Here is a 60,948-nt window from a genome sequence, read left to right on the forward strand (position 1 = left end):
GGAGGCTTCATGAGCTCCATCGAAAAATACTGAGAAGCAATAAGGAGGACAGGCAAAACTAGGTAAGCTGCAGTGTCCTGCCAACCCAGTGGTGGATGGCCATCCTGCAAAATGGATAATATATTGCATAACACAAATAATATGTATAAAACTCAGACAGAAATGCATGTTAATCATCAATAGATAATCAAATGAGAAGCAGGCTGATAATATTGATCCACATTTCAAGTTGAAGTTAGAAAATAATTATCCAGATTCAGTATATTTTAATTTTTAGTCACAAGACACTGTTTAGGAGTTTATGTAAAGTAGGGCTATCTAACTGATGAATATTTCAAATGGAAGTCAGAATATGATTATGCGGTAACAGAAGGTCTCACGATCTCATCTAGAATGTGACTTTTACTGTGCATTGCATTAAATATAATACATTAGCTTCTTCTGTTATTGAGCATCCAAGTTCTTCATGCTAAAATATTTCAAATGATATTAGAACAATTTGTTAGCTTATTTCCAGCATTTGTAATAAAAATGCATGAAAAGAGAGATGGCAAAACAAGGGATGACGTTGCAGGAATGAAATGCCTAATAAAGATAAAAAGAAGCAGTAAAGACAATTACTAGATTCACAATTCCAACAACAGAAAGTGTTATTACCACAAATGGAATAAGCCAAGAAATTCCAGATCCACTTTGTCGAGCAGCTATTGTAGTTGGGCCTCCTAAAGAGGGGATCCAAAAGAAACCTTCTTTCAGGAGCCCCTTTGAGTACAATGTTAAAAAAGATCAGCATTAAACTATTTATTCTGCATATCAAAAATATTTTAGATAATTGCAACAACCTACCTAAGGTTTGCCATAATATTCACTCTTCATTAAATTTACCCCCTTTTTTTGGCTAAAAATTAAACTTAAAAGAGAATCACTTTAAAGGTTAACAGAGAAACACTTTAAAGGCTAACATAAAGGCTAACAGAGACATATCTAAGGCTAAAAATTAAACTATTTTAGCCTAACAGAGACCTATCTAAGGTCTAGATCTTCGTGAAGAAAATTCCACAAAAATAGTCAAAATGCCTTAAAGGCTGGAGAAAAAGTGTGCCAAAGTCACAAATCCAAAAGGAATCATTGTGGCAAAGTTGCAAATCCAAAAGGAATCATTTGAGGGGCATTAGATATCAACAGGTCAATTATGAGGAATAGCTTTAGATACCTAAAACCACTCAATTGATTTTTCTTTTCTAGACTTGTAACTTGGCAAACACTTTTCTTTACTTTAAGAAGCATTTTGACCACTTTTGCAGAATTGCCTCCGTGAAAGTTTAGATCTTGGTAGGTCTCTGTTAGGTTAAAAATAGTCTTAAGTAGGTTTTTGTAAAATTAACAGTAAATTTTATGAAAAGTGAATATTATGGCAAATCTAAGATAAATTTTGTAATTATCCCAAAATATTTTCTCATTAACACTGCTAAAAAGCCAAATGATAATAACTTCTCAACTACCTCATTTGCCACATTTGAAAGGGCTTGATATAAACCAATCCAGACTGGTATTGTAGCCAAAGTAGGGAAACATCCTGTTAAGCACCACTGCATATAAGGAATTTGGCAACAATAACAATGATCACAGGCCTTAATCCCGCCAGGTGGATACAAGGCATTTGGCAGTGTTGGTATAATTTGAATTTGTGAGAACTTAGGAGGTGAGATAAAATTGATAACAGGGGGGAAAAACTTGGACAAGGTGGGGCTTGGTGGGGGAAAAGAGTCAATAGACTCCATAAGGGCACACTAAAAAAAGGATAGTCCACCACAGATGACCAAGTAGATTTTGAAAATTTTGAATGTCACAAGGTATAGTGACCAACCTAACCTGAACACATCTTCAAATAATAAGACAGTTGAACATTTATTCAATCATTGGGACATCTTCCATGGAAAACCAGTGAGACCACAAATATATTTTAAATAGGAATATCTAGGAGAGAAAACAACCTTAGGCAAAGAAACATATCATGAGAAATAATTTCAGTATTTTAGAATTCCCAATCATAAGGAATGAGCTCCCATAGTAAATTAATAAATAAATGATTTATACAAAAATAGTGAATGGTTCATTTAGATGAAACATGTACCGGCCAAAGGATTAACCCCAGCCTGCCTATAAAGCCGTGATGTCTCAAGCTGTATTCTTTCCTGAAAAAGAGAGCATAAAAAAATAATGTCAGTGCACACTAGAGTCATTTCAAAGAGAGTGACAAGGAACCACAATCGTGATGATCATATACAGCTATCACAAGGACTATCTGCTCTGTCCACAATTAACACCATGCTGTATCCTCAATGACCATTCATTTCATCTTAAACATTTTTTCCTCTACTAGATAGGCTGATGTGGAACACACAGAAATTTGTGAAAGATTGAAGAAGAATAGAATACATAGGGGAGAAAAGAAGAGAAGAAGACCTAAGAGAGAAACAGATAGAAATCTAGGGAGAGGAAATCATCATATGGATTCAATATCAAAAGCATTAATCTCGGGTTAAATCATAAGCCTATTTATAGACTAAAATGAAAAGATAACCACTCTAACTACAATTATCTTAACAAAATAAGCAGAAGATAAAATATAGAAATCTAAATAAAATAAAATAAATCTGAATAACTAAATACCTATCACAAATACCCTAACTATAGTATAATTATCCTAACAAAATAAATAAATGTCATAAAAATCTAAAATCTAAATTCCAAAAATCAAACCAAGCCTAAATCCTAAAATCAAACATTAGAATTTAATAATTCTAACTCCTCATCTTTCTCTGCTTGTTAAAAAAAAAACTCCTCCTCAAGTTTTGTTTAAACTCATGTACATGGTAGGTTACTATCACCCATGGTACATTAGTCCTCCAAGGAACTAGTTTCATGTTTTTAAATTGAATCAGATAAGACCAATCATGTTAAACCAAATCATAGTTTAAAAGCTTCATTTAAAATTTGAACATTATGAACAATTACAGGTAACAGAGAAAAATACATGATAGGAGGGATCCAAGCTTGATTCTTTAATTCTCAAAGATCTATTCAAAGTTGTCTCCTTGCATTAATTCACAAAAATGCTCTGACATTTATGCAATTGATTCTAGATCAGCAGATATAGCATTAAAGTACTTATGGATAAACATGCCTGACTTGCCATTGTGTAATAAAACGCTGTACTTAGCTTTATGACAGAGCACCTGAAATTTTATGTCTTGCATTTCATTGTTTCTGTTTTTCTTTTTCTGAAAAGCCTTAAGTAAGAATCAGCAACGACAGAATGAGTTGTACCTGATTTCCTTTATATCTTTCCTGAATAGCTTTGATCTTTGGCTGAAGATTTTGCATTGCCATTGTTGATTCAACCTTATACACAATAAACATAATCAAATAAGTAAGCCACATTATCTAAATCAGAAAGATTAACCTCACACAGGCAACATAGCATGACACATCCAGGGGACTAGAGAAGGGAGATTTATGTTATAAGATTCAATTGAAAGTTTTTTATCAATCATTCAAGACTACATTCAAATAGGAAAATAAAGTAACAGCTAACAAGAGTGAACTTTGCCTTGGCAGCAATGGTAGTGCTGCTCTTATATGACTAGAAGATCAAGGGTTTGAGTCGTAGAAACAACTTCTCTGCAAAAACAAGCAAGCAGACAGTTGCCTACAAATCTGATTCTCCCCCAAGCCTTGCAAAGCAAGGAGCCTCATGCATTGGATCCTTTTTAGTTTCTTTCTCTAATATTTTATTCTATCTTAATCTCTCATACATCTATTTTCTTTAGTTATTCACTAAAGCAATTAGGATTTCTATGTACATTAAACTACTACAGTATCAGAATTTTATTTATTTTTTTATTTTACTTTTTTCATTTTCAAGTTGATCAGGGTAAAGTGTTCAAATCTATTATTCATATCCATGACCCACCCAAGAGTAAAAATTTTGGTATATGAGGATCCCATGAAAACATCTTTTGAGGAATGGGTGAGATCATTTCTAAATAAAAATAGCTAAACGCCCTAATCCCTCAAAAAAAGGAACACATCCTCTTGCCACCCATTTCAGGTCAAGAAGAAAACGATCTTGATAGATTTTATTTATTTATCTTTAACATAAATTAGTAGAACAAGGTGAGACTTGATAGTGACTAAAGTGGGTAGTAGGTATTACTAATTAATACCATATGGCATAAAAAAGTCACCTGTTTCTTTGTCAGCGGAAATGTTGCAATCTTAACAATAATAGTGAGCAAAATAATTGCAAATCCATAAGCATAAGGCACATGCACTGCTGTGAGTCCATCCTTCAGTACCTGATAAGACAAAGTAAAATGTACAGTCATATAATCATTGAGCCTACATGAGCATTAACATTTGAATACAAAGCTTGCTTTTGGTATACTTACAAAAGTCACAAAAACCATAGAAGTACCAGTGCCAATATAAATTTGTAGTGTTTAGGTTGATTCAGGCAGCTAAAAGGGGGAAGATAATTCCATCACGCAAATATGCTTGATATATAGAAAAACATGATGCGAAACACATCAAAGAAACCAAAATTCTAGCTGGGAGAAAAACAGGGATTTCACCCCAAATATATTGTCAGAATGTCCTCAATGGTCATGAACTTATCAGTGGCAGTCTAAAACCCTTTGCATCATATCATGTCTAATATTTTCCATGGTCTACATTGCACTGATATAGTTTTAAGCGTCGGTTGCATTTGTCCAAGTACCAGACCTTCAAAAATCTTAATCTTAGGATACTTAGGCATGTTTCCAAAGTAGGATATGGATATGTGAAATTTGTCTTTGGTATAAATATAAGCTTCTTTTTGATTAAAAGTTACTGTTCAACTGATAAGTCAAATCTCTTTGACTTGATAGTAAGATCTATTTCAGTCAATTTTCAGATTTAAGTCAAAGAAGCATATGAGAGTATCCATTGATACATGCACAAAATTGCAAAGCCACCAAGTGATTTCAATCTAAAGCAATTAACTGCATGTTATGATTTAGAATCGAAGACAAACCACAATCAAACCATCAATCACACAAATGGATATAGAATTTTAATGTGGAAAACCCAAATCGGGAAAAATCATGAGTAGAAAGAACAAAATATCACTATGATGATATTGGTACAATAAAAGTGATATTGCTACAATAATTTTAGGGTATTGGGCACCTATTTATAGACCTAACACTCATCTGTAGATGTACACAAGAAATTATAATATGATCAGAAAATGAGCCAAGAAGATAAGTTTTCAATTGAGATAAATCTCAATCAAAATCAAATTTGACATCCTAATCATAGTCAAATTCGAAGTCTTAATCACAGTCAAATTAGGAATCCCAATCATGGACGAATTTGAATTTTGAGTCACAATTATCATACTGCATGATCAAACAATTTGACTCTACCCACATGAAGTTAAGAATTGTATATAGGGGATTTGAAACCAAAAACCCAAAAGTGTGTTCTTGAGAATGTTAAGATAGAAGAGTGGTGTAAGTGAACAGAAGTGAAAGAAATGGAAGGAACAAAATTGCACCATTGGGGAAAAAGAACAAGAAATAAAACTCATTGGAATATAAATGAGGGAGAGTCAATCAAAATGATTATGGAAACAACATTCATTCAAAATGAAGGTTCCAAAAGAGCAAAAGGAAGGTTAAATATAGATTGAGGCCATCAACATGATGCTTGGATCAATAGAGGACTTGCTTTTTCATAAAGCTAGCTTGAGAAAATGGATCCATGCAGCTGACTCCTAGGAAATACATGAAGCTTTCAAGTGAAATTGTTTTTTTTTTTTTTTTTTTTTTCTCCTTATGATAAGATTTACCTAAATCAAATCTTTTCCATATATTCTAAGTATCACAAACCATGTATTTCAAGAATTTACTTTCTGAGGATTCTTGTTTAGTCATTAAAGGTAGCTAAAGTCCCATTTTGTAGCTACTGAATCAGGCACCAAGAATCAACAAAAAAACTAATGCTAGTTAAATTCTTCTCTGTGTATCACTACTATAAGTAATCCAACCAAGTTAACAAATCAACAGCATCATAAGCTAAATAATATGCCAAAGAGAACACATGCAAGTTGACAACTCGACACAAAAGGGAACTGAAATTAGAGCTGTCAAGTTCAGATAGAATTGAATAAATCATAGGAACTCAGCTATAAAATCACTGGCCAAGGTGGGAGTTGCCACAGTTAAAATCATTGTTCTTGGTCAAGACAGGGGTTGCCACAATTAAATCATATTCTATTAAGTTTGTTTAATTTTTAAAGGAAGCCACCAGCAAAAGATAACGGAGGAACGAAGTTCCCTGGAGTTGAATTTGCGAATTTTCCTAAGCGAATACAGGTACATGTATACGCAATCCAGAAGAATCAGATTACCTTAAGAACAACTTCCATGGCGTCGGAGATAAAACCGAACCAGCTTCCGCTCTTCTGGACCGTAGCCGCTTCAGAGCCGGAGGCAGCACCACCGGAGGCCGAATCGACAGCGACGGCAGCATCCGCGAGAGTGTAAAATAGGCCCTCCGCTCGGCTAACAATTGCGTTAAAATCGAAAGAAGAATCGAAGGAGTGAATTGGAGGAGGAAGCTCGTGGAAGCTGAACTTGACTCTAGTGGCAACAAATCTGCGGTGAGACAGAGTCCCACGGAGAGATAGCGAGGGGAGGGGCGTGCCGATGAAGGATGGCGATGAGATTAGGGTTTTCGCCATGGAATTCGCAGAACTCGTGCCGCTTAGTTCAGCTTCTCATGAGTGCGTAGAGAGAGAGAGGATGAGGAATGAGATTGCGAATGGAAGAGAGCAGGAAGATGAGCAGAGAATATTTTGCGTGTTATCCGAATCCGAAATTTTTTGATTTTGTGAAATTCGCAATTAAAATAGGCCGTGTTCCACTTCAACCACAAAGTCCGTGCACCATTGGCCTTGGTGGATGGTACTCTCCTCCAATCAGCGATGCCCATGTCACCGAATTGAAAGTCGTATAGTATGGCTAGAGTGCGATTTTGTGCACCCACCTAACGGGAGTAACTTTTACCCCCATAGTTTGGGGTAAAAATGTCATTTTGCGATCTCTTTTCCCTCTCTTCCAACCTATCTGGCCTCTTTCTCTCCTGTCTTCTTTTTTTCTCTCTCCTCTTCCCTTGCTCTTGTTGTTGCCATTACATCCTCACCACTGCATCATCTCTGTCCAAAGAGATAGGGAAGGCCAAGCCAGGTCAGGCGAGATGGCAGCGAGAGGATTGCTAGAGAAGAAAAGAAAAAGAAAAAGAAAAAAAAAAATAAGAAATAAGAGTTGCATGTAGTAATGACTAAAAGACTTGCTAGAGAAAAAGAAAAAAAAGGAAGGGGGAACCCCACACCTACCCCTCCCTCCAAGTAAAACTAACTAACGAGGGTAAAATTATCTCCCGTTAAGTGAGATGCACACAAAATCGCACACGGACATATTCAAGCAAGAAAAGAATAGACGGCTAATGAGTTGGATCAGGGTAATAGAAATGCAAGTTTAGTGCTGTTTAATTGAAGAATTGTTTAAAAGAAAATTAAACTTTTTAACTTTATTTTATGAGTTTTTATAAAAAAAAGTATTATAAATTAAAAAAATATCAGCAATATGTTCTCTAAATTTTTTGGAAAAAATGTTATTATCTTTTTAAACACATGGTGTTAGAGTCTGTTCCATTATAAAACTTGAGTTAAAAATTTAAAAAGTTACCTCAACAATTAATTTCAAAATAGGAAAGATAACTAACAAAATTAAGGTATGTCTAAAAAATATTTATTATTATTTAAATTTAATTTTTTATTAAATAATTAAATCTATTAAATTATACCATGAGGTAAAAAATAATTTTTTGATATTTTCTACAATTTTTAAGAATAAATTTTATATTTCTTTAAACATAAAGTGTTGAGGCATATTTAGACATATTCAGTTGTAATATTTAAAAAAAACATTTTATATTAAAGTAGAACAAGGAATTATGAAGACACTCTTGATATATATATATATACTAGGGAATGCCCGTGCCTAAAGGCACGGTATAAATAATATTTTGTAAATAATATTATTAATGTTGTATAATAAAAAATAAAAAAGTTAAATTAAAAAAAATACTTTACAATTTGAACAAATTAAATTAAAAGTTAAATATCAAACAATACATACCAGTTAGTGCTATTGCTGCCAATCAAATATTAAAAAAAAAATAAAATATCAAATATTACTGCTACTGCTGCAAATAGAAATTAAAATTAAAATACACACCAATTAGTGCTACTGCTGCCAATCAAATTATAATTACATAAAAAAATAAACATTATATTGTCATTCACCAAAAGAGTGAGTTAAAATTTTACAAAAAGTAGGTTAAACATTTACAAAATATGTATACTTTACAAAAAATGTGTCAATAACATGTCTTCAAACATGTGTTTGCCCGAACTTCCTCCTCATTACTTTCCAAAAAATCTTCGTATCAACTTGTATGTATCCCCAATGAGGAACATGCACAATAATCTGGTAATTTGTGAAATAAAAAAAATATAGATTAGTACATTTGTTGGAAATATACATATCAAAATATACTTTGAGATTGAAATTACCTTATTACATCCTCATCGAAGCAAGACAGTTGTATTTCTCCTTTTAAGCTCCATATATTTTTCCATCCAATCCTACAGAAGTCCATATTTCAAATTATTATCAAATTTAAATTTTAAAAAAAGTTATATAATCAATAGAAATAAATCTACATGGTTACCTTCTGAACACTACAACAACACTTCAGGATAAACAATATTTGTAGTAGAATCCAAACAATCTTTAGGGAGTAGAATACTTATACGATCAAATGATGTACATCTGGACAATGCCACATATAATTGCCCATGGCTAAACACTGGTATGCGCAAATCAACCCCAACAAATTTCACAGATTGTCCTTGAGATTTATTAATGGTCAAGGCATATGCCAATCGGACTGAAAATTGACGTCTTGTCATTTGGAAAGGCATTTTTGAAGAAGATGGTGCCAAAGATATCCTTGGTATGAATGCCAAATTGCCAAACTTTTCTCCAGTTAAAATTTGAGCTTCAATTATGCGAGTGTCGCACCTAGTAACCATCAATCTTGTACCATTACATAGTCCATCTTTCGGTGCAATGTTTCTCAACAATATTATAGGACAACCCACCTTCAACTCTAACTTAAAAGTTAGCAACCCAGGAGGATCCAATGAATTTAAATATTCATTAGGATATCTATTTGTAATAGTAGGATCGACTTCATTATCTTCAGACATTTTATCTGCTGCAAGATAAGTATGTAATCTCCCTGGAAAGATATTCAATGCAGTAGTATTGATGTCACTGACATCATCGTTACGCGCAGACAGAATTGTGCGTTCAGTTAAAAATGTTGGGGTTGACGTCTCTATTATGTTCAATCGTGGGTAAATTGTAGAGAGTAATTCATTCAAATCTTGACATTTGTGTATTGTTGATGGAAGGTTAACGATTTCTTGAAGATTGGTCCCAATCTAAAAAAAGTGAAATTAATTAAAAAATAAGAATGAAAACACAATTTATTAATTTAAAATAATCTATATAATATGGCACAAATGTTATAGTAGTGTTACCTCCATCAAGAAATTTGCAAAATTAGCATTTTCACGGTCTTCATGATTCAAGCGCATATTCAAATCCAAAGTTAAGATATGTATATGCTTCCATAGAACAGAGTGTCTTAATGATGCATTCACAATTTGCTCACGAACTCCTTTGGGTATAACTGGTAAGATTTGTCGAAAGTCTCCACCAAGAACAACAATAATACCCCCAAATGGTTTGTCACTATCACAAATATCCCTCAATGTACGATCAACTGCCTCAACACAATATCTATGTTGCATCGGAACTTCATCCCAAATTATGAGTTTTGTTTCTCTAAATAACTCAGCTTGTAATGATTGTTTACTAAGCCCACAATTTGAATTTTCCAATACATCTAATGGGATGGAAAATGTTGAATGTGCAGTGCGACCTCCGACCAGTAACAATGATGCAATTCCAGATGAAGCCACAGTAATAACGATATGCCTAAGGTTGCGACATTTTAATGCTATCGTATTGTACAAAAATGTTTTCCCTGTTCCAGCACCCCCATTCAGAAAGAAAACAACTCATTTATTTTGAAAAACTGAAGAAGTGATTGTGTTATAAGCATTCCGCTGTCCATTGTTGAGACAATCAATGGAAATTTGTGGATCTGTCTGTTGTGCCTCACTCTGTAATTGTCGATGTTCGAATATCAATCGATTACCAACTACTGCACTCCAATTTGCTGTAGGTTGTGGCATGGGTGGGAAGTCAATTAAACTTTTTCCTGATTCATGAAGCATTTGATTCAAAAGATGGAGACCATAATCTTTAATTTGAGCCTCAGTTGGGTTAGAAATGGCAAACAATGTACGAATCTTATGTGCAAGATCATCACATATATGCGTTGAGAATTGATTCCATAGTGCACATGGATTTAGTGGAGAGCACTGGGTAAGAATAATACTAAACAATCTCCTCAATTGATATCCAGTTTTCATAACTACAGCCTCTTTCAAGCATTGTATCCATTCTTCATCATCTTCTAAAAGCCCCCTTGCAACACATGCTAATTTAAATGTATCATGCACAACATTATCGACCGTGCGTAAAGACTGAAACGACTTTGGTCCTTTAACAACGGTTAGTAACAAACGTAGATAAAATCTTTCACCACAATTAGGGCTAGCAAAATACATTCTACCAATTGCATATCCCCTTTCTCTTGATTTCCATCTCTTTTCAGACTTGAGCCAAACATAATGTTGTGGAAATTCTTGATAAGTGAATGGACATTCATCTTCACTGCCAGCACAATATGCAAAGAAGCCAGTAAGAGTTGACATTTGTTGACCAACTCTAGATTGAATCGTTTCTAATGATTCTTCTGGGTTAAAAACAACGCGATGCATTCCAGGTAAATGCAGTGCCAATCGTACAACTGTTGGCATCTCTGCATGCAAAGGATGACCAAATATTCGCCAAGCAACTTCTGGAGGGCCAATATACCTTGCATCGAGATATTGTTGAATCTCATTTATCATTCCTAACACCATCGTTGTACGATCATAACCCTTATAAATGTACTTATGTATATACTTGACACATCTCATTCCAGCACAAACTTCCACATTTATATGACAATTGAAAAGTTTAGAAAGATATGCATTGTATGGTACGACATCCCTGTTATCAACTTCTTGCCCCCTCACAGTATGTACTTGACCATTATTGCGACGACGATAGATAGGGTATCCATCTTGATCCATAGTTGTTGTTTCTGTAAAAACTCGAGGGTATCTCTTAGTGCATCTACCATTTTCCATACATGGTGCTTGTGGATTTCGAGCACCACACGGTCCATGTACCATATAACATTTGATAGTTTCAAAAAGTATAGGATCATCTTTTGGGTCTGGAAATTCTGCAGAGACTAATTTATCTACTTGAGCACATGTCCGAATTTTGTCTAGGCCTTTAAGAAATAAAAGTGCATGCATATGAGGGAGGCCTCGTTTTTTAAATTCAATTGTAAAAACATGTGCAACTTTATTTCCAAACACTTTATTTGTTTCTATCACCTTCATCAAACATTTTCTCTTCAACTCAAAAACACGGGCAATTAAATCAGGACGATCAATAGGTTTTTGATGTGGTAATAATGCTGAAGTAATTTCTGGCCAATTGGGATTTGCAGTCATGGTCAGGAAAATATCTGGGTGTTGGTTGTATCGCGTGATAGCCATTGAATCTTGAAAAATTTCAAACATATGTCTAGGACTACCAGTAAACGAAGATGGCAAAACAAACCTTTGACCAATTTGACCAGGTCGCACATAATCTGGATCCATATCCGACAACTCTTGGTAAAGCTCAGCCCGAAGTTTCCCTTGATTAAGCTTGTAGTATGTCAATCGATTTTGCTCAGTTGCAGCCCAAGCATCTACCAAAAACTCTTGAAATAGTTTCCCACCTCTCAAAATTGTTGAATACTCTGTGGATCGTTCAAACAAACGATAACTATAAAAATCCATTTGAGTAAGTTGATCAGTTGAAGATCGATCATACTGAACATTCCACAATTTCAGCTCAGGTTCCCATCCAAGCTCACCATATGGAAATAATAAAACATAATGTAATGGCAAATATGCTGGGTGACATTCATTAATTTGCATTAACTCATTATTTTCTCGAAAATGTAAGATAATATCTCTCATTCCACTTGCCTCTGTTCCATCACCTGGTATTACAATCGCAATCTCATCTGCAGTTGGTAGGTTATACCGACGTCGATCAGTTCTTGAATTGTAATGAAGATGAGCTGGTATATTGTGTCCTGTCGAGTCTAATTGATGTAAAATGACATGAGCCTGGTGAAATTTATCTACAAATGCATTGACTTGCAACAAATTATCCTGAATAGTTTTGAGAACATCCCTTCTCAAGATAGGATTTCTACGATTACGAATTTCTAAAGCTGAATCAGGGTCATAGATATATAGTTGAGCATAACTCGCATCCTGCCCTGGTTGTGGTTGTAGCGATCCTGTTCGATGTCGCAATTCCCCATGAATTGTGAATGATGTAGGGCCCTTTCCACTGAGTACTCTAGGATCTAATGTAGCACCAAGACTCGTAAAAGCATTGGCTGCGTTGTACACTCGAGTATAACTTTGAAATGATTTTGATTGATCATTATTCCCATCATACAACGCTTGAAGTGGTGGAGGGGGTGTAATAAGTAAAGGTAGCCTAACATTTCCTTCTAAACAACAAGTTCCGAATAAGGGGCGCTTCATAGATGATTTTGTCAATTTTTCATCCATTCAATGTAAGGCTGAACAATAAGGACATAATACATCCATCTTGCCAAGATAATGACGGTCAGAATCTTTGTGTAGTCGGACGTCAATTGATGTACTCATAGGCATATCTTCTAATTCATCATCCGTACATAAATCTTCTTGAAGAAATTGATTTATAGGAGTAGACATATGAATATTTGTGTATAAATAAAAATTTGTAAAACAAAACGGTATGAGTAAAGTATGTATTTCAAGATTATACACAATAGTTTATCGATTTCTTTGCGGAGCCAAAGATGTGATTGGTATAGAAAACGAACGTGTAGAATGATGGGTAACCATTATTCGTTTTTGTGCCGAATAAGAATCTTCAGTTATTGTTTCCCACTCCAGGCGAGTGCAATCGCGACGAATTGGTGTTAAAGAAGATTGTCTTGGGTTAATACATTCATTTGATTTTTCTCGTTCTCGTCGCAAGCGTTGTCCCAATTGATATGCAGAACATGACTTTTGAATTTTTTCACGTTCTCGTCGTGCACGCTGGGCCAATGCAGCTTTTGATAACACATTATCATTGTGTGCTTATAATGAGAATATTTTAGGAGTATGCACTTGTTAGTTTAAAGACACTACCCATCTCTTTAGCGTGTGATATTTTCTAATTTCCTTTTCACTCTTCTTATTCTTTCCTTAAAAACTTCTTATACGGAAAATAAAAAATTAAAAAAACTATATTATGTAGTTTCCTATTTTTGTTTTATGTTTTTCTCTTATATATTTTCTTCTCTTATTCGTTTTCTTCTCTTTTTAATAGACAAACATATTAAAAATTCAGATTAATGCTTACTTTAACATGTTTTAGAAAAATATTTCACATTCAATAAAAAGAATTTTGAATAAATATTTGAAAAAAAAAACTTTTTAAAAATATACATAAAAAAGAGTATATGACACTATGTAATTCCTAAAAAAATCTATATGATAATATTCGAAAAAGAAACTTTTAAAACTTGTTGAGAAACCATACCACATGATGTACTTTTTTCTTTCATTTGCCAGAAGGGATAGCCTTTTCTTTTTCCTTTGCCTTTGCCTATAATAAAAAATAAGTAGAATATATTTATAAATTATTTTTAAAATGGTAAGAAAATGTATATCCTTACCTCACGAATGCGAATAGTATTAAGGTCACGCTCATCGCGAATAACAACATTAACGTTTCTTTCTTGAAGAAATTGAACCTATACATACAAACATGTTAAAGTGATAAATAAAACTTTATACACATAAATAAAAAAATTAATAAAGGGAATTGATATTACGGTTCGGTGTAAGTCTCCATCCGCCTATAAAGTATGAGGAAAAAAACATTCTATTAGAAGAAAATTAGATATGATAAGTTTTTTTTTTTAAAAAAAAAAAATAGGCCTTACATTATAAGAGAGGTACTTAAAATTATATGAAGAAAAAAAAAACTTACTTGACAAAAAATAGTGATATTGTCCATAACTGTTGTACTTCAACCTAAAAATGTTTAATTGGCAATGTCATGTTATTTCCAAATCAGTTGCTACCAAATCAAATAATAAAATTTAATATTTTATTTAAATAAATAACTGTAATGGATGGAAAATACTTAACAGGTTATAGTCAAGATGTATTTTAACAATCACATTAAAATAATAAAATTAAAATTGGAGCACAACAATTGTCCAAATTTGAACTCTTATCTTTCCTAGCTGACTACAGTTTTATATAAATGAAATTAAAACCAAAATCAAAGCCTGATATGAATAATTATCACATGGAAAGTTCAAACATAAATTTAGGCAAAAAAATAAATTTCAACAGATAATAATGTCATTTTATAAATAATAATAAATAATTATTTTATACACACATTTATATATATCTATATATACACGAACACACATAGCTGTCATGGCAACCGTCGCCCGTTGCCTACCGCCATGGCTGCGGCCATCAATGGAGGGATCCCTGATTCGAGGTCGAAGAATCTTCTGTTCTTGACAGTGAGTGATCGGAAACCCTTCCCATGGGTCAGGAACTCTTGGTTGGGGAACACGTTTTTTTTATGTTATTTTAACTAATTTCATAATTAGTTATTCTTTTTATGTTATTCTTTTTGAGTAACCAATTTCAATTTACACGGTTGGTTTTTTTACATTGTTAGTTTTTTTTTATTTAAAAAAATTTAAATGTTATAGTCCATAATTATTTTTTAAAAAAAATAAAGCTTACACTGTTGATAGTCCATAATTTTTTAAAAAATTGATATTTAGAATACTTAATTGATATTTAAAATTAAATATTAATTTTTAAAAAAAATAAATTTTTAAAAAATTGCCACGCATGGAGCATCTTTTGCCGCCCATACAGATATATATACATACCCATACACATACATGTGCTACATAAATATATATGTGAAACTTTATTTAAGAGAATACCATTTGACAGAAAACATTAAACATTAGACAAAGAGAGAGAAGCAAACATTAGATTCCATTTGGAATGAGCAAATATTAAATTCCAAACATTAAACATTGGATTCCAAACGTAACTCGAATGAGAAGCAAACATTATATTGCTTTTGTGCATACATAAACATTAAACATTAAACAAAGAACAACAAACATTATATAGTCAAACGTAACTCAAATGAGCAAACATTAGATTCCTAAGAATATCAAACATTAGATTGCTTCTGTGCATACATATAAAATTTAATTCCAAAGAACAATGAACATATATGTATGTAAACAACGAACACCATCGTTTTTGGCGTACATTACATACATACATACACAGAAGGGGCGACGGGGACGGCGAGGCAAGCTGTGCTGTGGCCGGGTGGAGGCGACGATTGGTGTGAGCAGCTGCAAGGGCGACAGCGGTGGCTGGGTGGGAGCGATGGCGGTTCGAGCGGCCGTAGGGGCAGGGGAGATAGAGAAAGAAAGAAAATGAGAGGGGAAGGGATAGAGGCAGAGCAGCCAGCAATGGTTTGGCGCTTTGAGAGAGAAAGAGAGAGAGAGAAAAGGAGGGGCCGGGACAGAAGAGAAAGAGTGTGTGCGTGTGAGGATGGGATGGTTTTGGGGGAGGGGGGAAACATAGCTTGATCTTAACCATTGATGAAAAATCAAAACCCATCTCAACTATTGAAAAAATGTCCCCCTCACATTTGTGTTATACAATTCAAAAATCTTTTGTCGGCTGTCATGGTTGTGACCATCAATTGAGGAAACCCCGATTTGGGGTCGAAAAAACTTGGGTTCACGACTGTGAGTGGTCGAGAACTTTTGTGTTCCCCGACTCCTATGGGTTATGAATTCTTGGTCGGAGAACACGTTTTTTTTTATGTTATTTTAATTAAAAAAGATTTTATTATAATAAAATAAAAATATAGAATTAATAAAATTAAAAAAAATCTTGAATTAAACGTTTTTTTCTATTAACTAATTTCTATTAAACTCAGTAAATTAAATATTCTTTTTGATTATTCATTATTATTTATAATTATTCATTATTATTCATTATTCATTATTATTAATATTCATAATATAATTATTATTAGTCATTTTATAAACAATTTATAAATTTTTAAATGACAATTTAGTCACGTCTACTGTTGAAAATAATCTATAAATTGTTTTAATATAAATTTTAATATCAATCTTAATATAAATTGTTTAAGAATAATTTAGTCACGTCTACTGTTGGTGTCTTTTTTTATTTAAAAAATTTCAATTATGGACTATTGAAAGCAAAGGCTAGGTTTAAATAGAAATAATAATTAAAGTATTTTTAATCTCCTCACTCAAGCTTAAAGTATAATTTTATTTACTTGTGATTTCTCCTCTTTCTTTTTTTTTTATTTAATTAATTTGATGCAATCAATCAGTGGTTATGTCGTGTGAGTTAATGAATTTTTTAATAAATCTATATATATTTGTGACAAAAATTAAGTTTATATTCTTTTTGTTATTTTCAAGTCATTTTTAATTTTTAATTTTTTTAAAAATAAAAATAAGTTTATTTTGTCATTTTAAAAAATATATTTTCAAAAATAAAAAAAATTATAAAATTATTTTCAACCAAAACAATCTCTAAATTCAAAACATGAAAAATATAATCCATTTTTCATATTTTGACTCTAAAAAATAAAAGTAAAAAAAAAAGAAAAAAAATTATTCTTAAATTTTAAAAATAAAATTATATATTTATTTAAAATTAAAAAAATATAGTATATTTATATTATAATTAAAAATATAAGATAACACATAATATATTATTAAGTATATTACACATATTATGTATAACAATATTTAATATAAATTATCACCAACAATTTATTACTCAAATTTATTATTTTATTTTAATAGTAAAATTTTATTTAAAAGAGTAAATTGTATTATTTAATAATAAAATTCATTAAATAAAATATCATAAAATAATTTTTTTCAAAATTTTAAAATAAAGTATTTTCCAATTTTCTGTTTTAAGGAACAATTTTTTTAAAATAACAAAAAGAACATATTTTTAATTTTTTTTAAAAAAGACTATCAAAATAAAAAATAAAAAATAAATTTAAAACTCAAAATTAAAAATTAAAAACATAAAGAGAACGGAGTCTATTTTACTACTTTAGCAAAAAATGGCACTTATATATATTTATATACATAAAATATTGTCAAACTTCTTTAACATAAAGATATTTTTTTAAACATAAATATTTTTAAAGACAAATGCGAAGCAAATTTGGTGATTTTTTTTAAAGAAAATTTTCAAGTAGGGTTAAACATTAGGATAAGATGAAAAATATTTTTGTTAATAATTTAAGATTATAATTGGACTATGAACGTATTGGAACAATATATTATACTCCATATATTGGTTGTATTTAAACAATATTGTATGTGAAATATTATAAGCAAAAAGTATCTAAAATAAAAATAAATTTATCTTATTTGTAATTTTTAAAATATTATTATATATGAACAAGCCAAATATTGTTGTTATCCACTCATCCTAGATTCTCGAATCAAATTGGGCAGTTTAAAAGAAACATCTGAAAAATAAACCCATGGAAGGGCAGCACGGGCAACGACACGGAGCCAGGATCCGAGACCCGGAAGGGCCGATGTCATGTTCGTCTAGTCGGGACCCGCTAAAAAGAAATCTCTAGATCTACGGCCACGCGTAAAATCAGAACCCCCGACAATACGTCCGAACTCTCCCGAACCAGCTAGACGGTTACTTCCCGCTAATCACAATACCACATCGTCCGAACATTCTCGAAAAGTAGTTTTTCTTTATAAAGTGCCCACGCTTGACGCTTGATGCTCTCCTTGAGTTAGCATACTCTTCTGCTAGGCGAAGCAAATTCTTTGGTTTTCTGATCCTTTCCCTGTTGATTTTCTTTCTTCTTTGGTTACGTAGTTGTGCGAGTCTTCGGTTAGGTTCGCAAGAAAGATGGCAGGAAAAGGCGACGGACCGGCGATCGGGATCGATCTCGGGACAACCTACTCGTGCGTTGGCGTATGGCAGCACGATCGTGTCGAAATCATAGCCAATGATCAAGGCAACAGGACCACGCCGTCTTATGTTGCCTTCACCGATACCGAGCGTTTGATAGGAGATTCTGCCAAGAATCAAGTTGCGATGAACCCTACGAACACCGTCTTCGGTTAGTTCTGAGTTCCTAATTCATCTCTTTTTTGTTTTGGTCAGATCATTATTTTTTCCTTTCTGAGTCATTGGACCTGAAATCAATTTTGTTCCCGTGATGCCTTGTATCCATTTTCCTAAAGTGATCGGCAAAGTTCAAAATCGCTATTCTCATTACATTACCGCGCGTGCTCTGTTTCACTTGTTAGTTTGAACTTAGAAGCACGTGCTTTTTGTGCTATATGTTCTAATTGGGGCAATGATCTTTGATTTTCAGATGCTAAGCGTTTGATCGGAAGGAGATACAGTGATCCGTCTGTTCAGAGTGACATCAAGCTTTGGCCGTTCAAGGTCATAGCTGGTCCCGGCGACAAGCCAATGATTGTCGTCACATACAAAGGCGAAGAAAAGCAGTTTTCTGCTGAAGAAATCTCTTCGATGGTCCTCATAAAGATGAAAGAGATTGCAGAGGCTTACCTTAGCACTGCAGTGAAAAACGCTGTTGTTACCGTCCCGGCCTACTTTAATGACTCTCAGAGGCAGGCAACAAAAGATGCCGGGGTTATTTCCGGTCTCAATGTCATGCGTATCATTAATGAGCCCACTGCTGCTGCTATCGCCTACGGGCTCGATAAGAAAGCTAGCAGTGTCGGCGAAAAGAATGTGCTCATCTTCGATCTTGGCGGTGGGACGTTTGATGTCTCTTTGCTCACCATTGAAGAGGGTATATTCGAGGTGAAAGCCACGGCCGGAGACACGCATTTGGGAGGCGAGGACTTCGATAACCGAATGGTAAACCACTTTGTTCAGGAATTTAAGAGGAAGCACAAGAAGGATATTAGTGGGAATCCCAGAGCACTGAGGAGGTTGAGGACTGCTTGTGAAAGGGCTAAGAGGACTCTTTCATCGACTGCTCAAACAACAATTGAGATCGATTCTTTATTTGAGGGCGTTGATTTTTACTCAACCATCACTCGGGCGAGGTTCGAGGAGCTGAACATGGATTTGTTCAGGAAATGCATGGAGCCTGTGGAGAAATGCTTGAGGGATGCAAAGATGGATAAAAACAGTGTCCACGATGTGGTTCTTGTCGGTGGCTCTACCAGGATTCCGAAGGTCCAACAATTGTTGCAGGACTTCTTTAACGGGAAGGAGCTCTGCAAGAGCATTAATCCAGACGAGGCTGTCGCCTACGGTGCTGCCGTTCAAGCTGCAATTCTGAGTGGTGAGGGCAATGAGAAGGTACAGGACCTGTTGTTATTGGATGTCACTCCTCTCTCTCTTGGTCTGGAAACTGCTGGAGGAGTGATGACTGTTCTGATTCCCAGAAACACCACCATCCCGACCAAAAAGGAGCAGGTGTTCTCTACATATTCTGATAACCAACCCGGTGTGTTGATTCAAGTCTACGAGGGTGAGAGAACTAGGACTAGAGACAACAACTTGCTTGGCAAATTTGAGCTCTCCGGCATTCCTCCTGCTCCTAGGGGTGTTCCTCAAATCAATGTCTGTTTCGACATTGATGCCAATGGTATTTTGAATGTATCTGCTGAGGACAAAACCACTGGGCAGAAGAATAAAATCACCATTACCAACGACAAGGGCCGGCTGTCCAAGGAAGATATCGAGAAGATGGTCCAGGAAGCGGAAAAGTACAAGGCAGAGGATGAGGAGCACAAGAAGAAGGTTGAAGCAAAGAATGCGCTGGAAAACTATGCCTACAACATGAGGAACACGATCAAGGATGAAAAGATCAGCGCCAAGCTTCCTCCCGCTGACAAGAATAAGATTGAGGATGCAATTGATCAGGCCATTCACTGGCTGGATGCGAACCAGCTGGGCGAGGCGGATGAGTTTGAGGACAAAATGAAGGAGCTGGAGAGCATCTGCAACCCAATCATTGCCAAGATGTACCAGGGTGCTGGCGGTGCTGATATGGGTGGAGCCATGGATGAAGATGGTCCTTCAGCTGGTGCTGGAAGCGGTGCTGGGCCCAAGATTGAGGAAGTTGATTAAAGTGCTGGCTCTTGAATTTGATGTAAATTGCCTTGGCCCCCTTTGGAATTGTGTGTCATGTTGTGTGTCATGTTGTCTGTCTTCCTCGGGGCCCTGTTCTATTTTGTTTTCCCGCAGTCAGTATATATATGCAAGTCAGTAGTGTTCTCCCTGTTCTTTTTTTTTTTTTTTTCCCTATTTTTTTGGCTTACCATCAATGGACAGTATTTTTTTTTGTTTTTTAAAAATTATGTTGCTTCTCTTATCTCATTACTAAAGTAGTAGAGTAAGATATGGGGCTTCGAGCCACCATAACTCTAGACCGTCACTAGAACTAAATTAGATTAAACAGTTTGCATGGAAAAAAGATCCAATTAACTTGAACAATATGCGATGTTGGTTGCGGCCATGCGTTCGTGAATCGTGACTCAATTCTTTCAAGCTGGTTGGAAGTGGTCATTTTCTTCATCCATATTTGAACCACGAAACAAACATGTGAAGTAAAGAACCAAAGACCTCTCATAGGGGGTTGATACAGAATAAGGCCTTCCCTGTCCGTTTACAAAATGCTGGGGAAGTTCGACATAAAAAAAAACCTTCGAAATAGTTTTCCCGGCAATTTTTGACGCTTGATCATGAAGGCCCCGCCAAAGGCTATGACAGGAAAACTAGTCCGCTTTTGTAATTCCGAAAAGGTCAAAAAATACCACCACTGATCTAGAATGTCTTAGTCATTTGTAAACGCTGTTAAAAACAAACCGGTAGAAGTGTCGGAAAACACGGGAGATGGTCTAAAAAAATGCCAGGAAAGCGGATAAAAATCTGGCACAATTTCAGCATAAGCACCCCCCTGTTTTAGTTGATTGATTCCCAAATGTTACCCGTTACATGCACTCAACCCCATCAAACGCCCCCCCAAATTGTTCCAATGAGATCAATAACATCAAAAAGCACCAAATACCAAACACATCAACAAGCATTCATACAAGGACAACAAATCTTGGGCCAAAGGGGGATGAATGATGAAATCCCCAGTCAGCCCTTGCCTTTTCACATTCGGCCCAAGATGTTTTGGTTTAATTTAGAGCAAACATGTCAGACCCATTTTTCAATGAACTAAATCATGCAATATTTTTATTTAATGCAAAATGTCTAACCATCCTAAGTACATGTCATTCTAAATCTGCTCCGTCTAAACATATACATCATTTAAAATAGGAAATATAAACCATCAACCCCCCCAAAAAAAAAGTTTAGTATCATTCCACATAAACATCGTTAGTGGTAAAATGAAAATTTCATAACAATGCAAATATATATACATCTTGCTGAAAAGAGTAGTCCATTTATCATTGCTTTCTTTGTTTCTTCAATCGTGTTTGAAATAAAAGTACAACATAATAATTAGAAGTAATCATATAATAATAATATAACAAAGACATGAAAGTTGAACAAAATATCAATAAATAAAACAAAACATTAGCACATGCACAAATAATATTGTTAATATTTACGTTACGCCTCTATGGGAAGGCTCTGCACAAATAATACAGCATGGTAAGTTCAAAGTAAATAAAAACTGATGAAAAATATTGATAATATTTGGCAGTAACTTATAGATTGCTTTGGCGATGGGAGGTCGGGTTGGCACTTTTACGGCCTAGTAATTGGCTAATCAAGTTTGATCCTCTCCTATTTGTTTACAACAATGTCAACACGTACTTCGTCTAGAACTTCTCTAAAGTACAATAAACATTTCCATGAAGCCTCTATTAACAAAATCCTTGTGCAGTTTCGAAACATGCCTTTTCTTTTGCCAGCAGACTAGACTGATAATATTATTAACAGCAAAATTCATTTCATTGGTTTGTAATGTTCTAGAATCAAGTTTCAACCAGCATTTTCTACCTTCCACTTTCAGAGGCAACACGCACATCATTTGCAGAATATATAGTTGAGAGCAATTTTTTTTTTTTTAAAAAAAAAAAAAAGGTTTTAGGCAAGAAAGGAAGCATAACAAAATAAAGTGCACACTCACATCACAAACCCAAACATAAAAAATGTGTTATGCTTAAACAATACGATACAGAGTCCAAATACCATAAGTTGAATCAGTTTGTGACCTAATGACATACTAAGATAAAACACTATAACCCTTCTTTAATGTATAGCTCTTGTATAGGGATTTTTTTTAATCTTTTTTTTTTATCTCAAATAAACTTGTTATTAACAAGTTATATATCATCAGATCAGAATATATTGTTTTAGAATCTAATATATTAATAAGCTTTTTATTAACAAGTAATTAAAAACAACATCTGAACTCACCAAAGAACAACCTTTGAAAAATATAACCCTATTTTGGAAGCTAAATAGATAATTTACCATCATTGCGTCATTCCAAGGAGTGGGTATGAAAGATGGGTCATATGATGAAGATGACGTAGTAGGCATGTTTTTTGCATCCTCATCATTGCCTGAAGAAGCAAAACAGCAAGGAACCATCCCTGCAACAATCAACATTCATATTACACGCTCGTAATTGGAATGAAAATACTATTTTACAAATATAAGACATAACTTCTTTAGAAAACAAAAAAAAAAAAAGCAATACAAATATGCAATGGTATTTATTCAACTCTTATCCATGATTTGGTTACTCAACTGAAACTAGACATACGAACATAAAAGTAATATGACACACATGCAAGAAAAAAAAAAAGGATTTCAAAAATACTAAAATAAATAGCAATAACACACATAACTCAGAAGTATCTGGGTCTATACCCCTTTAAACATGATGGAACATTTCACTAGTTGACACTAAGGCCAATTTTGTTCTATGATCTATATACTAACAAAACAAGTACATAATGAGACAACCTGAAGAGTTTGCAGCCTTTTACTGGATCTTGAAAAAAAAAAATTTCTTTTTTTTTTGTTGGAAGTTGCTCAACATTATAGTTACCCATTAATTTGATGCTCTTTTTGTGAAATTTAATTTGTTCTCAAATCAATTTGAAAATTAAATTGCAATCATTGATTTCTGTTTTTGTAACTAAACTGGCAGTTGGTAAGTGATAAGCCGGATACATCCTGCCTCTAATTCCCACTCCTTTCTTATGGTAGAATGAAAGTAACCTTTTTTTTTTCTTAATCTAGTCAATTTAACAAGGTTTTGTCTTTATTATGTTGGAACAGAAATCTAGTCATTTTAGTAAATGAAAGTGGAAGGGATTAATTTCTTTTTCCTTTTCTAGTCAATTTAAGAAGGTTTTACCTTTACTATGTTGGACACAGCAATCTATACCAATGCTCTACTGTATAAGAGTTAGCTTTTGTGAACAATGACCATATTCTTTTCTTTCCGTGGCAGACAATGACCATATTCATTGAAAGCTTTTATCAGTTTTTTCTAGCTATTGTGGGTAAATCATACCAAAGATCACTAAATTTTGGTGTATTTTTTATTTTGATCACTAAACTTTAATTCTTTGCAATGTGATAATAGAAATTTAAAAAATTTTGCAATGTGGTCACATATAAGATTTTCCGATCACTCTATAGGCGGAGTGGGTGACGTGGCACTAATGTGGCAAACAATAAAAAATATTATGCAATAACAACCAATTAGAACGTGTCACGTGTCAAAAAATATTTTTATTATTTGCCACATCAGCGCCATGTCACCCTTTCCGGTTATAGGGTGACTGGAAAATCTTATATGTGACCACATTGCAAAATTTTTTAAACTTCTATGATCACATTGCAAAGAATTAAAGTTTAGTGACCAAAATGAAAAACACACCAAAGTTTAGTGATGTTTGGTGTGATTTACCCTTAACTTCCCCCCCCCCCCCCCCCCAACACACGATGTTCCACTAAAATCATAATTATGTTTAGTTGAACAAGAAAATTGTTCATCAGTTAAGTGTAGCTTGATGTAACAGCGAGTTCCAACAAGCTCAGCAAGTTCCAGCAATTTGCTGAACTTGCTGTTTCAGAAACTTGCCACACAAAAGCCCAACAAGTTCCAGCAGCTTGCTAGAATTTCTCTCTGTTTCAATTAAATTACCATTCCTCAAATCATCACACGAGTTACAAAATGCATTAAGTTTAAATACCCTATCCAATTGCACCATCCCACTAACACTACTTTTCATAAATCATAAAGGAAAGCCTCAACATTATATATGTCGGCCAGGTATAAACAAACTTAATGTCATAAGTATATAACCAAACCCTAAAGTACTGAGACTACAGAAAGTAGAAATGCCCAAAGAGACAAAGGATAAATTGAATTTCTGATTTTATTCAAGTAATCCTTGTCCAAGGCACAAAATGAGCTTATGCTACAAAAAGAATAAAGAGCCTTAGAAGGGGAGGCAGCAACCAAACCAAAATCTTCTGCCCAAGATTTTCAGGTAAAACACAAGAAATAAACAATGCAAAAATAACTGAAAAAGAGGGACTGATTGCGAAAATAATCAGAAAATACAAGGATTAGTCAATATATAACTCCATTCTTCGTGTTTATCAAAGGAAGAAGTGACACCGAACAAACTAGCTATAAAATACAACTGAAAATAAGAGAACAAAGAATGAAAAAATAATGTGTAATGACAACACATGACGACACTATCTAATGAACAGAGGGACCGAATGTGAAATAACTCACCTCCATAAAAGATGATCGGCGATAGCAGCAGAGAATTCCTTCCAGCAGCAGACTCATGATGACACGGTGATGAAGCATCCGAAAGCAAAGAGGGAAAAAGGGAGGGGGATTCATGTGGAAATGAGAAGGAGAGAGAACCAAACACAAAACACCTCACAGGGAATGAGGGAAAGAAAAAATGGGTGGGGGATTCAGGCATGGAATGGGATAGGGTTTTGTGAAAATGGTGTAGTTTTGCACATTGAAACAATTGCTGGTGTTTATTCATATTTACCAGGGTTTGAGAAAGAACAACCAAAAAACTTTGCTGTTCTACTTTGAGAATAACTGGGGTTTTCAAGGAAACAAGGGAAAGATTAACCAAAAAGAAAGCAAACAGAGGAACATACACATATTACCAACGTTTATTATCCACCAAAACTAGCATTTATAAACCCTGAGAAAACCCAAAACTTGATTCCCGCATCCACAATGTTTAATCACCTATATTACCAAATTTTTACCCAGTGAAATTTTCTACAAAAATTGGCAAATAAACTCCGAGAAAGTTTTTTTCTTTTTCCCTTGTAGAGCTATAAGCTTCATGAGTCCTACTCCAACATTAATCTAGAACAAACTCCACCTTCCCCTTCTCCAAGGTCTTCTTCCTCAAAAACCTGGCAGGGAATGGGGCATTTTTCCTTGATATGGCTAATTACTTGACGGTAATCATGCTCCCAAACAAAGGTTATGGAATGCAGACTTTTGAAGCATATATGATTCTTCTCCAATCTTCAATTACTGTACTAGTGCCATCTTTTGAGCATAATCTTCATTATCCAACAAATATCACATTGTTATGATTTGCTACCGTAACAGGAAGAGAAGGGTTTGGGGAAGAAAAAGAAGAAATAAGTAAAGATAGTAAGTTGACTTGGAACTGAATGGGACTACAAGAGTAATTCACAACATATAACAAATGATCCAATTCTTAACTGCATACATCAAAATTACACACAAAACTCACTTAAATATACAGAACAGGATTGCCCCAACACTGTAATTCTGTAAACATCTTGTTTATTTGATTCATCCAAATAGAAAAGTTGCATTCAACACTGTACATCATGATAAAAAGCACACCACGTTGCTATTTTTCCACCATCATCACAAAATACCAAATGCGAGACTACAATCACAAGAAGTGATATATAATTGCTTCCAAAACCTGGAACATCACAGGATAATATGGTATTAAACTGATTCCAAATTCCTCTTAAATAAAGAAGCTTATCAATGGAGTAGCCAGATCCTTACCACAGATCTTTGCAGTTCAACTTCCTATGCAGAGGACCAATCCCAGACTAAAGCTACTCACATAGAACAAAATAAAGCCACAATAATCAGTTATTGAGTTAATTGAGTCAGAAGTCAAAAGACTATCCAAGTAAACAAGAAAAGAAAAGGACTCTCTAAATAGTAGTGATGAATGTTTCAAAATTAGTGAGGATCATGTTGATTGTAGGAATTTTTACTATTTTGGATATAGTAAGTGCTAAAGATTGATCAGCTACCCTTACATTTCTCCAACCAAATGCCACATTCAAGACAAGACAAACTCATTGGGAGAGCGAAGGCAAACAGGAACCTCATGCTCTTCTGGCCCTGCTCGGTGTTTGGGCACTAAAATCTCTAGTATTGTTCCGCTTTTGTCAAAGTATGCTTCTAGTTTCGCATCATCAGGAATTCGAGTGGCAAGGGGGATTTCCCTTTTGAATTCCCCAGGAGGACAGTGCTCAGGAGATGGATCAGTGAGCTTGAAAGTTCTGTCATTTCTCTGGACAAAGGGCATGCATGTTGTGCTGACTGATGATATCTTCACCACGCCATGAGTGAGATTGTTCCACCAATGAACCTTTACCTTTTCAGGATCAGCAAAAGGCAAGGAAATGATAATTAAGTATCCTTCTTCATCCTCGTAGATAGTTTTGGCAGCTGTAACAGGACCATATATATTCCTCATTACTCCACTAAACTCATTTGTCCAAGGTGGCTCAATCGGGTGGACAACTGTATCTTGAGGATTAACAGGCAAACAGCAATCTTCATCGTGACCATGTGAAAAGACATCCTTCCTCCTCTTGTTGCAAGCAGGTAAAAGCTCTATTCCATTGCCATTTACATGGTCTAACGGTGACAAATTCAATCCAGACCCATTGTGCAGCTTCTTTGAAGAGGGTTGTGGATTGCTCCTCAATGGAGGAAGTGGTCTCTCAAGCTCAAAATCTGTGATTGGAATATTCCTCCATGAGCTATAATCCCTTGCTTCAGGAGGGATAGAGAAATTCAGATCCCTGCCCGTTAGTTCCATCCACTTCTTTTGCTCTTCCTCATCAAGACCCAGAAGATTAGGGGACGAAACAAGCTCAATCCCGTGCACACACTGAGGATTTGAAAGGCCCCTATAATGTTTACGCTGCATTCTGTGAGATCGTACAAAGCCCTTGTCAACACTAAATGGAAATGGACGCTCACCCTGGCGAGAATGTCCATTCATGTAACTTCTCAACTGCATCTTACCTAATGCATTATCCGGTCTCTCCTTAAAAACCCACATATACATGTTCTCCATATCATGCTGGACCAGAAAGACATCAAGTTGGAGATTTGACTTGTCAAACCCAGAGACCCCATTACCATCTCGGACCGTGTTGCATTTTGATTTATCCTTCAAAACAGGCTTGAAGTAGAAACTAAAGAAAAACCAAGCACCCCATATGCTATCTAATCGCTTAGCACATTTCCGCTCACTCTTGGACATATACATCAAGGTATCAGATTCATTAATTTGATGCCCAAGACCAACGTCTAACATATCAAACGCATCATGGCTCCATGGTTGAAGTGGAGGACTACGATCCACTGTCAGTGGGAGATTAATGTCAGGTGGGCGGCAGGGGACGACCTGCCGGTTCATGTCTCGGTCTGATTCCTCATGTGAATTGGCAATTGGATCCATTGATAAGAATGTTGACGGGTGATAATTCTCAATTGATAAGCTAGTGAGTAAATCTTCCCCCATGTTTAAAATATGCCCCGCCTCCTATACGGTTCTGCTACTGATGTATATGGAATTGCAAACAAACGAAATCAACAAAATCACTTCATAGCATCTCCATGTAAACAAACTCCCCAGCACATACACGGGACTGATCTTAGCTAAATAATACTCAAATCTTTATCTTGAAACGAATCAAAAAAAAAAAAAAAAAGAAGGGGGTATTCAGGAATTGAGAACACTGAAGACCAATCTCAGAACCTTTTCAATTCCTAACCAGAGAAGGTGAGACGTAATAAACAAAACCCTCAAAATCTGTCCCGTAGAAAGAGCCAAAAGCAAGACAGACAAACTATACAGGCTGAATCAATGGAAGAGGAAACCAAAAGCGTGTGCACATAAGGGATCTCAGAAGATTACCTTTCCGTGAAACAAAAGGGCTATCGAGAGAGAGAGAGAGAGAGGGGGGGAGGGGGGGCGGAGGGAGAGAGAGAGAGAATAACGAAATAAACAGTGACGTACACTGTTCAATGGCCGTCTGTTTGGACGGATTTATGACCATAAGGTCCCCAACGCTGCCGTCTCAAATTATGCTTCTCTTTTAATTGTTTTCCGATGCCATTAATAACCAAAAGGAAAAATTACTCAATTTTTGTTGTTGATTCATTTTAAAATAAAATCATATATATTTTTCTTTTTCTCTACCCTCCTCCGTTTCAGTACTCTCCCCATCTCTCTCTTAGCTGAGTCAACTCGAATAATTAAAATTTTTAGAACTATTATTTAAATATTAAAAATAGAAACAAACACTGGCATGCATTTTTGTTTGGGTTTTTACCAAATAAGGGTAGCTTTGGAATAAAATAAAATACAATTCGCTGTTCATAAAAGAGTACTAAGCTTTTGTATCCATGACGATTCTACATGAACACTTTTTTTTTTTTTTTGAGAAATTAAATTTATATTTGTTGATTTATCATTAGGTGTCCTATGAGAAGGCTAGATCTAAATTCTTTTGACCAATCATATTGAAGCACGTCACTTTGACTGACCAAGAGAGCAAGGTCAGTCAGTCAGACTAGTATTGTCCGCAAAAAAAAAAAAAAAAAATCTCTATAAAATGATATATACACACACATCAGTGTTGAATTCTTTTTCCTTTTGGGCTTTTTTTTTTTTTTTTTTTGCTGAATCCTTTAATATGCCTTTCAAAACTCAGTTAAAGTACCAATTATTCGAATGGACTCCTATTAAATGGATAGTGTTATCTTGGGAGCACTTAAAATTAATTTTTTTAGTCAAAATTTACTGCCTCACAAAGCGCGCACACTCACAATATAAATGAATTTAGAGATCAAATCAATATGAAAAAAACATAATGAAAAATTGATAGAAATTAAATCAAATCATATAAGAACATAGTCTTTATTCTGGTTCAGATTATAGGACAAATCTAGCCTTCAAAACCTTTTAAGAGTGGTCTTCCTTTGATTTATTAGAATGCGATCAGTAGAGAAATTCCTCCTCATGATTACAAGCTTGCAAGATTACAAAGAATTATTTTATGACACAGCGTTTCTTCTTTTGCTTTCTCGTGAGAATGATATATCGCCTAAATGCCTAGACCGTTCTCTTATTTATAGAAGATATGACGTTAACTTCTAGATACTTTAGAACCGATATGAATATTACCAATTTTAACTCACAACTTAATTCTAAATACAAGTTAGTCACCACCTATCTATACCCTCTAAATTTCAATGCATTCTTACTGCCAAGATTACTCAAGACAACACTCTTAACAAATCTCCACCATTGTCTTGAGTAAGATCCATTCCATTCTTCATCCATCAAAACCTTGACCAGCTCTTCAGATTTAGCATGATATATTCCTGATCACCCACACAAACAAACATTAAGAATTTTCAAACAATGTTGTAATTTGGACAAAAGAACTAGTTTGGTAAAAATATCAGCTACATTATTTTTTCTAGCAATCTTAACTAGGTTTACTTCCTCATTCTTAAGGATCTTCCTAATAAAATGATACCTAACATTAATATGTTTGGTTTTTTTATGGTGGGATTGATTCTTAGCCAAGTGGATTGCACTTTGGCTATCATACCTTAACTCAACCTTAACATTTCTTTCTAGGAGTTTAACCGCAATCCCTTTTAACCAAAGACCTTTTTTATTTGCTTCCGTAACAGCAATATATTCAGCCTCAGTGGTGAAAATAGCCACCACAGATTACAGGTTGGTCTTTTAGCTTATGGTAGAATTCCATAGCTGAAAAACATTTTCGATTGAGGATCTCCTCCTATCTAGATCTGCTGTATCATCAGCATCCAAAAATCCTATAATGCAAGGTTTTTCTTCTAGCTTTGCTCCACCATAAACCAAAGTTATATCTAATGTTTCTTTTACACATCTCAATGTCTATTTCATAGCATCTCAATGAGCCTCACTCGGATTGACCATAAATCTACTAGATACACTCATAGAGTGAGCCAATTCCGGCCTTGTACAGACCATGATGTACATTAGATTGCCCACTACATTTGAGTAAGGAATCTTACTCATTTCTCTCATATTTGCTTTACTACTTGGAGACTGCTCATGTGAGAGTTTAAAGTGTTGTGTAAAGAGGACTAGAACATCCTTTGCATCTAGCATATTAAACTTCTTAAACAACTTATTAAGGTATGTCTTTTAAGATATGATAAGTTGTCTTTGCTGTCTATTTCTCTTAATTTCTATGTTTAATATCTTTCGAACTTCTCCTAATGCTTTCATTTCAAAGGTTGACCTTAATCTTAGCTTTAAACTTTGGATTTCTATGCCTGATTGACTTGCAATTATAACATATCATCTATATATAGGAGAAGATATATTGATACCTTATTAGGCATATGTTTGAAATATACACAGCTATCATATGCACTCCATTTAAATCCTTGGACTATCATAAAAGAGTTAAATTTCTTATACCATTGCCTAGGGGATTGCTTTAATTCATATAGAGACTTCCTAAGCAAACACACTTGCTCTCTATTCTCTTTAACCTCAAATCCCTTAGGCTGCTCCATAAGAATATTTTCTTCCAACTCTCTATTTAGAAAGATTGTTGTGACATCCATTTGATCAAGAATTAAGTCTAAGTGTGTTGTTATGGCTAACAATATCCTAATGGAAGTATGTCTTACAACAGGTGAGAATATTTCATTAAAATTTATACCGAGTAGTTGAGTTAAGCCCCTAGCCTAGCCTTATACCTAGGCTTATTATCTTTCCTAGCACCATCCTTAATCTTGAACAGCCATTTACAGCTTACCACCCTCTTCCCTGAGGGTTTATCTACTAAAGTCCAAGTGTAACACCCTACTTTTCTCAAGCGTACGTTAACCCAAGATTTCGGGAATATTTTTTTTTTCAACATACACTCTACACAAATCATTCCCGACAATCATGTTCTACATTCTCAGCATATTAAACTTAATAATCAATAAGCTAAGATAAGTAATATCATCATAAATGCAGAAGCAAGATCGAAATCTCAAATGATACATAATCGTAATTCCTTTATTTATAATATAGAAATCGTACCATTATTTGACATGACATCTTAAAAACAAAATATATAGAGATTAATCCCTCAGCAACACAACTAAACACCTTAAAAATAATCAAAATATATGTTAAAGGTCTCCAATGTAATCAACGACTACATCTCGATAACCTCATTTCCCTTGGCATCGCTGCTTTCACTTGGAATGTTTGAATATTCTAGGAACATAGTTCAAATTAGATGCTAAATCATCTAATTGAGAGTTCAAAACATTTTCGTGAATGTATGCAAGACCATAAACAACAGACATATTCCGACATGTCTCAGCCTAAGAGAATCTCATACAGCGCTTAACTCATACCATGGGAAAAAAACAATCTCTCTAAAGGCAACATAATCACATCGACGCATTGACATAACATAATCCTATCTTAAGAGAGGTAATATCAACACATCTCTCTGACATCTCGAGAACAATCGTTACCACTTCCGTCAATATAACGTAGGAACCCGACACACTACAATTACGTCAGAGATTATATTTTCACTCAAAAATATCTTGAAAACACTACCAATTTCCAACACACATGCCAATGCCATAACCACAGCATGTAATGATGCATTACATAAAATAACATTTTAATGCACGTATTTCAATGCACACGTAGATAAACATTTTGGATAAACTATTTGAATAAACCAAGTTTGAAGTAGAAACTCTCACAAGTTAAACCAATTTTTTAGTAGAATTACTCACCTTAAACATACTCCAAAATACCTCGATTTTTGTGTCCAACCTCAATTTTCATGCCAGGTCTCAAATAATCGTACTATTACTCAATCTCGAGTCCCAACGAACCCTGGACATCATATTTATTCAAAAGAGTGTCTAACATCTATTTTTCCATAATTTTCACACAATTTTCTCTTATTTTCATCCTTTTTTTTCTCAATAATTTAAAAAAAATACCTTCTCAAGGTTTTTCCCAAATTTTTTTCCACAATAATTCATAAAATAATTTTCTCAAAATTTTAAAATTAATTTCAGAAAAATACCTCATTCCACGCACCGATCGTCTTCAACCTTTTTTTGATTGCCAATAACTGCTCCAATCACTGAACTTTTGCACCACCTTGAAGCTTTCCTCAAATCGATCACAATGGCATGCTTTTGGTCCAAAAATACCACCGGAAGGCCTCCAAATGAAGGCCAAAGCCTCGACTCCGGTGACTTTTCTCTTTTTCGGCTAACCATCGAACATTACTCAAATCTATATCAAAATGCTTCAAAATCTCCAGAATTTCTCCCCATACACCAAGGAACAAAAACCCTCTAACAATTTCTCTTGATCCATCCACTAAAGCCTTTAGATTGAAGCTCAAAGTTGAGAAAAACCCTCAGTCCAACTTATGTTATTTATAGGCACATTTGAGCCACTACTCTCCAAATCGCGTCACATCTCAATCATTAATGGATTTACCTAGCCTCTGGAGGTTTGATTTGGCCCCAAATCTGCTGAGGTTGCCTTAAAAACCCTTTCTTATTTTTTCGACAACTCTCGGCTATACCTCGCAGTATTTCCATCAAATCACAGCTATTTCTCGGCCCATACTCACCCCAATCGATCCACCATGCCCTAGGGCCCATTTTGGACCTTGAAACGACCCTCCTGTCGATGGTAAAAGGCTAGCCGGTGGTGGCCATAGCTATTTTCTTTAAAATTATGTTTTCCCCCCTTAAATATCTAGATTTCATTTAGGCATTTTCCATGCAATCCTTTGAGTTCCTGAAAATTCCATAATGAACTTTAGAATTTTCTCTTTCACATTTTATCCCCCAAGTTTCATTTTACCACTTTCAGCCAAGATTCAAAAATTACACTTAGGCCAAAAAATATGCAAAAATCATGTTTTGATCGTGAATCTTTTTGTTTTACCCCAAAACCACTTCAAGGTTGTTTTTTGTGCAAAACATGGACCTTCTCAGGGTTCCGTTGACTTCCCAAAAGTCTTTTACCATCATTCAGTTTCTTAGCATGAATTATAGTTGTACTAAAAACTGTCTCTGATCCAATTTCTCTCTATGCCATAAATCTGGTCTCGAGATACTTGTCGACCACATAACCTTTTCCTTAGATATCTAAGTTCCAGGGTACTATCTGCAATTGATTCGGTCACCTATTTAGGGTATTTTGATACCCATTTTTCATGAAATTTTATATTTCCACCAAAACATTTATTTACAAAATTTCTAGGTATTACACCAAGTCTCATTTTTCACAAGGGACTACATCTTGGATTTCATGGCAGCTTGCCATTTATTGGAGTCTTTCAAGTGCATTGTGTCTTCAAATATAATAAGTCCCTTACCAGCTTCTTCCATTGCACTTGAAAGTGCATAGGAAACTAGATCCAAATATCCATACCTAATATTGGAGATCTTACAATTCTTCTTTGCTTATCTCTTGCAACATTATATCTCTCATGGTCTTGCTCATTTTCTATGCTAGATGGCTCTTCACTTTCTCTACTATAATCTGAATCCTGACCTATAGGACTATCTATTGCATTTTCAGACATCTCTTCTTTTGAATTTAAGTTTATAAGGTTGTCTAAGACATTTTCTGAGGGTCCTAAATGCTATTCAACTTCCACTGCTTTTGTTTTCCTTTCATTTCACTTAGATATATCTAAGTTGATGTATTTTATAGTGGAGTTTTCATCAAAGGTCACATCCCTAGATACTATTGTCTTAGGAAACCCTAAATCTAGACTTTACAATTTATACCCTTTTACACAAGAAGGATACCCTATAAATATACATCTTTTAGCCCTCGGTGCAAGTTTCCCTTTCTTAACATGGACATAAGCCAATCATCCAAACACTCTTAAGTGATCTAAACTAGGTTTATGTCCACTCCACATTTTATATGGGGTCTTAAAACCTATACCAGCTGAGGGAAATAGGTTTATAATATAGGCCGTTGTGTTTACAACTTCTCCCCAAAAAGTTTTAGGTAATTTAGCATGAAAAATCATACATCTAACTCTTTCTAGTAAGGTCCTATTCATTCTTTTAGCAATCCCATTTTGCTTTAGATTTTCAAGGACTGTTAAATGTCTTAGGATTCCATTTTCTATACATAGATGAGAGAATTCCTTATTACAAAATTCTAAACTATTATTAATCCTAACAATTTTAATTTTGTTGCTTTTTTGGTTTTATATCATGGTTTTTCAGCCTTTAAAGGCTTCAAAAGTGTGATTTTTTTACTTAAGAACATACACTCAAACCATCCTAAAAAAATCATCTATAATTGATAAAAAAAAATACCTAACTCTACCATGAGTCAGTGTTTGGATAGGACCCCACAAATTAGAATGAATATAGTCTAAAGTTGCTTTAGATGAATGTAGGGCAATTTTGGAGAATTTTGCCTGAGTAGATTTCCTAAATATGCAATTTTGAAGAAAATAAAATGAAAAATTGACAGAAATTAAATTAAAGCTCAGAAGAAACCACAGAAGAACACAAAGTTTTTATCCTGGTTCAGATTACCCCTTAGGACAACCCTATATCCAGCCTCCAAAATCTCCCGAGAGTAGCTTTCCTTTGATTTACTAGAATGCGATCAATACAGAAATTTCTTCTCACAATTACAAGTTTGCAAGATTATAAAGAACTATTCTATGACACAACTTTTCTTCTTTTGTTTTCTTGTGAGAATGATACATCGCCTAAATGCCTAGACCACTGTCCTATTTATAGAAGATAGAACGTTAACTTCTAAGTACTTTATAATCGGTATGGATATTACCGATTTTAACCCCCAACTTAATTCTAAATACAAGTTGGTCACGTCTATCTATACCCTCTAAATTCCAATGCATTCTTATTGCCAATCATTAGGATTACTCGAAACAACACTCTAATATATAGTCACTCGGCCACTCCTACTGAATATAAAAATAATAGATTTCTAAAAATGTAATACAAACATTCAATTTTTTTTTTCAGTGAAACTACTGCTAAAATTTGTATGATAAATGTTTCAATCTGTATATATATATATACTTTTTGTGTGACTTGTAATGATGCTCGAAATACAATTATGGACTAAGGGACCGGGTGCCCCAAATTTTTTATTTTATTTTTTGTGGGGTCAAATTAATAAAAGGGTTAAATGAGGCATTAAATAATTAATTTGTGTTATTTTATTTTTGGTGGGGTCAAATTTATCATAAATGTTTCAATCTCTGTACATAATTTTCGTTTCAGGGTCACTTCACCTCAATTCGTGTCTCACCCGTTGTTTTTTTTTTTTTTTTGATAACAGGAATCGATGCTTACGTCTGCCCCCCAAGAACCAGGTAATGTATCTCTACCTCAATTCGTGTCTCACCCGTTGTTTGGCTTAGCCAATTGTGGTTGACAACCACAAACTTCAAGTTTTTATGTCAACATCATTCCTTTTATTTTTTAAATTTGATAGATAATGGTAGAGATTATATGACTTTTAACATAAGACAACATAAAAGATTGAGAGATTCAAACACAAGATTTTCTTTTCACCAAACACAAATCGAATCCTTGAATTAGCATCTCCATGTTTCTAAACAATTTTAGAGACGTACGGAATCATTTGCATCTAAACAAATCAAAACGCCAACCGATCGAATTCACCTTCCGTGCAAAGGCCGTGCACGAACTAGTATCGTTTACACCAAAACCAAGTAACCCCGAAGAAAACCAAATTAACCAAACCAAATCTATCGCCTTCAAAAAGCCGATCCATACCATAGATGACCGCTACCCAATTACACCAACCCAATCATCCTAGAAAATTAATATTGCGCTCATTGCAAAAATTGACCATCTTGATCTATTTCTACATTTTCCAATCGATATTTACTAACTAACAAACAGCTAGTACTAATTCGCATTTAATCATATATTAGTATTTGGTCAATTTCCAGAAGAAATGCTGAAGAAGGGTTGTTCGGGTCCAGAGGCTTCTTCAACCCCAGAATTAGCAGCACACTTGTTCGCCTGTAGAATGCCTGTGGGCTGCAATGGAAATAGATCCAATGTTTTCTGCTCGCCATTGTCCTCCACTTGTTCGTTGCTTTGGCTCTTCTGATGATGATGATGATTCAGTATTATATTCCCCAAGTGATCCCAGCAAGTATTTCTCATCTCCATTGATCTGTCTGGCGGGAGCAGCTTGGGGTACTGTGAATAGAACCCTGTAGCTTCACTTTGTGGAAGGTAATAAGGGCTGCAAACAACTGCGCATGATGATGAAAACCCCGCCACCATTAATAATAATTAATCAGACGACTGCAGGTTAATGGAGATCATGCAAATAACAAAAGCTATTTAAAAAACAATAAATTGTTAACGTGATTCTTCACGTGAAACACGGCACTTTTGCCGGAAAATATTGTTAAGAAAATGATATAAAATTGCCACATAAATCGTTATTACAGATTATAATTAAAAATATCATTATCAAACGCGATTGCAACGGTTTGAGACAAAACAACAGAGGTGGTGTTAATTAAGAAGTTAATAGATAGTTATTAAGCCAGAAGTGCCAAAATTGGGATTGGTTGGAGCTATGAACTGTAGTTATAAGTTGAGTTGGTGTTGGAAGAAATGGGAAATTAATGATGAACTTGGAGTTTCAGAAAAACAAAAAGAAATAAATAACATTATCTAAAAATTTTGCGAAAATCCTCCAAAAATATATGTCCGGGATACTTTTGATAACGAGCTAGTTAAAGAGTACATGTTTCAGTATATAATTAAAAAGTTATTATAAACAGCCTCACCATTTATTTATTATGAACATTCTGAACAAAAGACTGGCAGAAAATAAGAAACAGCCATCAAACACAACACAAAAATTCGAAGTAATAGTTAAAGAGACAATTATAAGGGAGATCTACTTAGCCATAAGAGCAACTCACCGTATTAGCAATTTCTGGCTCTAATTTCACGTTTTCTCTCTTCTTTTTTTGGAATTCATAAATGATATATATTTGATCAGAAACTATAAGATAACGTACGAATATGATCGAGTATAATAATATTATACTATATATATATACACATACATATATATATATATATATGAAGAAGAGTAAGAGGACCAACCATTTGGAGGAGGAGGAGGAGGAGGAGGGAAGAGGGGCGAAGGCTGGTGGTGGAGATAGCGACCGAAACAAGCGATGCCCTCTTGCTTCTGCTTCTGCCTCTGCCTGGCCTTGTGATTCTGAAACCAATAGAACACATTCTTGCCTTCTATCTGCCCATAAGCCTGCAGCCTGCTTGTTATCTGTTCAATCTGCTCCGCATTCGGCGTCCTTATCCCTTCCTTGTAGAAGCTCTCCAGCATGCTTATCTGCTCCTTGGTCGGATTCCACCGCGAACTCGCCGGAGCACCGCTACCTGAGTTTGACATGGACCCCCCCTCGAAAAGAAAATTAATCAGATCAGAGAGGTGGCTGCGCTGGTTAGTTAACTTGATTACCACTACTGCTTACTCATTGCATGGCTTTTGTAACTAGTATTTAAAATATTTATAGAGAGATAGATAGAGATGTGCAGAGACAAACAAAAGGGCGAGAGAGAGAGAGAGAGAGAGAGAGCTTGACATGCGTATTGTTTTTGGCGCTGAACATCTCTGAAAACTTGGAGGCTAGCTAGCGGCTGAATGAAGCTGGCTTCTTCGTCGTCGTCGTCGTCTTCATGCAAGGCACGGTGAAAAGGTGAAAATACCCTTACTAAATTCCATAATTACCATAAGAACTATGGTGTCCTGCCTCGGGAATGACATGAGGTGAGACCAAAGGGAGAGGGCAGATTGGTCCAGAGATGGGAAAAGCAGCGGGTTGGGTTGAGAAGGTGTAGGCATGGGGCTAGGCTTTGGGAATTGAAGAGCAGAATTGGTGCAGAAGAAGTTCAAAGGTTGAGCCAATATTGAGGTGACCCTTTTTGGGGTTGGGAAATGGCAAAAACTCGATTGGGCTTGTCAACTGATAACACAAAGGATTTGGCCACGAGATGACAGGACCCTTTTCATAGACCTTGTTTGCTTACCCCCCAAAAACGACGACCATTTTGCTGCCCCCTGAATGGAAAATATCAACTCCGTCTCCATCCATCCTTTGGTCATCACAATAAGCCATTCATCTGTATCGCAACATCAAATAATTTTATTTTTATTGCTTCTTCATCAGAAGATTCAGAGCTACTTTTTCTTTTTGAATATATATATATATATATTAATTGCTTAAATATTCATCAGCCAAATTAGAGCCAAAGACATGCTATATATATATATATATGCACTCAGAAGTAAGTTTTATGATGAATTTTGAATAATGGAAAGCATTGAGCTGCTAATCTAATTATACATAGCTTAATTAATTTGTTGAATTTTAATTTGAGAATGTTAATGGCCTTGTTAATATTTAATATTAATTTGGTGTAACTGTCTACTGTACAAGACAAGGTAGAATCATTAATATTAGTATATATTTCTAAGTAATGCATATCAAGATTGGTTTTACTTTTTACCTAGTAATTAACCAACTCATTCAACTAATTAAAAGAAGAAGAACCCGATTTTAATTAGTATAGGAATATAAAATGCTAATTAAGGCTTTATATCTAACCATTTAACTATAATAATAATAATAATAATAATAATAATAATAAAATTTGCAATACAAAGAGACCGTGATATAGGATTACTCGTCATTCGTCAACATACAGATTTTAATATAATATAATATAATATTTAAATACTAAAAATAAAAATCCAATATTTTATATCATCGTATAATAATTTAGCCACCTAATTAAGGTGGAGTAATGATGAGATTTACCCGAAGAGAAGTCTCGAAAGTCAAAAGCAATAAAGAGGTTGGGTGAAGGCCTAAAATAATGCATTAGTTAATGTTATGCATATATGGATACTCAAAAGTGCGCCGATTTCAGGTGCCGCCGCCGACAACCGCCGCCTCGAGAGCATCCCGCCACCACCCAAGACCCCAAATTTTTGACAATGAATGAATGTCATGCAGATTATTAGAACTTGGCCAAATATTTATAAATATGCTAATCAATGTGTATATGTATATAATACCGGATTTATAATGTAGAAAATTCATGCTCAATTATGAATCCCTTCCTTTAAATTCTGTGAGTCAAGCTAGCTACTATCCAGCCAACTTCAGTCTTCAGTTAAGGTGACTGGGTCAAGTTCAGTCCGTTCACTGGTTTAAGTTAATTGAATTCCTGTGCAAATTAAAATAATAGACCCGCGGCAATATTTTCAAGCTTAATTAATTTTAAAATCTCAAATATGAATCTGATATGATATCGCCAAACATGTTGTGTTTTTGAAGTATAATAATATTTTATTTTTTTAAAAAAATAATATTTAATAAAGTGTTGTTATGTTTTTTTAAAGCGCATTTGTTTTTTTTAAAGGAGGTTAAGCTGTTTTTAGACAAAAATCCATCCCCCAACCTTTTTTAGAGAAAAAAAAAGCACATAGTTTTTTTTGTAGGATTCATCACTTTTAAATATCATATTACTTTTTATTATTTTTGAATATCTACAACACAAAAAAAATATTAATCTAAATATTTATTATCTGTTTTTAGCATTAATAGTGCATTGGAGTACACTTAGTCACTAAGGTAGCATTTGTTAAAATGAGTAAGATAAGATTGTGATAGTCTCCGTATCAAGATATAAAATAGTTAAAATAAGATTGTGAAGTATTTTAAGATTTTTATCAAATTATTTGTTAAATTTTTTGAAATGTACTGGAGAATATGTGCGTCATTTTTTTTTTTATCTGTAAAGTCTAATATATGTTTATTTGGAGGGAAAAGAGATAAACATATTCAAAAAATACTAAATAAGAAGTCACGTGATTTTCTTTTTAAGAGATGTCAGATAAGTTTAACAAACATATTGAAAATTACAAAAATTTGAAATATTTTTCATATATTATATTTTTTTATCTATATCTTAATTAACAAACACTCCGATAATTTATTAACATTATTTTTATATCAAAAATAAAAAAAATACAACACAGCACAATAACACCAAATAGGGCCCAAATGAGTTTATCATAGAAAACATTTATATTTCTATGACCACATAGGAGTCATCTGTTACCCATGTTTGAACTTAAAACTTAAAAAGACTTGAGTTGACTTGACTTGATTGCAGTTAAATTTGATAAAATTGGATGGGTTTAATTTATGTTCTAATTAGAGTGATTGTTGATGTGACACCACCTAAAATTATCAAAACACTCTTATGTGTTAATGATTTCACTTGTCACGTGGATCGCTTGAGAGACTGACATGTGACAAGTCAACAATCTGGAGCGGAGCCCGAAAAATTCAGGCCAGGTCACAAGACTCGTTCTAACTTGACCGAGATTCTCGGGAGTCGTGCCCGCTCATCACGGGTTTTATCTCAGGTACCCATAATGGGTTCGCCTATAAAAGACAACAGTCCTCAACAGGTATAACCAAACTCTACAACTCTTACATTTATTACGACCTATATTTACTCTTCTAATTTGAGCGTCGGAGTTCACCTCGGGGGACCCTAGCCCTGCCACTCTGTTGTCTTGCTAATTCTATCACCGAGGTTTGACATTGCCAAGTCCGAGGTCCTATTCTCAAGGTCCATTTGCAGAGGTGGCACGTGGTGGTCGGTCCCAAAAGCCATCATACCTCAGCCACGACCGAGGTCAGGCCAGGCCGACCTCGGCCAGGGAAGAAGATGAAGTTTAAAACAAAAAAAAACGCAAAATCAAAGAGAAAAAATATACAAGCAGTAAAAGCAAGGCAAAAAGAAAAACAATGGAATGAGGGAAAGACTAACCTCAAAAAATTGAGAGTTTGTCTTGAAGTGATGAAAGTGGGGTGGGGCCTTAGGGCTTATATAGAGGAACCCAAGCCCTCAAGCCAAATATTCAAAATAACAAATGTTTCTCTCTAACAAATGTTTTCCTTCAACTAAGGACCCCTTATAATTTCAAGGTAATAAATGAGCTTGTTAGGCATTAATCTCATGCTTAAAAACACCCTTGTGCGTCTTGGGGAGAATTTACGGTCAAATAACTTCAGAAATTAAGCTACTCCTCGACCCAGCATGATTCTCAGCTCGGCTCAAGGAGTGGAGGGCAAGTGATGTGGCACCACCTAAAATTATCAGAATACCCCTACGTGCTAATGGTCTCACTTGCCACGTGGATCGCTTGAGAAATTGACACGTGGCAAATCAACAATCTGGAGTGGAGTTTGAAAAATCTGGGTCAGGCCGCAAGACTCGTTCCAACTTGACCGGGATCCTCGAGAGTCGTGCCCACTCATCACGATTTTTATCTCGGGTACCACATAACGGGTCCGCCTATAAAAGACAAGAGTCGTCACCAGGTATAACCAATCTCTACAGCTCTTACATTTATTATGATCTGCATTTACTCTTCTAATTTGAGTGTCGAAGTCCACCCCGAGGACCCTAGTCCCGCCACTTCGTTATCTTGCAGGTTCTATCACCGAGATCTGACATTGCCAAGTTTAAGGTCCTATTCTTGAGATCCATTTACAGAGGTGGCACGTAATGGTCGGTCCCAAAAACCATCATCAATTGTATATCTAAAATTTCACAATCGATTAATTAGCTTGGGGCTTTTATAATTAAACAAATTTGACCTATAAACACTTAAGATAAATAATTTTGTCTTTTATATTTACCTATTAAGAAATTGATAAACAATCCTCCTATAAATACTGTTTCATAACCATACCTTTCGTCAAACTAATTCAATGCTGCTCAGCGCTGGACACCTTCAATGCTTAGTGGCGCTGAGTTTCACAACCTTTGTGCATGCTAATGGAACCACCTCCGTCATGTTATGCCTTGGAAATTAATTTATGCATAATCTTTGAGTGCTAAAGGTGAAATCTCTCGTTTTAAAGACCCCAAAAATTGCTTCACATATATTGTTACATGGCAATGCACTAGGCAAGAGGCACAACACATAATACCCATAAGGAGCCACCCCCACATGAATATGAAATTTTCACACTATCACTGTTATGACTTGAACTTGCATATTTGGATATAATCTATTACTTGAGAATCAACCGTACTACGTCTGTGAGAGTAATTTATGCATAATCTTGTAAATTTATTTTGTTAGCTCTTTTTAGCCAATTAATGGAACATTGAACTTTCGACCTCATGTCATTCTCTTCGCATTTATTTTGATTTGGTATATTAATAATTAAAAAATATGTTTAAACTTTATTTATTTAATTTTAAATTTAAATAATAACATAACACGATTTCTAATTCAATCAATTATAATTCATTCTCAAGTAATTTATAATTCATTTGATATAATTTCTACAAAATAAGAATAATTATTGTTGTTCCTTTCAACCTAGATGATTGACGAACAAAGGATGATTTCAGTAATGTTAGAGCTAGTTTCGATGATCAGAGTGGAGGGTGATAGCACCAGTAAAATATTGCGATGGTGAAGTGAGTAAGAGTTTTAGTTGACAGAGTGTCGATAAATTAAAAAGAACATATCTTGTCTTACGAGCAGACTGATTTATATAAAAAAAAAAGAAGAATTTCTTGACATGCAAGTTGGCATGGGATGCTACAGTGAAATGGGACAGAGATAATTGGCGCCAACTAGACTTATTGATGAAAGTGTGATATTAACGAGATTTTCATTAAATGTTATATTAAATATCGATAAAACGAGAGTGTTTATAAGTACAGATGCTATGATGATCACTCTTGATAGGCATGGGGGCTGAAATGGGGCCAAAAAATCAACGGAGATCTTAGGCACTGGGCTGAATTCGATTGGCCAGTACGTTCCATATTGTAATTTCAAAAAATAATGACTACTCTCAAAAGTTATACAAACTGTATGAATATAAGTGTAATTTATACCACAAAATATTTGGCATGCAGTCCTCGCCTCATCACCAGTGTTATAAATTTATTTTTAGTTTTAAATCTATTTAATTTGAGGAAATATGTGAATTAGTTTCAAAATTTATTTCTTAACAATTATATAAAAATACAAAATTAAAAAGGTAATAAACATACTTTTGTAAACACAATTTTGTTACGTAAAGATAAAACGATGATAAATAACTGCATTTATAAAGTTCATATTTTAATTATTATAATAAATAAGTAAGAGGAATTCACCATCGCTTTAAGTAAATTCGAGAATTAGATAATTTAATTTAATTAGTATACTTAAGCTAGATCAATTCACGTTTTATTTTAATTTAATTTAATTTTAGTTGTACATTTTTAGTGTAACATCAAGTCTATGTTCTCATTCAAACACCGACCACAACCTCAACTAGACTTGCAAAGTTTATTTATTCAAAAAATGTATGTTTTTTTTAAATTAAAATTTGTATTAAGTCAAATTCATTTATTTATTTTGTCCCTTACAATAAGTTTTATAAATGGATGATGGGTCCACCCATAGCCATTTTCCGGACAATTTTTAGCTGTATCTATTTATAAATTCGTTTTCTTCATAATATTGCCTTCGCTGCACTGCATACATTTAATTTAATTTAATTATTATGGAGGGCTATCTTTGCCCATGTGAGCTGCGCTGCCTTTGGAGGATGTGACTGTGACCCCTCCAACCATTCGACCCACAAACATACAGGAGGAATACACTTGCTATTTAATCTTCTTATACAAATTCTTTTTTTATTTTGTTAGTTTATAAAAAAAATTATTTTACTATTATTATTATTACTAGAAGTTTTAAATGGAAAAGGGAACTTCGATAGATTTTTTATTTTTTATTTCTGTTTAATAAAAACATAAACATAGCATTGAATTAATTATTTTTTGAAAACAAAAAAAATATATGTTTTTAAGAATCTCAACTATCTCAAATTTCAAAATCATATATAATTATGAATAAAATCAAAGTAATCATTTATCATAATCATTAGTGTTTCCTCAATTTCAAACGCCTTTAAAATAAATACAAAATTCAAAATTTACATAAAAATTGCGTTTGATTTTTTTAATAAACATAAAAAATAAACACGAGCAATTAAATATAAAATTGAAATCTGAAAATAAAAAATTAAAAACTTCGTTAAATGGGCTGTGCAGTTTTGGAATATATTTAGAACAGAAAAGTTTAAAAAAATCAAAGAAAAACTTTTAAAGGACTACATAATTCTTTTAAAAACTTGGTATGAATTTGTTTTGACGTTATATATATATTTTTAACTTTGATTACATGGTCATATAAGAAAAATAAAATTAAAAATAAGAAAGTCAAAATAACTTGCATTAAAAATAATTAAAATAAAAGAGAACAACTAAAATAATTTGATCAATTAAAAAGAAGGACTTATTAAAATATTTCCTAATTCAAAGGATTAAAACTTATTGTATTGTTCTTGTTAAGATAATTTTTTTTATTAAATACTGTTTTAATTTCATAATAAATAATTTAAAATTTTCATTGAATATTATAATTTTTCTTCTTTTATTTGCTCTACTTGATTTATATTGCAAGTTGGGGTGGGATTAGAAGTTATAGATCAATTTTTTATTAAAAGAAAAGATTTGAGAAAGAAGAAAAACGAAAGAAGCGTCTGATTTTTATGGGTAGTTGAATAAAAGATTGAGCTTGAAAGGAAAGTCCATGGCTGTCCACACGGTGAATTTCCATAAAAGTTCCACTTTTCTCTCGCACCAGCGTGTCTTTTAGGCAATCCATTCGTAAAAAATGGCCCCTTTGTTTTGATAAGTCGTGACTCACGACCTGCTCTCTCTCCACAGCGTGATAGAGAGAGAGAGTGAGGGGTTCTTCATTTCCGGGTTTTGTGATTTTCTAAGAAACTTGCTCAAATGTTTTGGCAATTTTTATCAACTTTTGAGGTAGTTGAGAAGGAGGGTCCTTTGGGGGGTTTCTTCAAGCTTGGGTATAATTGCAGCTTCACTTGGAAGAAACCTTGCTGCTGAGAATTTTGGGTCTTCGTTTTCATGATATATAATGAGATTATTTCAGGGTTTTTTTTTTTCCTTTTTTGATGGATTTGTTGGGCTGTCTCTTTTCATCTTATCCCAAGTTAGTTTTAGTTGATGTAGCGTGAATTACTGATACAACTGGGACATCCTCAAGCAGGCTTCAACCAAGAATCCACCAAAATAATTGTTTTGTTAGATGAGATTTTCAAGGCCAAAATGACTTGTTTTAGCGGCTTAGTAATTGGTTTGAGCTTCATCTTTGGGTGCATTCTCCTAGGGCTCGTCGGAGAAATCTACTATTTGTTCTGGTGGAAGAGGCGAATCACCACCAGCCGACAAATTCAAGCCCACCACACCAGCTACGCCAAAAAGCTTTCCCATCTGTTTTTCTGGAGAAAGCCCAATTCCCCTCTTATCGGCAAAACTCCAGAATCCGCTGGTTCAGCCACAAACTTAGCCTCCAATGGCTATGAAACCGACCCAGAGCTAGGCTCAGCCAACGGCAATTTTCTGGGGAAAGGATTCGGTGAAGAGGGTGTAGAGTCAGAGATCATGAGGCTGCACAATCTCTGCGGCCCGCCGAGGTTTCTCTTCACGATCAAGGAAGAAACAAGGGAGGATTTGGAGTCCGATGATGGGAAATCACGAGGTGATCGAAGCAGAAGAGGGTCCAGAACCAGAAGCCTCAGCGACTTTCTTGTGGCCGTCGAAACACCGAATCTGACCCCTTTGGCGTCGCCCACACTGAAGGCTCACCCTCTGGATTCTTACAGCCACCACGGATTCAATCCTCTCTTTGAATCATTCACGGAGGCTGAGCTTAACAGGCTGAGATCTTCTCCCCCTCCAAAGTTCAAGTTCTTGAGAGACGCTGAAGAGAAACTGGTGAGAAAATTGATGGAAGAAGCAGAGAAAAGGGGCTTTAAGCATGGTGGGTATATCCAAGATTCTGTCGTCAAAGCTCCTCCCAGTGAAGAGAAAGAAGGTTCTTTCATTCAAATAATTGTGGGGAAGAACAAAGAAAGAGAGGCCCATCCGCAGCAATTTCCACAGTACCAGTCAAGTGCTTCACAGGTGCTGCCACTGTCTTCTTCCCCTTCAACGTTCAAATTACAGACCACTTCATGATGGCGATAAACCCTTACGGAAACAATTCACGATGATCAATTAGCATGAATTGCTTTATGTATTTGTTTTTTGTTAACCTTATCATTGGAATTACAGATGATTCCATCTATGTATTTATTTACTCTGAATTTCTAATAGTGAATGGAGGTTTGGTTTAGGCCCCTGGATGCTTCTTCAGGTGTTCAGGAAATTGGACAGAAATTTTACCGGAAAGAGAATGACCATTAGGATAGCTAGTAGTTGCATACCATTTTTTGTATACAAATTTTCTGAGCCCGTTATTTTCCCAGAAAATATAGCACTGTTAGATCAGCATTCAGCAAAGCCTGGCAAGAAACGATGATTTTGAATCTCAAGAGACATATGTTCACTCTTGTTTTGATAGATTTTAGAACAATATTATTAGTTACTTTATTTTTAAATTTAAATTAATTTAGTAATAAATATCTAATAAAATTTCTAAAAAGAAAAGAAACTAGTCCCAAAAAACCAACATAAGACTGATTCTTCCACTCCAATTCTCATGGAATTTGTAACTGGCACTGCAATGTGGTAGTGTAGTGTGTGTGTGTGTGTTTCAAGAAATGTAGGAAACTGTATTTGCAATGGCAAATCAGCAATCTTCCAAGTTGGGGTTATGATGTTGCTTAGTTGCAATGGGAGACAGTGGGGCATTAGCATTTTGCCTTGCTCCTGTCCTCCCCATCAATCAAGCCTAAAATATCTTAAATTAGTAATTATATCCATGTTCATGGGCATCGACTTTTATATTTATTCATTTTCTCATGAGAGAGAGCTATATAACCTTGGAGCATAGCATGCAGCTATCTGTTCAATCAGAGTCATATCCATAGGCAGGTGATGATGTTTGTCACACAACTTTATTTAATGGTGATCATAATAAGATATTCCACTTAATTAAAAATCCTAATAAAAAGAGAGACAGAGACATTTTAAAACAAAATCGTGTTTAATAAATACTTTCCTTAAACATATAATAGCATGACATTCAAATGCTAACTTTATTATTTTCTTGTTGAGTTTAATTAAAATTTCATTCAATAATATTCATTAAAACGTTTTTCTGGGTGCAGTGACAATCAAATGTAATAAGTAATATTATTCTTATAATAATGTTTCCACCACAACGTGGGTTGGCAAACACTGCCTGATATATATATATATATATATATATTTATTATGTTGCAACCTGCAAGACTGGTGCGTGTGCCCATTAATTAAACAGATAATCATCCCGGGGCCATACTCTTCCTAGCCATGTTAGTGTGAAACCTTATTAAAAAAAAAATCATGTTAGATGTATATCTATTTCGTATATATTTTGGACTATATAAGGGGTATTATGATCAAAATACCTTGCGCCTCACATGCGTCTTATGAGAGATTTTTTTGTCATAATACTCCTTTATATAGTCTAAAATATATAAAATGAATGTACTAATAATATTTTTCATTAAAAAATAAGTGCAGACAAGCCAAAAGAAGTCACGCATACGGCTTCTTTTCAAAAATTAGTTTTAGCTATCAAATACGGCACAGCAGAGGGCTGACCCAATTAAGTTCGATCTTCAACCATTGATCTGATGGTTGATGGTACAAGTGATGTCTTGTGACCAAACCTTGATAGCAGAAAGCCTAGTACTCAAAATACTAAATAGACTATGCAGAAAAAAAAAAAAAAAAAAAAGACTGTGTTACATCGACCACTGAGAATATATACAAATTCGATAATCGAATTTCATTGCCCAAGCTTCATTTTAGATGAACCCAATTGGGCTTAATTTATAAAGCTTAATCGGGCTTAATCCTCGAATTAAGCCTGATCAAACTTAATTCGTGAAACTTAATGGAGCTTAATTCATAAAGCCTAATCAGACTTCATCTAGAGGCGATTGCGACGAAATGGTGTAGCAGTGGTCTGCGTGAGACGCTATGATGAGGCAACGATAGGATATAACGGTGATCACGAGAGGCACTGCAATGAAGCGACAACATGATGCATTAACGATCGATGAGGCACGTTGCGAGACGAGGTGAAGGCGACGAGGCGCATTGCGAGGCGATGTGAAAGTGACGATAAGGCGAGACGAAGTTTGCCGGAGGCAGTCATGGCTGAGGAAAGGGGTTGCAACCAAGGGAGGGGGTAGTGAATCTATAAATTAGGTGATGATATTTTTGTGATTTGGCACCTTCGGACATTCTCTTGATAACCCATTTATTTGTACAAATAACATTTTAAAAAAAAAAATAAATAGATTAACTATGAATAATTTTAAAATAAGCTACATTCAGACAATCAAAGAATAATTTATTCTATTAATTTAGGCTACCTTTTGTTAGAAAGAATAATTTTAGATGGAAATGAGAAATAAGAATGGGTTGTCCATTATATGTTTTGACACAATCAATAATATGATTATTATTTTATTTTATGGTCATGCTTGGTACATAAAAATTTTAATAGAATGTAATGAAAACTGTTGTTACATGATTACAACAATAAATTTATAAAATGGGAAACCACCGATGGATGACCCTCGTATGGCGTATCTGAGCGATGAGTGAGTCTCCCGGGGTAATGTGGCAGCGATGGGTGAGTCTCGTAGGGCGTTTCCGAGCGATGGATGAGTCTCCGGAGGTGTTTCCGAGCGATGGATGACCTATTAGAGAAAGAATCGGTTAGGAGCGCGGGCGAAAGTCCCCACGCGGACCCTCCGATGCCTAAGTTAAATCACCGTAGAAATTGAGTATTCGAAAGTAAGAGAGTAAATGCGAGAGTCAGAGATTGCATACCGAATGAGAGAAAGTGACCTCCTATTTATAGCAACAAGAGGGGTATCCATGTGTCGCGTGTTCCGAGTTTTGTGGCAAGAATCTCGGAGGGGCTTTGACCGAGTCTCGCGGGAATAGCCTTAGGCCGACTTTCTTGGAGGCGGTGGAGTAAGAATAGGAGGCCCGCGGAGGCGAGTGTGGATCCCTGGGTGACCCTCACTCGGGGGTATCTGTGAGCATGGAAAAAAGAGCGCGAGGGGCCGTGCACGGGGTCGGGTGCGAAGTGATTGCGTGTGCGGGGGGTCGCGCACAAGGGTGTGCACGGGCGGCCGCATGTTGGCAACCAGGCGAGCGGTTGCGGCCTTACGCTGGCAGCCATGTGCTGCCAGCCGCGCGCGCGGCCAGCTGTGCGCGAGGCGTTGCGCGCGTGGCCGCGCGGGAGCAATAGCGCGCGCGATTGGCTTCCCCCGAGTGGGGTCACTCGGGGGTACTGTTCCCCCGAGTGACGCCCACTCGGGGGAGGGGGCGCTCCCCCCAGGACAGGGGCGTGCCCCCCACCAGGCAGCCGCGTGCTGCCTGGCAGAGCACGCGGCTGCCCATGGGGGCCGCGCCTGCCACCCCCGAGTGACCTCACTCGGGGGTGGTACCCCCTGGGTGGCCTTCTTTGGCCACCCAGGGGGGGCTGCCACGTGGCGCTCTCTCGGGGTGCCACGTGGCGCTCTCTTAACCCGATTTCTTCGACACTCACTCTGTTTTTATTATTTTTATACGTAACAATTGCTCCCTACTCTTTCTGTCGGGAGTACCGGGAGGAAGAGTATTTTGTTTATGCTATAACTCTATTTTCTTGAGGCCGTTTTCATTCTGAAAGGATTTTTTCTGTATCTATCTCCTTCATCTTCAGGTCTCCCGTGCTTTATCCTTTCTACAATGTCTCCCATGACCGCTATAAAAAGGGGAGACTTGGCCTTTCATTTCTTCATTACTCAACCACTCTTCCGTGAGAATTCTCTCAGCATTCCAGACTTTGACACGGTATACCCCCTCACCCATGGTTTTGTATCTCCTCTAAGAGAGCCTCACCCATGGGGACTTTTAGGCATGTTCTCCCCCGAGTGACCCTCATCCATGGGTCCAATTATTGTCGGTGGCTACCTCTTTTGACCCTCACCCATGGGACTGGTCATTAGCCTTATCCTTGCGTGAGACCATCGATCGGTCTCATTCCTTTCTTGTCGTAACCCTCATCCATGGGTCTCATCTCGGCGTTTGAGTGACCCTCATCCATGGGTCTCGTCTTGTCGTTTGTGTGACCCTCATCCATGGGTCTCGTCTTAGCGTTTGAGTGACCCTCATCCATGGGTCTCGTCTTGTCGTTTGTGTGACCCTCATCCATGGGTCTCGTCTTGGCGTTTGTGTGACCCTCATCCATAGGAATCCTAGTCTGCCTGAAGGGCACGCGCTTGGTCTTCTTTTTAGTGCTCAGCATGGGCCGCTTTAAGAATGCTTTACCACCTCCTCCTCCAGCTCCCAATGTATATATATCTCTGGGACGACGATCTTCAGTGAAGGGGAGAGAATTAGCCGAGATTCAATCTCGTTTCCAAATTTCCATTGACCACCATATTAGGCTTCCTACACTTGAGGAGACAAGTACTGCCATGGTAGGACGTGGCTTTGGAGTATACTTGGCCTCTTTAAGATTAGGCCTTCGTTTTCCCTTGTCCAACTTTGGGATGGAGTGGCTTGATTACCATTGTATTGTCCCAGGCCAGCTTCATCCTAACGGTTGGGCTCAGTTAGTTGGTTTCACTATTCTTTGTCATATGATCCAAGTGCCTCATTCTGTAGAGTTGTTTGGTTGCTTCTATAGGTTGAGAAGGGTCGAACGGAGGGGTGTCTTTTTCACGCTTCAAAGAATTGTAGGTCTGTCCCCCCTTTTTCAAAAGCTCCAAAATAAGGTGGACTTCGAGTCCCGATGGATTGTGATCGAGCCTCCTTCTAGCTGGAAAGCGCCGGTTCGTTGGTGTTGGGATAACGAGCGGGACTTTTGGTTGGAAAAGCTCGATGATATCGGGATTTCCCGGGCTGTCTATCGCCGAGTAATTGAGAGATTATGTGCCCTTGGCACTTGTAATCTGCCCGACCTGCTTACCTCAGAAAATATTGCCGTTGCGGGGTGGGGCATTCGGCTAGAAGACATGCCCGGGTCCTCCACCCTTGCTTTTGTGCCTTCATCGGCCATGCCCAAGGACACCTTGCAAGTTGAGGAGGAAGAGGGCAGCGAGGAAGAGGACGAGGGCCCCGAGGAAGAAGAAGAAGAAGGGGGGAATTCCCTAGGGAGTATGGTCTTTCCTGGTTGTTCTTCCCCTGAGGGTAGACTCCCAGAATCGTAGAGATTGCCTTTTAAATATTAATTTATGCGGCTGACTCTTGCTTTTCATCCCTTGCTTTGCAGACGATATGAATATATTCAAGGAACAGACGCTCAGACGTCGTGGTAGGGATTCACGACAATCCGGCGGGCAAGACCCACAGCCTCCTCCTCAAGCGCCTCCAGGCTTGCTACAGGGGCTCTCATCTGGCGTACCTGATCCCAGCCATCTTCCTCTTCCAGTTCCTAACTCATCTCGACGGCGCTTGAAAATGAAAAGATCTGAAGCAGGTACCTCATCCAGTCTTCCTTGCCCTGAGACCTTGGCCCCCACGTCGGATGTATCTATGTAAGACCCACCGTCCCTCAAAGGAGCTCTTGTGGAACCAAATCCCACTGACGTGTCTGGCTCGCGAAGAAAAGGGGTTGGCAGCTCTCGTTCCTCTTTTAGCGGTGAGCTTGACCGAATCAGGGAGGAGAGTCGTCAATCTTTTGTTCCCTTTCGCAGGGACCGGTGGAAGTTGAAAGCCGAGCTTCCAGATTTTCGACCAATTCTTCCTCCCATTGCTGAGCCTAGGCAAAATCCCGTGCCAATTCTCAACAGCACCCGGGTGAGGGGCGACCATTTCAATGTGCAGCTTGGGCTAATCGACACAGACTCTATAAGAGACCCAGGGGTCGGTGCCAGGATGATATACGCTACTGTGCTCCCTCAGGATGAGCAAAATTTTTTCGGCATTTGACCTAGCGTTGCCAACTCTCCTGAGCAGAAGATTATTGAGGTAAGTTATCTTTGTTTTGCCTGCATGTCGTGCTTGTTGTGTGACTTGGTTGTTAGTCTTCTAATGCGTTGTTTGCGCCTAGGGGGTCCAAGGGTTGGTGATATCCAACGCCATCGGGAGAGCCTATCATCACTAGGCAGAACAAGAGAAGGCGGAGGCGAGAGAGAATATGGTAAAGTGGCGGGATCACGAACGCTCGCTACACGCCGATATCAGGAAGTTGACTCGAGAGGGAGAAGACATGCGGTCCAAGCTGGCGGAGGCTCGCGGTGAGTCTTCGGGCATGAAGGGGGAGTTAGAGGAGCTCCGGAAGAATAAAGAATCGCTGACGAGGGAACTCGTAGAAGCCCGGAATGCTCATGAGAATTTGCTGCAAGAGCATTCCTTGAGGGTAGATGACCTTGCTCGTCAAAGGAAACAAAATAGGTCGCTCAAGGATCGAAGAAATGAAGAGATTTCAGTGGCACGGAAGGAGGCTGTGAAAGAATATCGTCTATCGTCGGATTGGCAAGAAAGGAAGATCCGTTATGGGGGTTGCTTTACCAAGTATGGATTCTATCTTGCACGCTCACACCTGGAATCCAAACGCCCAGGAGAACAGTTTCCTGAGCTGGTTTATACGGATGAGGTAGAGGAGTCTGACGTCCCCAACTGGCGAAGATATAATGATCCTAACCCCACGAGCCCTAGGACTTATTTGAATGCCAACTTAGCTGATGATCTGGAGAACTTGTCGGGCCCATGGGAGCCGTACGCCTTTGCCTCAGTGGAAGTGGAGATGACTGACGCCCTCCCTTCGACTGATGGTACAGTTGTCCCGGCTGATATCGTTATCCCAACTTCGGGCTTGGAGGAAGGTGAGCCCCCATCCGCCCCTAGTAGTAGCGCTCCGAGCTCTGGCAATAGGAAGTGGACTTGAAGGAGATTTTTCCCCCTTTTAGTACAGTAGTTTTTTTTTTTTTTGAGTGTAGTTGCTTTTATTTGCTTAAATAAAATTTGTCTTTTTTCTTAAACAGTAGTTACAGCTTGCTGATTTTTTACTATTATCTCCCATCGAAAGTCTGGTTCCGACCTTAGGGTTTTAGACTCTTCATGCCACAAGGTGGACTATGGGCTTTTCAGCCCGTAGTGGTCCTTTGGCAATTCCTTGTTCCTGTTATCGAGCTAGGCCAATTAAGTAGGCTAGCGGGATAACCTTTTGATTTCAATGTTGAGGGGTTGTGGTGGACATATTTGTCACTTCGCTAAACCGGGCCACTTGGCTTTGAGGCAGGACAGCTATCACAGTCGTCGGGCCTATTGAGCCGTGCTTTTCTCATAGCGTATTATGTGGCAGGGCCTTTTGCATTATTATCGGGCTTAGTAGAATATCCTACTAGCGGGACATTAATTTGCTTGCTAATGCCATTTGATTTTTTCACTTCCGGGCAAGACTTGCCTTACTACTTTGCGGGGAAGCAAAAAAAGGCTTTATTATTATCTTTCCTCTTTTTTTTTTTTTTTTGTGTGAGAAGGGACCCATAGCGGGTCGTTCTCTTTCATTTGCCTTGAATAATGAAGAAAGGGAAAACACAAGCATTTTACGTGGTTCGGCAAAATGTGCCTACGTCCACAGTCCCTCTTCGGGTTCATATTATTATTGCGTTACATGTCCGAAAGGGAGTACAATTTCAAGTGGTTTGTGCTCCAAGTCTTACCCATGGTTTCACCCTGGAGCGTTTGGAGGATACAGGTACTAGGACCTATCATTTCTTGGATACAGTACGGCCCTTCCCAATTTGCTCGAAATTTTCCATCCTCTCGGAGTGCATTGGTGATGGCTGATTTTCTGAGGATCAAATCTCCCTTCTTGAGAGGTCGGCTCCTTACACGAGAGTTGTAATAGTTGGCAACCCTTTTATGATAGGCAGCGATTCGTACCGCCGCCCTGTCTCTCTGTTCCTCGATGAGATCAAGACTCTCTTTTAATGAATCAGAGTTTTCCGAACTGTCACATTTATCAAAAGCATCCAATCGGGGTGACCTGCAAGAGATTTCCACAGGAATCAAAGCTTCTGTTCCGTACACCAGGTTAAATGGCGTTTCACCCGTTGAGACCCGACTGGTTGTTCGGTAGGCCCACAAGACGGTAGGCAATTCATCCACCCATGCTCCCTTTGCGCCTTCTAGCCGAGTTTTCAAACCATGTAAGATTGTTCTGTTGCTGACTTCTGCTTGTCCGTTAGCTTGGGGATATGCTACTGAAGAAATCCTTAGCTGAATGTCCAAGCCTTTGCAAAAATTTCGGAAAGAATCACAGTCAAACTGCTTTCCATGATCGGTGTTAATGATTCGTGAGATTCCAAATCGACATACAATGTCTTTCCATACCATGGCCTCTACTTTCCTCGCACTGATGGTGGCTAGGGCTTCGGCTTCAATCCACTTGGTAAAATAATCCATTGCCACCAAAAGGAATTTCCTTTGCCCTGTAGCTTGTGGAAATGGGCCGAGAATATCCAAGCCCCATTGAGCGAAGGGAATGGGCTGGAATGTGGGTTGTAGTTGCGATATCGGAGCAGAATGAATCGGGGCGTGCCTCTGACATTTATCACACTCTTTGACCTTTGCTTGAGCATCATGTTGTAATGTAGGCCAGAAAAAGCCTGCCCTTAGGATTTTGGCCGCGAGGGCCCTTCCTCCCAGATGCTCACCGTATACTCCACTGTGAACCTCAATCAAAGCATAATTAGTTTCCCGAGGGCCTAAGCATTTGAGGAGTGGCGTAGTGTGCGCTCGCTTGTATAGCATCCCATCTATTATTGTGAAACGAGCTCCTCTAAGTTTAATTTTCTTAGCCTCTTTTGGGTCTGCCGGTAATTCTCCCGTGGTCAAATATTTGTAGAAAGGGGTTCTCCAGTCGTTACTATTCTCAATACATGCTACTTCAGGTTCTTCTATACTTGGTTGTTGAAGGACTTCCACATACACTGTTCTCCCAGTAGTTTCTTTAGTGGATGCTAATTTGGATAAAGCGTCTGCATGGCCATTAAGGGATCTGTTGATCTGTACTAGCCGAAAACTTTCGAACAACTGTGCAAGTGCCCTGACTTTCTGGAGATACTGTCCCATGGCCGGCTCTCTAGTTTCGTACTGCCCGTAGTATTGCTGAACGATCAGTTGAGAATCACTGTGGGCTATCAATTGTGCTACCTCAAGTTTTCGGGCTAACCTTAGACTGGCGATTAGTGCCTCATACTCGGCCACATTATTCGAGCTTGGAAAAGCGAATCTTAGAGAGTATTCAAGGGATTCTCCTTCTGGTGGGATAAGCACTATTCCCGCTCCACTCCCTTGGGAACTGGCAGCCCCATCAACAAACAGTAACCACTCTGTTATGCTCTTTTCCTTGGCTTCCTTAGAGGGTGTACATTCGACAATAAAGTCCGCCAATGCTTGCCCTTTTATAGCCTGCCTAGGATGATATTGTATGTCATACTCACTCAACTCAATGGACCATTTGGTGAGACGACCGGAACACTTAGGCTTTTGTAAAATGCTCCGTAATGGTTGGTCTGTCAGTACGCTAATGGAGTGAGCTTGGAAATATGGCCTCAACTTTCTAGAGGCGTTCAATAGGGCCAGTGCCACCTTTTCTATGAAGGGATAACGCGTTTCCGGCCCTTGTAGAACCTTACTGACGTAGTACACTGGTCGATCCACTTGTCCTTCCTTTTTAATTAGTACTGCACTTACTGCTTTGTCACTTACACCCAAGTACAGATATAACATTTCCCCAGTTTCAGGTCGAGTCAATAAAGGGACTTCCTTCAAGTACTCTTTTAATGCCTCAAATGACTTTTGGCATTGCTCCGTCCACTCAAACTTTTTCCCTGTCCTTAACGTCTGAAGAAACGAGAGTTCCCTTTCGGCCGATTTGGAGAGGAAACGCCCAAGAGCCGCCATTCGACCTGTCAGCCGCTGCACCTCCTTAATTGATGTTGGGGGTTCCATATCCAGTATCGCTTGAATCTTTTCGGGGTTCGCCTCGATGCCCCTTTGTGTGATCATATACCTTAAGAATTTTCCAGACTGAACTCCAAATGCACATTTTGCTGGGTTTAGGCGCATTTTGTATTGCCTAAAGACTTCAAGCACTCGTGCCAGCTTTTTAACATGCGATTCCTTCTCCCGACTTTTCACGATCATATCATCGACATATGCTTCCATTGTATCACCCAACAATTCCTTAAAGACTTTATTCACCATGCGTTGATAAGTGGCCCTCGCGTTCTTGAGCCCGAATAGCATAACTTGGTAACAATATGTCCCTTTTTCTATAATGAATGATGTTTTCTCCTGATCTGGAGGATACATCATTATCTGATGATACCCTGAGAAGGCATCTAAGAAGCTCAATAGATGATACCCAGATGTTTCATCCACCAGATGATCAATCCGAGGTAATGGGTAGGAATCTTTAGGACACGCCTTGTTGAGGCCAATGAAGTCTATACACACGCGCCATTTTCCGTTGGGTTTTTTAACCATAACCACATTGGCCAACCACTCTGGATATAACACCTCTCGAATGAAACATGCCTTTAGTAGCTTATCAATTTCTTCTTTTAACGCCGGTAGTCTATCAGGGGCGATATTCCTTTTTTTTTTTTGTCGAACAGGCTTGAACTGAGGATCCACGTTCAAATGGTGACATATCTCGTCTGGACTAATCCCTGGCATATCCCTTGGTGTCCAAGCAAAGACATCCAAATTTTCTCTAAGGCACCCCATGATTTCCTCTTTTACTGGTTTCGGAAGCTTCGTGCTAACATACACCAACTTCTCGGGATCTATGTCACTTAAGCGCACTGCTTCTAACTCTTCCACTGGTTGGGGCTTGCGAGCAGTTTCTTCTTCCAGGGATTTGTGTATGGCTTTTTCAGCGATAGATAAAGTCTCTTCTGCTCTTTTTCCTTTTGTGGACGATACATAACAGGATCTTGCCTTCTTCTGATCTCCACGAACTTGCCCTACTCCTGAGAGCGTGGGGAATTTCATTAATAAGTAGCAAGAGGACACTACAGCCCTCATATCATTGAGGAGCGGTCGGCCTAAAATCATATTGTATGCTGCAGAATGGGCTTTGACCACCATGAAATTCGCCTGTCGAGTCACACTTTGAGGGTCGGCGCCCAATGTGACAGGTAGTTGAACAGATCCTGCTACCGAGACAGGTTCTCCAGTGAAGCTGTACAGGGGAGAGGACACTTTTCTCAACCGGTCTTGGGATATGTGCATTTGTTCGAAACAATTCCAATAGATTAGATTAACAGAGCTGCCGCTATCCACCAAAATTCTACTGATGGGGTGTTTGGCGATAACTGCAGAAATTACCATTGGATCGTTATGTGGAAGTATTATATCACCTCTATCAGCAGGGGTGAACGTGATTGGCTCCTCTTCCTCTCTCACCTCCATCACGGAATTGACTTGGTAGGCCTGACGGGCATAGGCCTTTCGAGAAGAAGAAGTATTCCCAGCTAAAGTCTCGCCCCCAGAGATAACATGAATAGCTTGATGAGTTGGCTCATTGTCAGGGGGGGGCCACCATTCTGTCATCCCTTATCCCTTCATTCTGCCGTAAATTTCGTCTATCTTGACCTTCGGGTCTTTCTTCCCTTCTTTGACGGTCTTTGTCATTTCTACCTTCAGTCCTTACATATCTTTGCAAGTGTCCTTCACGAATGAGTGCTTCGATCTGATTTTTTAGCTCCCTACACTGATCAGTAGAGTGTCCCCGAGTTCGGTGATACCTGCAGTACTCTTCTTGATTTCTCCCCATGGGGCGATCTGCCTTTTTCGGAAGCTGGAGGAGAACAGACCTCTCTACTGCCGCCAATATAGTTGATCGGGGTTGATTGAGCCTAGTGTAATGATGGAATTGTGGCCCCACTGTATCCGACCTCCTGATCCGTTCTTTTCGCTGGTTTGATCCTTCTTCAATATCTCGCTCTTTCCTATTTCTCTCTCCGTCTTCACTTCCCCCTATCGTTCTCATCATCTTCGCATGGAGTATGTACCTGTTAGCCCTGACGAACAGGTCTGCCAGAGATTTCGGAGGGTCCAGGGATAATGATTCTTGCAAGGGGGTTAGTCGTATCCCTTGGAACATGGCAGACACCGCCATTTCAATCGATAAATTACAGATCTCAAGTGTGGCATTTCGAAATCTGTCCACGTAGTGTCGTAGGGTCTCTTTATTCCCTTGTCGAATGCTAAGCAGATATGTCGCATCCTTCTTTCTCTGACTGTTAATAATGAACGCTTCGATAAATTCTATTTTTAGCTGCCCGAATGAAGAGATAGATGCCTCGGGTAAGCCGTTAAACCAGGCTCGAGCATGCCCAGTTAGGGTTAAAGGAAATGCCCTGCACATTATCTCGTCGTCCCATCCATGAAGCATCATTAAAGATTCATAGTTTTGCACGTGATCGTACGGGTCGTCCTTTCCTGAATAAGGATTTATTTGAGGCATCTTGAACTTCCTCGGCAAAGGTTTCTCTATTACTTCGGCCACGAATGGTAGCTTTCCTCTGGACTGTTCCTCAGAGGTAGGTAATAACTTATTCTGTTGTAGGACCCGCTCAATCATCTTTTTCATATCGGCGGCCTCTCGTGCACTAAATGCAGTAGGATTATCCTCAGGCCGATCATTTTGCTTGGTTATGGGTTTGGCATCCCGGCTTCTTTCCATCGGAGTGCTGGCTACTGTTTCCAAATATCTTCCTCGTTGTGGGCTTTGCCTTTCTGTCTTTCGATAGTCAGTTCCTCCATGATTTCCTCGGGGGGAGATGTTTGGCTGTGATCTTCCCTTAAATGAGACCTTGGTTGATTGTTTCGAGTTGGGACAGGTTGAACGTGGGTTTCAGGGATTGCGTCTCGATAGGAGTCGTTCCCTGGTACCTCCTGACAAGCCCTGTGAGATGGAACTATTTCTGGGATGAACTTTCTCAATGCAGCTGGGATTGTCCCGTGGGGGACCAAACTTTGCAAAATACCAGCCATTTCCCTCAGAGCTTGTATTCCTTCAGCGTGTTGCTGTCGCAGGGCCTTGTACTCAGCCCAAGGTACGACGGATGGGATCTGCATACCTGAGTAGGATCCCGAGAGAATATGTGGGGCAGTAAGAGGAGGCACCTGAAGTTGGGCCCCCAGTGGGTGAGAGGGCTCTGGAAGGGGCGGTTGTTGGTGTGTGAGGGATGGGTGACCCTCACGAGGGGATTGATGGGTGAGGGACGGTTGGCCACCATGGGTGAGGGGAGGCTGTCCCTCATGGGTGAGGGGCAGATGGCCCCCATGGATGAGGGGTAACGGTCCATCGCGAGTAGACTGATGCTGATCTTCCGCTCGAGGGAGGGTTTCTCGTCGAGGCGATTGGGCCCCACGGGAGAGGGTCTGGCGATTGCTTCGAGTTTGAGCCATGATGAGGGAAGAGTGTTGCAGCTTTTTGTTTGTGTTTCCCACAGACGGCGCCAATTGTTGTTACACGATTACAACAATAAATTTATAAAATGGGAAACCACCGATGGATGACCCTCGTATGGCGTATCTGAGAGATGAGTGAGTCTCCCGGGGTAATGTGGCAGCGATGGGTGAGTCTCGTAGGGCGTTTCCGAGCGATGGATGAGTTTTCGGAGGTGTTTCCGAGCGATGGATGACCTATTAGAGAAAGAATCGGTTAGGAGCGCGGGCGAAAGTCCCCGCGCGGACCCTCCGATGCCTAAGTTAAATCACCGTAGAAATTGAGTATTCGAAAGTAAGAGAGTAAATGCGAGAGTCAGAG

The 60,948-nt window shown here is 37.2% G+C and overlaps 8 protein-coding genes across 11 annotated transcripts in view; 2 read left to right on the plus strand and 6 right to left on the minus strand.

Annotated features, from left to right (window-relative positions):
* Positions 1-6,937, minus strand: part of LOC127797580 (inner membrane protein PPF-1, chloroplastic) — a 10,248-nt gene extending 3,311 nt beyond the window's left edge. For both annotated transcript variants that reach the window (XM_052330606.1, XM_052330605.1), the window contains exons 1-7: positions 6,461-6,937; positions 4,251-4,361; positions 3,331-3,405; positions 2,135-2,195; positions 1,503-1,576; positions 658-762; positions 1-104 (exon numbers count right to left, since the gene is read on the minus strand). The exon at positions 1-104 is cut by the window's left edge and continues 4 nt beyond it. In XM_052330606.1, the coding sequence (XP_052186566.1) occupies positions 1-104; positions 658-762; positions 1,503-1,576; positions 2,135-2,195; positions 3,331-3,405; positions 4,251-4,361; positions 6,461-6,793 (863 nt within the window). In that variant the 5' untranslated portion in view covers positions 6,794-6,937. The remainder of the gene's footprint in view (positions 105-657; positions 763-1,502; positions 1,577-2,134; positions 2,196-3,330; positions 3,406-4,250; positions 4,362-6,460) is intronic.
* A 1,920-nt stretch (positions 6,938-8,857) lies between these two features.
* On the minus strand, positions 8,858-11,239 carry LOC127796918 (uncharacterized). The gene is made up of 3 exons (XM_052329321.1): positions 10,408-11,239; positions 9,725-10,233; positions 8,858-9,625 (listed from the first exon to the last, which is right to left on the minus strand). The coding sequence occupies exons 1-3, from the start codon at positions 11,237-11,239 to the stop codon at positions 8,858-8,860; spliced, it is 2,109 nt and encodes a 702-aa protein (XP_052185281.1).
* A 7,092-nt stretch (positions 11,240-18,331) lies between these two features.
* Positions 18,332-20,843, plus strand: LOC127796755 (heat shock cognate 70 kDa protein 2-like). Its single transcript, XM_052329122.1, has 2 exons — positions 18,332-18,695; positions 18,954-20,843. Exons 1-2 carry the CDS (start codon positions 18,482-18,484, stop codon positions 20,690-20,692), a joined length of 1,953 nt encoding a protein of 650 aa, XP_052185082.1. The 5' UTR covers positions 18,332-18,481; the 3' UTR covers positions 20,693-20,843.
* Positions 20,834-28,882, minus strand: LOC127796756 (uncharacterized). Of its 3 annotated transcripts, none has more exons than XR_008022077.1 (3): positions 25,350-28,882; positions 23,057-23,178; positions 20,834-21,415 (listed from the first exon to the last, which is right to left on the minus strand). XR_008022077.1 is itself a non-coding variant. In XM_052329123.1 (2 exons), the coding sequence occupies exon 1, from the start codon at positions 28,408-28,410 to the stop codon at positions 26,932-26,934; it is 1,479 nt and encodes a 492-aa protein (XP_052185083.1). In that variant the 5' UTR covers positions 28,411-28,882; the 3' UTR covers positions 26,291-26,698; positions 26,909-26,931. The 3 variants fall into 3 exon arrangements, 1 of the variants encoding a protein (XP_052185083.1); XR_008022078.1 differs by lacking the exons at positions 20,834-21,415; positions 23,057-23,178 and having other exon boundaries at positions 26,291-26,556; positions 26,646-26,698; positions 26,909-28,882; XM_052329123.1 differs by lacking the exons at positions 20,834-21,415; positions 23,057-23,178 and having other exon boundaries at positions 26,291-26,698; positions 26,909-28,882.
* Positions 28,883-36,626: 7,744 nt separating this feature from the next.
* LOC127798076 (WUSCHEL-related homeobox 2-like) lies at positions 36,627-39,104 on the minus strand. The gene is made up of 2 exons (XM_052331377.1): positions 38,115-39,104; positions 36,627-37,243 (listed from the first exon to the last, which is right to left on the minus strand). Exons 1-2 carry the CDS (start codon positions 38,419-38,421, stop codon positions 36,921-36,923), a joined length of 630 nt encoding a protein of 209 aa, XP_052187337.1. The 5' UTR covers positions 38,422-39,104; the 3' UTR covers positions 36,627-36,920.
* Positions 39,105-45,733: 6,629 nt separating this feature from the next.
* Positions 45,734-47,331, plus strand: LOC127796291 (uncharacterized). The gene has a single exon (XM_052328360.1). It carries the CDS (start codon positions 46,263-46,265, stop codon positions 47,172-47,174), a length of 912 nt encoding a protein of 303 aa, XP_052184320.1. The 5' UTR covers positions 45,734-46,262; the 3' UTR covers positions 47,175-47,331.
* Positions 47,332-54,767: 7,436 nt separating this feature from the next.
* LOC127796919 (uncharacterized) lies at positions 54,768-58,583 on the minus strand. Its single transcript, XM_052329322.1, has one exon. It carries the CDS (start codon positions 58,581-58,583, stop codon positions 54,768-54,770), a length of 3,816 nt encoding a protein of 1,271 aa, XP_052185282.1.
* Positions 58,584-58,698: 115 nt separating this feature from the next.
* On the minus strand, positions 58,699-59,859 carry LOC127796920 (uncharacterized). Its single transcript, XM_052329323.1, has one exon. It carries the CDS (start codon positions 59,857-59,859, stop codon positions 58,699-58,701), a length of 1,161 nt encoding a protein of 386 aa, XP_052185283.1.
* Positions 59,860-60,948: the final 1,089 nt, after the last annotated feature.

This window comes from Diospyros lotus, chromosome 3 (genome assembly GCF_014633365.1).
Source record: "Diospyros lotus cultivar Yz01 chromosome 3, ASM1463336v1, whole genome shotgun sequence".
In the NCBI taxonomy this organism is placed as follows: domain Eukaryota; kingdom Viridiplantae; phylum Streptophyta; class Magnoliopsida; order Ericales; family Ebenaceae; genus Diospyros; species Diospyros lotus.

Excerpts from the sequence above, each read along its gene's own strand:
- LOC127796918 (XM_052329321.1), bottom strand. The coding sequence starts at position 11,239 with ATGGTGTTAGGAATGATAAATGAGATTCAACAATATCTCGATGCAAGG. Across the intron at positions 10,234-10,407 it reads AAATTGGAGTGCAGTAGTTG|GGAAAACATTTTTGTACAAT; the intron begins GTAATCGATTGA and ends GTGCTGGAACAG. Across the intron at positions 9,626-9,724 it reads TTGCAAATTTCTTGATGGAG|ATTGGGACCAATCTTCAAGA; the intron begins GTAACACTACTA and ends CACTTTTTTTAG.
- LOC127796755 (XM_052329122.1), top strand. The coding sequence starts at position 18,482 with ATGGCAGGAAAAGGCGACGGACCGGCGATCGGGATCGATCTCGGGACA. Across the intron at positions 18,696-18,953 it reads CCCTACGAACACCGTCTTCG|ATGCTAAGCGTTTGATCGGA; the intron begins GTTAGTTCTGAG and ends TTTGATTTTCAG.
- LOC127796756 (XM_052329123.1), bottom strand. The coding sequence starts at position 28,410 with ATGGGGGAAGATTTACTCACTAGCTTATCAATTGAGAATTATCACCCG.
- LOC127798076 (XM_052331377.1), bottom strand. The coding sequence starts at position 38,421 with ATGTCAAACTCAGGTAGCGGTGCTCCGGCGAGTTCGCGGTGGAATCCG. Across the intron at positions 37,244-38,114 it reads TCCTCCTCCTCCTCCAAATG|TTGTTTGCAGCCCTTATTAC; the intron begins GTTGGTCCTCTT and ends CATCATGCGCAG.
- LOC127796291 (XM_052328360.1), top strand. The coding sequence starts at position 46,263 with ATGACTTGTTTTAGCGGCTTAGTAATTGGTTTGAGCTTCATCTTTGGG.
- LOC127796919 (XM_052329322.1), bottom strand. The coding sequence starts at position 58,583 with ATGGAGGTGAGAGAGGAAGAGGAGCCAATCACGTTCACCCCTGCTGAT.
- LOC127796920 (XM_052329323.1), bottom strand. The coding sequence starts at position 59,859 with ATGGAAAGAAGCCGGGATGCCAAACCCATAACCAAGCAAAATGATCGG.